At 42.0% G+C, this 72089-nt stretch overlaps 2 protein-coding genes and 1 non-coding gene across 3 annotated transcripts; all 3 read right to left on the reverse strand.

Moving 5' to 3' along the window:
* Positions 1 to 9904: 9904 nt before the first annotated feature.
* On the reverse strand, positions 9905 to 12791 carry Lrrn1 (leucine rich repeat neuronal 1). Its single transcript, XM_076841135.1, has one exon. The coding sequence runs from the start codon at positions 12789 to 12791 to the stop codon at positions 10641 to 10643; it is 2151 nt and encodes a 716-aa protein (XP_076697250.1). The 3' UTR covers positions 9905 to 10640.
* Positions 12792 to 12854: 63 nt separating this feature from the next.
* Positions 12855 to 53007, reverse strand: LOC143385717 (uncharacterized). The gene is made up of 4 exons (XM_076841278.1): positions 52914 to 53007; positions 47580 to 47736; positions 46949 to 47435; positions 12855 to 13057 (listed from the first exon to the last, which is right to left on the reverse strand). The coding sequence occupies exons 1-4, from the start codon at positions 53005 to 53007 to the stop codon at positions 13034 to 13036; spliced, it is 762 nt and encodes a 253-aa protein (XP_076697393.1). The 3' UTR covers positions 12855 to 13033.
* Positions 53008 to 70738: 17731 nt separating this feature from the next.
* Trnaa-ggc (transfer RNA alanine (anticodon GGC)) lies at positions 70739 to 70811 on the reverse strand. The gene has a single exon. It is a non-coding gene; the product is annotated as a tRNA-Ala (tRNA).
* Between the last annotated feature and the right edge of the window lie 1278 nt (positions 70812 to 72089).

The raw sequence follows: 72089 nt of genomic DNA on the forward strand, positions 1-72089 counted from the left end.
AACTAGCCAGGTCCACTTAAAAGAAAACTGCAGGACTGGGGCTCTCAGAGTCCGAGCCTCTTCCTCGACCCTTCCCAGGCCGACTTTAAGTTCTCTTCATTCCCCAGTATGGACGTGGCCTAGAGATGAGAACCTACGTGAAGTTAGGAACAACTGTCGGAATTCCAGCTTTGCTCACAGAAAACGGGAAAAGGGAAACTGAGACACAAAAGACCCCTTTAAAAGGCTCTTCTTTCAGCAAACTTGCAAGAAGTTGTCATTTCTCAACTCCTACCAGCATCTGGGGCTTTTAGGGAAGAGAGAGAGAGAGAGAGAGAGAGAGAGAGAGAGAGAGAGAGAGATGTCTGCCACTCTATCCTAAGCAATAGTTTCTGCAGCAGTTGCAGTTTTCTTTTCATTTCTCTCTTAATGTCATTATTTTTCCAAACCACCTCCCTTCACCTGGCCATTGGTGGTTGTAAGACATCAGAGAGACTGTGTGTTAATTCCTGCTAGTCAGCTGCAAACTGCAAGTTTTGTTGGAGTCAAAAAAGGCAGCTCAAGTATTTTGAATAAGGCTTCTAGAGTTTGGGGAATGGTGAGTGTACCCCACAGAACCATAAAGAATACATACTTATCTGCATGGGGACGATGTGTGGTGGCCAAATCTATCGGGAGTTGCAATATGCTCAGAAAATGTAAGCCGTTTTGTCATGTGTTCAGAATAGCACCTTGGGGGACGGAACAGAAATCCAAGCAATCCCAGATCATCACAAGTGGTTCAGCCCAAGCAGATGTCCTGGGTTGAATGATTCCCACAAACTTGGAATGAAGGCAAAAATTTCCCAAGCCTCAAAAATGGAAGCAAAAAGAAGAAAACTCAAGAAATGCAATCTGTTCCCCAAATCAACCAAATGCCAACTTGCTCTCTGCAACAGTCCAAAAATCTATTACCAGACACAACAACATCCAACCAGAAGATACATTTGCTTCTGGCAACAGTTTGTGGTTCACTCTGAAGTCCAAGTTGTGAATAACTTCATTCATTCGACAAACCTCTCTTAACTTTTGGATGGTCTAGTATTTTTCATTGTCTGCAAAGTGCCTGATTCAATTTAGGTAGCTAATGGGAAGCTAACTATAATTTATGTTGTCTGTCTGGTGACGTGGACTGTAATTAAGATATCTGTAGGATGGTCATTTGGATCTTTCACCAGACAGAAGTAATAATTCAGAGCATGGGTAGGTGGAATCTGAAAACAGGTTTGGACAAATCTCCCAGAGATAAAAATACCATGGAGTGTTAGGTCCACAATGCAAACTGGTTAAGAGCTGAACTAGGGAAGAGAGAGAGAGAGAGAGATTTCTGTCAATCTCTGCTTGCTGTCATAAATTTGTTATCAGGAATTAATCTAATATAAAAATCCAAAGAAAATCCCTGCAGAGACACCAAGACAATCAAGTTTGTATGCAGAACTATTTTAGTTTGTGCTACAAGGCCTTCGATTTGTTCTTTTGGAAAAGGGAGTGCAAAATATAAGTTTGGGGGTAGCTATACCCCCAGTATGGCTTTCCCAGTTAAAGGCCTTGTTTATTACAATGCTTTTGTTTTTTTTTTTTTTTTAGTTTTGTCTAAGCAAGTGAACTGGAACTTATATTTAGTAGTCATAGGAGTCAAATAGTTAATTTGGGTTTAAAACTCCACATTATCAATTTCGATTTTCCAAAGATGCACTTCCTAATTTCTCGACACCAGACACCAGAGGAAACCTAGACTAACTTCAGGCCCCTGACTGGGATAGACTGAGGCAATTAGGGGCATCTCACATCTGTTTATTGCTTGTGTCTTACATATAACCACAGCTGAGATTCCATATTGAGTCCCCCCAGGCTCAGAAAGGTTTATCAAGCGGCTCATGCAAGCTTCTCTTATCTCGCCAGGAAAGCACTCCACCAGTGATTATGTTGAATAGCTTTAAAAAAAAATTAAATTGGAAGGAAAACTTCATCTGGGACCATGGGTGCCTCATTTGACCCGGCTCTCTTGCTCATCTTTACACAAGAACTTGCTAAAACTTCTATCTCAGCTTCCTCTTCCGTGACTCTGTTTTTAATAGCCCCTTCCCCTTCTGCAAAATGCTTTCAGAATCCCCAGGTTTTCTTGGAGGCCAGCTTTCGTGCCCTTGGAAACCCTATGATCAGTGTAGACATGGATCCTAAATGTTCCACACAGGTCCATAAGGTAAAGGCTTGGTCACCACCCATGGTGCCATAGGGAGGTAAAGGAACCTCTGAGAGGTGGGACCTAGTGGAAGAAAGCTACGTAACTGGAGGCATGCCCTTGAAGGGGAACTCCGGACCCTGGCCAGGTCCTCTTTCCCTTAATTCCTGGCTGCCACAAGGTGAGCAGTTTTGCTTCTTCACTTGCTCCCTGCCTTGATGTTCTTCTGTCTCATCACAGGCCCCAAACAACAGAGCCAAGTGACTGTGGACTCAACAAAATCTTTGCAACTATGAACCTCTCCTCCTCATAAGTAACCCATCTCTCAGGTATTTTGTCACAGTCATGGAAAGTTGACACATAGGGCAATTTGTTCCCTCTGCCTAGATACCCTCCCTCTGTGCATTTCCTTGTGGAACTTTTACCTTATCTTTTAATTCTGAGCTCAAGTAATAAAATTTGATCTCTGACCACCCCCAAACCAACCAGGGCTCTTCTTCCTGTTGTCTTCATGTCATTTTGTCCTCTTGGTGGACGTCCATCTTCCTCCATGACTGCACCGTTGATAATGGAAGCAGCGTAGGCTTTTATTTATGGCTCCCAGTCTTGACATGGAAGACATATCTCCAAAAGAAGGAGTTGTTTAATGACTACATATCCATATGATAGATGACTATATACAGCCTTTAATATCATGCTTTCCAAGAGAATTTAGTGATATAAAAAAATGCTGGCTTCTTGCATGATAGAAAAATGTATACAAAACCATATATTCCAGGATTTTAATTCTATATTCATACAGGTGAAGTTTTACAAATATATGTATATACAAATATAAATATGCAGAGGGAGAAAAGACTACACGCAAATCATTTATTTATTTCTTCTTGTCTTCCTGCCCTAGAATGAGATGCTATTTTTGTTAATATATACCTTTCTCTGTGCTTTATATATTACTGTTAAAAGAAAGCATGTTTAAATGAATAGCTGATAGGAACCACCTGATGATACGGGAACACACTGAAGGCAGTCAGAATAAGATTGGGTGAAACCAAGTATTGTTCAGGAGGATGTGGAGCTCTAACAAGAGAAGCTAACAGTAGCCTTCTTTTAATAGTTTCATCAGCACACGAGACATTTAAACTAATTTGTCTCCCAGAAGATAGAACGGCGTATATTTTACAAGGAAGGGCTACTGAGATCACAAAGATGTGGGAGTTAGCCATAAAAGTCTTCACTAACAGTTCCCTAGTGAGTTGATGAACCCGGCACCCCTAACCCTGGAATGTTGCACAGTAGGGCCTCAGAACAAGTCTTTGCACCCAATGATGTGGCATAACTTCAAAAAGCAGATCAGAGAAATGATTAAAAATGAGACTAATCTTAATGGTTTAAGCAGAAAAAAAAAAAAAAAACATAGCATTTTCCCCCCTCTTCACTTACCAATGACATTAAATACCACGTTAACAAAACTTCTTGTGAGAAGGCCCCTGAGATCATGGAAACTGCTCTTCCCCCGGCTGCCCACTGAAGAAGTAAATCAATCGCGTAAAGGAGATGGCCCGGTTAGCACTCCAGGTGCATCTTTCCAGAGGATTCCACAGGACTATTATCAAGCGCTCCGTACAGCTCTGGTGAATGCCTACTCTCAATTTATGGAGCCTACTTCTACTCCCACCTACCCATTTTATTTTTATTAATTTCAATCTGATTACTATTTTTTTCTTCTGCAGCTTCGGTTTCTTCCAATCATTTGTATGAAGTTGGCATCTCAAACTTTTTAGAGTTGTCCTTGCTGTGACTTCTATATGCTTGTCACTTGGCCTTCACTGGGAATTGGTTCCAGGACCTCTAGGGGATACCAGAGTCTGAAGATACTCAGTTCCCTCACATAAAATGGCCCGGTGTTTGCCTAGAACCTGGGACATCCTCCTCCACATTGAATCACCCCTATGTGACTTATAATACCTAAAGCAATGCATATGCTATTAAAGAAATATTTGTTATATTATGTTTAGGGAACAATGACAGGAAAAGCCGGTATATGTCCTACACTTGTTTTGGTCAGGTTTTTAGCTGCTGTGACCAAAAGACCTGATGAGAACACTTTTAGAGGAGGAAAAGCTTATGTGGTGCTCACGGTTTTAGAGGTCTCAGTCCACAGACACCCGGCTCCATGGCTCTGGGCTCTGAGTGAGGCAGAACATCATGGTGGAAGATGGTGATGGAGGAAAATGGCTTTAATATGGCAAGCAGAAAGCAGAGAGACACTGAAGACCAGGGACAATATATATATATATATACACTCCAAAGGCACACCCCCAGTGATCTCCCTTCTCCAGCCATACACTACCTGCCTACAGTTACCCCCCCACACACACACACAGTTAATCCCTAATAGGGGATTAATGTACTGATTAGGTTAAGGCTCTCAAAACCCAATCATTTCCTCTAAACTTTTCTTTTTTTTTTTTTTTTTTTGCATTGACTCAAACATGAGCTTTTGGGGTGGGGGGACACCTAATATCTAAGCCATAACAGTACAGAAACATTAAAAAAATACAGGTTAATCTTCTCTAATCTAAAAATCTGACCAAAACGGTTTGAGCACTGTCTCAGTGCTGAAAAGTGCCATGAGCACTGACATAATGCTCAACAATTTTTGGATTTGGGTACATTTTGGATTCCAGATCAGGGATGTTTAACCAGTAAGAATTGTCCAAAAATCTAAAAAACAAACAAACAAACAAACAAAAACCCAAACTTTGCAACCTGCAACTTTTCTATGTATTTCCCATGAGCGAGACTGAACCTGTATTTTCAATCCACGGATGGTTCAATCCACAAATACAGAAGAATGAGTGGATGCAGAGGCCTCACTGTATTGACCTCAGCTCTGAGTCTTAAATGAGACCCTGGGCTCAGTGCTGGGAAGTGCCCTTCCCCCACTCTCCCTGTCTCAGTGCTAAATGTGCTTCGGAGATATGCGCGTCCACACTCCTGATCTAGCTGCAGCTCGTGGATCATTCTGTGGTTAAAAATCTGCAAGTCGCAGTCACATGGTCTGAGTGTCTGTCCCAGTTCTGTTTCTCACCAGCTGTATGACTCCAGGCATATCACTCTGCCCTGGGAGGCAGATCACCCACTATTCACTGATGTCGGGACAATACAGGTACCGTCTCCTGGAGGAAGTGATGGATCTCCTGGAGGAGTCGGTGTCCCTGACCCAGGAGAAGCTCCTGGCACAGGACTAAATACACAGTACATGCTTCTCGTTTTCTCTCATAAGTCCTTGCTTAAAAACAACAACAAAAACCCCCAAACCACACAGTCCTGGCAGCAGTGACATGGCTGTCCTTTTCCTCATGCCACAAGGTCTTCTGTGGACATTGGAGAGACATGCTAATACGCAGGCGGATACATTGAAATGCCGCCTTATTAATTCAGGACACCCCCCTTATTAGGGATTCTTGATCACTCTGTCAGTGTCCGGGCTGAAATTCATTTTGTCAGTCTAACCTTATGAGGGAAAGTGAAAGGCCAAGGTGGATGGGGCATAGCTTCAAAAAGCAGATCCGAGAAATGATTAAAATGAGACCAACCTTAATGGTTTAAGAAGGAAAAAACCCAATTTATGTCCAGAGATACTTTCATGAGGTACACAACACGGGCTTTGCTTCCTATATAACTGACAAGGTGGGGTACATTGCAAGGGCAATTACATTTCCCTTTTAAAATAATCTCCATCATTCTGATGTCTTTTGACAGCTCCGAGACTCCTTTTTGGTGTGTGTTGGGGGGGCATAGGATTGGCTAAACAGAAATCTACCCGCAAACTCCACCAATCCGTTTGGTTGATCTGGGTGTTTCCAGGATGTCAGATACCACCCTTGCAACTGCTCAGTTACGTGGGTTTCATATTCTTCTGTTTAGGTTTTGGAGTTTGTCATTAGTTTTATGTAAGTTGTCCCTTTCTCCTAAGGGACAAATGAGTTTTGAATTTCCTCCAATTAAAAAAAAAAAACTTTAAACATTTTAATTTTACAAGTGTGTAACAGGGATGGGCATGGGGCAGTTGAAGAGCAGAATCAAAATTTAGCCTGGTGGAAACACAGTTTTGAAGCCCAAAACTATTACAGATCCCAGCATGGAGTGTTTCCTAAAGGAGAGAAAAAATTCAAGACAAGAAGGAAGCCTTCAGTGTCCCTCCCTGCAACTGTGCGTTTGCTCTTTCCCAAGGTGCCTAGTGACCTTCAGCATTTGCCCTTCAATAGAAGCTCCTCCTTCCTCCTGGGTGGAGGGAGAGAAAACTGAGAGCTTGGGGATCCCACGATGGACCCCTTCTTACAGAGCTGCCTGGTGTCAGCAAATACTTCTATGGGTCTTAGTTTTCCTGTCTGTAAGTTGGAAAGGAATAATCCACAACTTACCAAACTTTTTCAGGATTAAATCAAACCCCCATTTTCCTCTGAGATATCAGCGGCTCAATGCTATGCACTTTCTATTAGCACCATCAAGTCTCCGAGGTGTTCTACAATGTAAGAAACCCTTTAGTTCCGCTAACCAGCAAGGATAAAAATCATTAGTTCCCTCACCAGCTCCTTATTTTCACCATGTACCTTAAATTCCCAGTTTAACAGATTGAGAGGAGCTGATTATTGGTGGGGGAGAGGCAACGGAGAAATCATTTCTACCCCAGATTAGATCAAGGCCTGCAGAGGTTCATTTGAGAGTAACAAATCAAATGGTGATTCTAAATCTGAGCTTTAAAGAAACATTTTCTCCCAGATGATTCCTTTTGAATTAAAAGAAGAATTTTTTTTTTTTTTTTAAAAGGAAAGAATAAAGTCTATTTGCAAGCAGGGTAACAGTGAAAGAAGTAAGGTGAAGAAAGTAAGGTGAATTTTCAATTGTACTTAGAATTCATCAGAAGGGGTTAAATTCTCCTTTTCAGTGAACAGAAAGGCAGAAAGTGGTTTTGCCCAGAAAAGTGTGAGAAGTACAAAATGCTTCCCCCCCACCCCATGATGAAAACAGGAATGAAGAAAAGAAAATGCTTTGAAAAATGAAAAGAGATAGAGAGCAAACATCAAGCAAAGGGGGTAACCGTGGTGTTGTTAGCAAATGAATGAATGAATGAATACATATGCAAAATGACAGAAAATATGATTTTGGTATTGTTTGCAAAAGAATTAAAGACAATTCTTTTTTGCCAGTCACAGAGCTCTAAGTAGAAACACTGATGATCATGCATTTTTTAAAATTCATGGCATTAATTTGATTTGTCATTAATTAGATGAGCAAATTAGGGAATGCCTGTTTTAGGGAAATGTTCCGAAAATAACCTTGTAAAATCAGGTTAGAGACACACTGTATGCCCTCAGAGCAACGGGGAGTAAGAGGGAAAATGTGAAATTAGAATGTGATCTGTAATAGCCACTTCACTGGTAAAGGTGATGGCACCTCCATTATCAATCAGGACCTAGTCTGATGTCTAATTTCACTGCCTGTCTAACTGATCAAATTAAATTAAATACAAATGAGGAAATACTCGGCTAGGGGGAAAAAGAGATATGCCATCTTGCTTTCTATTGAGTGAAATCTGAGCCATTATCAAGGGCAGGGGGCAAAAAAAAATTCAATACTTTTTCAAAGTAAAAAAATAAAAATAAAATAAACAACAAGAACAAAAATTTTCCCAACTGACCTGGCAAAGAATATCGTTGGCAAAAACATTTGGAATTCCTTGAGCTTGCTATGTACTCAGAATGGAGCATGGCTGAACTGTTTTACTTCAGTTATTTCGCCAAAGTTTCCATGCCCATTCTGTGCCAGGTTCCAATCCTTGCTTTGTGGGTAAATGGTGCCTCCTCCCGACAGCTGCAAGCTGCTGTGGGTCTCATTTTCAGTGCTGCTTGCTTTCACCGCTTTCGGATGTAGCAGAGATGTTGATAGATGGTTTACTACTCTGCAGATGTTTGAAAACAAGACTCACCCAACAGGAAATGCTTCCTGGTTGCATCTAAAGCATCTCCACTTCTGTTTCCCACATGTACTTGGCAGTACCAGCAAGGCAGACAGTTCCCTGGTCCTCTGCACTAGCCTTTGTGCTGAAAGTCATCCTGAGTCAACAGGAATTGAAGGTGTGCTGCATTTTTAAAGCAGGGGCAGCACAGGTTGTTCAGAACTGAGGAGCCCTGCACGGGAGTCTACCAGGCTGCTGGGCCTGAAGCAATCAGTGGGGTACAGAGTTCTCAAAGGGCAGGAGGACCTGACCTGGATCAGTGGCAAACCCTCCTTGGGCCTCAGTTTTTCTTATCAACAGACGAAGACTGTGGGAAAGGATGCTTCTAGCTCAGGTACTCACTGTTTTCCTGTTGCAGCTTGCTTGTTTCAGCATCTGAAGTTCCCTCCCTCTTTTAGAAATGTAAAGAAATGACTCCCTCTTACCCCCAACCCCAGTGCTAGGATTGAACCCATGGCCTGGTGCATGCTAGGCAAATGCATGACCACTGAGCTACACCCCCAGCTTCCTAATATTTATATGTATTTTTTAAATAATTCACAAAACAGAGAACTTGACGAAGACCCAAGGCTCTCAGCCCGCCTCATCTGGACTTTCTTTCTGCCCCCTTGTCCTTTCTCTGGCCCCTCTGGCACCTGCTTCATCTTGGTCCCTTTTGACAGTCTCATCACTCCTGATGTGACAGTGTGTCCGTGTCAGAGCTGCCATCTGGGATAGCCTTTCTTTATGTCTGTGCCTCGTCCATTTCAATTTTCAAATGGCTCTTTTGTCCTCTACCTATACTTTCACATTCCCTCCCCGTCTCCTCCCTTCCTGGCCTTCCTCCTAAACCTAGCTCCTGTTCTCAGCTTCACACTGGCGTTTCCCGGGTGATCTTGACACACTCAACTCTGCCCAACTATATATTGTGTATTATGATTCGGATGAAAAATGTCCACCGTACAGAAGTTGCTCTGTTTTCTCTCCATCATTTACTTGTCTCAGCAGATATTGCCACACTGATTCACAGATTCATGTGAGTCTAAGCATATAGATGGCTGTTAAGAGGGATACAGAAATACACTAGAAAGAGTCCGTGGCTCCATGCTTCACACATGGATGGACAATGTGGATACTGTAAAAAATAAATCAGGTCTTAACCCTTACAGAAAAGGAATGACAAATCCAAAGTATCCGTGTGTGTGTGCGTGTGTGTGTGTGTGTGTGTGTGTGTGTGTGTGTGTGTGAGAGAGAGAGAGAGAGAGAGAGAGAGAGAGAGAGAGAGAGACATTGTTTAGGTATGCATGGGATATAGTAATACAGCTTCTTTCTTTAATATGAACACCCTCCCATTTGATTCTGGTCAGTAATATTTAAAATATAGAAACACTTCTCCTTAGAATATCTGAATTAAAATAGTTATTTCTTCCTGTACAAAAAGAATTCAAAACATTTTAGGGCCTAGCTTTTTAAGAGACATCGTGTGACAGCTGATTTATTTCATTCGTTGTTTCAGGGATGTGAAAAATATATCATTACCACTGTGGCTGGTAAGAACTATAAACGATACGTTATTGCAAGTGTTCTAAAAAAATCAGAACAAAACTAATTTATTATAGTTCTGTCTTCATTTGTACACCACAGGTTGGTGAGTTCAACACAACAAAATTATCTCTTCTTTTAAAAGTGTCTACTAAAGATAAAAAGAATAAGGTAACAATTAACATGTAGTTTGTTACATTAAAAAATCTGATATACATATTTCTATTGCCTGTTAGCTTTTTCTAAGCCTCTTTAACTATTACAAAAAAAAAAAAAGAGGAAAAATGAAAGAGAAGTGGTCGTTGAAAGGCAAACATTCAATTCAGTTGATACAACATTACAGTACAGTCAACTAAAGTCATTCAAGGAAGGTAGCCAGTCTAGTCAGCTTCTTGGGTTAAAGTCTGTAAACCAGATTGCTACAAAAGGTTCGATGCTGCTTCAAAACTGTATATTAATTACCTTTTTTTTGGAGGATGCGGAACTTCCTACTGATGGCTTCAGAAGAAGGGGTCATGCTATTGGTCAAAGCACAGGGGAACCCCGACCTGTCATTAATCATTTTATTGAGCACTATAGTTAGGATAGCATTATTGAGTTTAGCACAACAACTAAAATAAAATAATAATAATAATAATAATAATATAATAATAATAATCATAATAATGATAAGAATAAAAACCAAACACAAACTGGAAGCCTAGAGTTGCTGCCAGCCGTGTGGAACCCTTGCGATACGCTATACTAAAAAAATTTGAAATATCCACCTGTCCTCTCCACTCTGCCACAAACTAGCAAAGTCAAAAATACAAAAGTCTTCAACTGGTTACTTTTGCAGAATAAAGCAAAAACGTCTTTGTGCTCCTTACTACCAGAAGCAAAATATCCACTGAGTTACCACATGTAGTAGCTTCTGGATGTGTCGACCTGGGTTGGCTTGGCCTCTGCCGAACCATCCTTGTCTTTCTCGCTGTCACCTTCCCAGAGGTTAATGAGTGGTGGGTACAGCTCGTTCAGGGGGATGGAAGAGGTTTTTTGCATATACTTTTTTAGGGAATGGTGGTAGTTTTTCCTCTTAAATCTCTTGGCAATGTACACAGCCATGGATGCGAGGCTAATGACGGCGAACATGGACCCCATGACCGCGGCGAGGGCTGTGCTGGTTTCTTGGTCAGAGATGTCCAGGGCAAAGGCAGCAGTTTTGGTTGTGACGTTGACGCATGACTTTTGAGTCTGCTGGTGAATGTTGGACACGGTGAGGCATACTTCGTAATCGGTGGAAGGCTGCAGATGGGTCAGGTTGTATTCATGAACGTCTACTGGGACCCTGGCCGTGTATGTGATGTGGGGGTTGTCGATCTTCATGGTGGCCGATGACCATTTTAAATTTGATGTCATGACATTGGAGTTGACCTTCCAAGACACTAAGATGGAATGAGATTCCGTCTGCTTGACATAGATTTTCAGCACCTGGGTACCATCCAGAAGGGTTCCGTTGACCTTGATGGTGGCCACCCGAGTGTCTGCCCCTTGGACATTCTGGGCAACACACGTGTATCTTCCTGAGTCTTCGATCTGTATATTAGCTATTTCCAAGGTACCTTCACTGCTTAGCTTGTATTTTTCCGAAAGGGTATCCACCGTTATTTTATTTCCAATGGGAGTGACCCAGTAAATTTCAGGTTCTGGCTCAGCCATGGCCCGGCAGTCTAGAAAAACTGTAGTGCCAATCTCCATGTTTAAATGATTTGGGAATGTGTCGTGAGAGATCATTGGCAGGCACTGTTCACTTGAATCCTGGATTAAAACTTCCTTCACCTGCTGCCCTCTGTATTCGGGGGGCATGGCACAGAACATGGATAAAGGCTCCATGAAGCGGATGTTGGTTTTGTTGGAGTTAATCCAGTGGATGACACAGTCACACCTCAAGGGATTGCTGTGGATACTGATCTCCCGCAGATTGGGAAGGGACTCTACCGTCTTTTGGTAAACGGCATTCAAAGCATTGTTGTTCAGCATCAAGCTTTCCAGGGCGGGAACGCTCCGGAAAGCCAAGCGGTGGATGTAAGACAATTTGGGGTTATTGGTGGCTTCTAGCTTTGTGAGTTCTGGTAGGTTATCCAGGGCATAGCGGTCCACGGAAACAAGTTCCCCCATATTGTTTATCCCTAGTTCTTTTAACCGGAGCATGTTTTTGAAGTCCCCTTCTTGGATTTTGTGGATGGGATTTTTGTTGAGGTCTAAGAATTTCAAATTGGGGACTTTTTGCAGGGCGAGTTGAGGGACTTTGACCAGTTTGTTATCATAAAAAGACAGGCTCTCAAGGCTATCCAGGCCCACCAAGGCATTTCCAGGGATATCCGTGAGATACATGCCTGCCAAAACTAAGCTTCTCAAGTTTGAGAGGGGTTTAAAGTTCATATCCAAAATTCCAATCACAGGGTTCTCCCCAATCATCAGAATTTCCAGGTTAGGTGTCGAATCAAACCAGCGACTATCAATGACCTTCAACTTGTTGGAATTCAGGTGGAGCCTTAGAAGATTTTTTAAGCCTGCAAAGGCGTTAGCAGAGATAGTGCTGATCTGGTTGTGGTTGATGTAGAGTTCCTGGAGGTTGCTGAGGTCTTGCAGACAGTAATCAGTCATCTCTGTGATCTGATTTTCCTCCAAATGCAGAGTAGTGAGCTGAGTCAAGTTCGCCAGCCCTACCTCCTTAATATTGGTAAAGTTATTTTGGGAGAAATCTAGCTCAGTCAAGTTGAACAGCTGTTGAAGCTCATCTACCGTCTTCGCGATGTTATTGCTCTGTAAGAGAAGCACTTGCGTGTCACTAGAAAGGTTGCTAGGAATCCTCGTGAGGCGGAGATCATTACAGTCGACGGTGGTGGCTTCTCTGTAGGTGGACTGCGGGGTAAACCAGGGACGAATTTCACAGACGCAGAGTTGTGGACACTCACTATTCTGTATGGAAGACTCCGTGAAGGAGGTCACTAGCAAGCCCAGCACCAGTTGGCAAGCGGCTGCTACCAGGCTCACCCCAGCCATGCTGGCTTGCAGAACAAGCTCAAGTCTCAGCCCTGGGGAGTGAGTTTTAACAAAATGGGAACTCTATCTGTCAACACGGAGCAGAAAATGTAAACATTCGAGCAGTCTCGGTTGAGATGTACAGAATGCCAGAGTCCAAAGGGATGATGTTCTGGACTTTTCAAAAGGCAGAAAGCAACTTGGAGTCTTTCAGCTGTGTCTCTCGATTCCAGGCATGCGCACAGCTTCTCATCCGAGTGACCTCAGCCAAGAGTCTGGAACTGTGTCTGAAAAGTAGATTAGGAAAGGTGTTATGCTTGTTCCACTACTTTCTGCATTAGAGCCTTCCTTTTATTTACTAAAAAGGCATAGTCACTTACAATTATAATAAGAAGAAATGTTTAAATGCATTCAAATAGGCAAATAAGCTTTAAAACATCAGGATACTCACTATATCCCTCTTACTATACTAAAAGCAGTTAATGTTCCTTCACTTTTACAATCGGGAGTGCATGCACTACTGGACCAAATTGTTAAACACACACACACACACACACACACACACACTGATTCAGAATACCTAGAAAAGCTTGTAGATGTCATTTCTTTTAAAATAAAAGATGACTTTAGAAATTGTATATATTTAGGGCTCTAAAAAGCAAAAAAGGTCATCCCTACTAAAAGCAAAATACAAATGGCAGTTTATTAGAGACTCGGTGCATTAATAATTTTTAATTATTTACAGCTTACTTAATACCTCATTTGTTTCCAGAAATTTTCGTTTTTAAGTGGTACATTCTGTGGAAAGGCACCAGCCAAAGCTTTTCTAGATCAATTTATTTATTTATTTATTTTTAAAGAGAGAGAGAGAGAATTTTTTAATATTTATTTTTTAGCTTTTGGCAGACACAACATCTTTGTTTATATGTGGTGCTGAGGATCGAACCCGGGCCACACGCATGCCAGGCGAGCGCGCTACCGCTTGAGCCACATCCCCAGCCCAGAGATCAATTTATTTTTATGCAAAAAGTTAACTTAACACAACTATGAAAGGAAGATACTAGGTTTTTTTTTTTTTTTAACATTCTAATAGTCACATCTGATAGTGACTGAGTAAATAAAAAGAACTCTATGATCCCATACCACTAGTCTTCATTAAAAACACAAATATTGAGCCAAGGGTGGTGGTGCATGCTTGAAATCCCAGTGGCTCAGAAAGCTTGAGGCCAGCTTCTGCAATTTATCAAGATACTATCTGAAAATCAGAACATAATAAAAAAGGGGGGGCTGGAGATGTAGTTCAGTGGTAGAGCAGACGTGGGTTCAATCCCCAGACCACCCTATGCAAAAACAAACAAAAAACAAAAAATCTTCCACAAATATTCCATTTATACATAAAAATACTATCTCAGATGCACAGTTTCATTAATCTCATGAAAATGTCACTGGCCATATGATATCTGTGGACCATGAATACATTCCTCAATCTCTTGAAGTCTCAGTTTCTTCAATTTATACAATAGGGTTGATCATAAAAGTACCTCTCTCATAGGATCACTGAGAGAATTAAAGAATCTATGTCAAGCTTTTAGCACAGTGACTGGCACATAGTAACTGCTCATTGAAGTTAACTACATTCATTATTTATTACCATATTATTGTATCTTATCCATTTTGGTTTTAGGTAAGTAGCAATTGTTAGAGGAGAAGTAACAGAAGAAAAGCCAAGGACACATGATCTATTGACCATCATCTATAGGTTTTAATAAGATCTTCTGAGATCAGATATATATGCTAACTGGCTTATAAAGATATCATTACTGGTTGATGGTTCCAGTTTTCTGGATTCCTTTCAGGTATAAAAGGCTATTATGGATTTCGTGTTAGTCTTGCTTTCCTAAGATTTGGCCCATTACTTGCTAATTATTAAAAGAGGGTTATATATGTTTCCTTATACTTCTCTTCTCATAATCAACCTCAGCTTTGAGTACTGAGGGAATTTCAGTGACTAGTGGTTTTTAGAAATTCAATAAGACAGTGCATATAAGGTGCTTCAAGCCTGGTGTTCAACACATAGTGGACTCTCACTTCACGTTAGCACTTCATGTTATATTGGTTTACTTTTAAAATCATAGTTATTCTTGTGATTGTCCAAAAAGTGTAATGATACAAAGAGTTAGTACTGAAAGATATATCCTACAAACTTTTTGTTGCTTTATGGAATATAGAAACCATGTTCCTGGTCTCACAAGATAAAATCACTCAATCCGGGTTCTGGCAAGTGTGAGGAAAGATGAACGTTTAGCAGGATGCTGGAAGCCTGCTGATCTCTGGGAAAGAAATGCATTTGGCATCCCTGTCCCCCCCACCATCTCACCCCAAATACTTTGCCATTTATTGTGCATTTGCAAAACTTCTCAATATACAACTACCCAATTCTGACTTGTATGGGAAAATGCTACAAAATGAAAATATACCTCAGAGAATAACATTTTCCAAATATCATTAACTCCAAAAATTTATTCCACTCTTGTTTCCATAATACAAAAGAAGGTGCTTAAGACACATAGACCAGTGGAACAGAAAACCTAGAAATAAACCCTTCCGTATATTGATCGTTGTTAAGATTATGTTTGACAAGGCTGCCAAGACGACAGAATGGGGAAAGGACAGTCTTTTCAATCAACTCTGTTGGGAAAACTGTACATTCACATGCAGAAGGATGAAAGGGACCTGTAACTTACATATAAAAACTAACTCAAGATGCATTAAAGACCTAAAAATCCTGAAAGAAAACATAAGAGAAGAACACCACGACATTGGATTTGGCAAAGATATTTTGGACATGAGATCAAAAACAGGAACAACAAAAAAAGCCAACAAATGGGCTAATTTCAAACTTAGGACTATGTCTGCATAACAAAGTGAGACATAGTCCTAAGTGAAAGATGTTTTCAAATCATGTATCTGGCAAGGAGATGATAGTCAAGATATATTGGGATGTCTTATAATTCAATAGCAACAAAATAACGTAAATAAAAATGGGTGAAGGACTTTAAAATAATTCGCAAAGAAGATACACAAATGATCAATAAGCATATAAAAAATGTTCAACGTTGCCAGTTATAAGAGAAATGCATGGCCTAAGAATGGTAGCACATGCCTATAATCCCAGCAACTCACTGAGGCAGGAGGACTATAAATTGAAGGTCAGCCTGGGCAGCCTGTCTCAAAATTTATATTAAAAAAAAATTAAATGGTTGAGTTTATATCTCAGTGGTAAAGTGCCCCTGAGTTCAATCCCATATCAAAGGAGAGAGAGAAATGCACATTAAAAAAAAAAAAAAAAAACCTCAGTGAGTTATCATCTTATATCAGAATGGCCACCATCATAAGAATAAAAAATTTAATAAATGTTGGCAAGGATAGAGAAATTGGAACCCGTGTGCAGTGTTCTGCACGTGAAATGGTGAAACTATTCTGGTAAAAAATATGGAGGTTTCTCAAAAAAAATCACCATATGATCCAGCAATCCCACTTTTGGTTATATATCCAAAGTAATTCAAGGCAAGACTCCAAAGTGAGATTCACCACCCGCCATGTTCATTGCAATGTTATTCACAAGAACCATGAGGGGGAAAGCCACCCAGACTTCCATCCCTAGATGAATGGATAAAGAAAATGTGGTATATAGAGTTGGCCCTCAGTATCCATGGGGATACCCAAATCTGCAGATCCCACTAACTGTGGGTGAAGACACTCAGGCAAAAAAAAAAAAAAAAATCATGTCTATAGGACACATGTATAGATGTTGTTTTCTTGTAATTAACATTACAGTATAACAACTATTTACAGAAATTTTATATTGCATTAGGAAGTACGAGTAATCTAAAGATGACTTACAAGTATACAGGAAGATGTGCATAGATTATATGCAAACATTGCGCCATTTTATATTTGTGGATTTTAGTATCTGAGAGGGTGTCTGTAAGAAACAATTTCATCAAGATACTGACGGACAAATACATATATTAAGTATACATAGTATATATTATATTTATTATATTATGCACACACACATTTTTAAGAAAGAAGGAAATCTTGTTGTGTGCTAGCTATGATATGGATGAATCTTGAGGACATTATGAAATAAGCTGGTCACAGCAGGACATATACTGTACAATTCCATTCTCACAAAGGATCTAAAGTTGTCAAAATCATACAAAGTAAATAAGAATTGAGGTTGCCAAGAGTTGAGGGGAGAGGGAATTACTGTCTAATGGGTATAGAGTTTTCAGTTTTGAAAGGTGAAAAAGTTCTAGACATCTGCTGCACAGAATACACTTAACATAATTGAATTACAAACTTAAAAATCAGAGATGGTGAAATTAATATCATGCATTTTTTTTAACTGCAGTAAAAAGGTAAATCCATTATGATTCAGGCCAACGTTTATCACCCATACAAATTAACTATACTAAATACTGCAACAAATAAAAAATGGCTGGCATTGATTTTTTTTTAAAAAAGTAAAATGGCTTTTTTCGAGGGCTGACTGGCTAAATCTGTCCAAAGTGAAAATAAAATGTCCTGCTAATTAGCAGAATGATGTTCCACAAACAAGTCTGGCAGTTTAAAGAAACAATCCCTTCAATAACAAACCATGGTTTTAAAGGCCCAGAATTGGCAAGGGACACATTTCAAAAGAGGCCCACAATTATACAATTACATTAGATGCTTCTCTTTTTTCCCAGCCAGATATGTTTGGGACACTCGGCTCTGAATATAAAATTTCCAAAGGAGAGGGAATGCGTGCTCACCACCATTAATGAACTTGGCTCTCACTCTGGCTTTCCCCACAGACTCCTTTCAGATGGGGTGTTAGTTTAACAAAATGACGACACTTGATAGGACTTCAGGCTGGGGTCTGTGTGCATGAAGTTCTTATGGAGTTGGGCAAAAAGAAATATGCACTTATAATGACATGATGATTTTGTGGATTCTTGTTACCATTAAAAAAAAAAAAATCAGGCAGCTCTGGGATTGCAGAATAAACTCTCCCAGAGGAAACAGTTTGGTGATCTGAATCCAAACTCTGATTTATTGGATGGGTTATCTTGTGCAAACTACTTAAATTCTTTGCATCTCATTTTCCATAGCTAAAAATAAGGCCAATTATACCTTCTTAATCCATGAAAATTATGATAATAAAAGCAACCTATGTGAAAGTAATCAGCCTAGGGCCTGGGAAAGAGACCGGCCCATAGTGGACCCTCAATTGTTTTTTAAAATCTCTGGAAGTTCATCAGGGTGGTGGTTACATGGCATTCTCATCCTGCTGCTGGAAGGTAATGAATGAGCAAATTTCCTTAAGGCTCCTGGGCACAGCAGGTGTTTGGGAGAGTCATTATTATTACTTATCTTTTCCATTATATTTTCAACTAGTATTATTAGGATTAATAGGGTTAGAAATCCAGAGACGAAATACTGCATCAGAGTCCAACTAAGAACCTAAGTGAGCAGGCAAGTTATATGGGCACAGATCTTGGGCTGAGGGTGTAGCTCATTGCCTGCCTTGTATGTGTGAGGCCCTGGGTTCAATCCCCAATACTGGGGAGGGAAAATAAAACAGAACAGTAAAACAGAACAAAACCCCACAAAACTCCAACCTCAAAGACAGTGTCGTCACAACCATGAAGAACCTAATTTTTTATCTAATGAAGAAAAATGCCATCTTAAGTCATTTACTTTCATACACATGCACAAATGTATTGCAGATAGAAAATGTTCTGAAAAATCATTCTTTGAGCTCTCTCAGTCTCCAAATAGACCTAGGACTAATGCAGCATTCAAATTGGGTTGTTTTCTTTTTTTTTTGGGGGGGGGGATGATTTCAATGATGGAGAAGTGGGATTTTGTTCAACCCAGTTTTACTCCTGGCCTTATAAGGATTTAAAAAAAAAAATGCACAACCTCAGCCCACATCTCCCTGTAGCCAATCCCCTCAAGGGCGACACAGAACCGGACAGGACTCTGTGGACTGACCTTGTGCTTCAGGGCCACCCTGACTTCTGCAGATACAAGTGCTGATTGTTAGTGCTTGCAGGGACCTTAAGCCTTTTGAAGCAGGAGGACAGCTTAGAGTTAAGAGTAGCTTCTGGAGAGATAGAACTAGTTTCAAATTCTGCTCTGTGACCTTGGACAAGTAATTGAAACTTTCTGAGTCTCAATTTCCTTTTTTTTTTTTTTTTTTTTTTGATAATGGAGATCATAAAACCTACTTTGCAAGAGTGGTGAGAGAATTAGAATGAGATATTAAATGTGAAGCTTTTGGCAGAGGGCCTGGCACACAGCAAGTGCCCAAAAGATGTTAGCTGTTATTATTTACAGGTTTGATGTCTCATATTGAATCTGGGTCTCTTTTATGGGTATTGAGAATAAAAGGAAGTACTGGGTAGTTGAAATCAGTGGAGATTGCCTTTCGTGGCATAATCGGCTACAAGCTCTGAACCTAAATGTTGTCGATGGCTGTTGCAGGTGGAGCCAGAGATTCTTTAGGAAGGGCAGGTTTTATTTCCTGTGGGAGGTCAAGAAGGCCTTGCAAATGCATCCCAAGCACTGAATCTGCATACGCTATTCTTAAAGGCATTAGTTTCTCTGACTTTCATCCGGCCTTTGACCCTGACTCTTGATTTCTTTGTCTAACCATTTTCCAAAATTATATTCCTGGCTCACAAATCATCCAAAGCAAACACCCTGTTGGGTGTGTTCATGAGGGCAGATGGAAGTTTGTATGGGAAAGCAGTCTCCATAATGCATTAAGGAAACAATCAAGTGCATCCCTTTGCAAGGGCACACCGGGAGCTGTTCCTGACAGCCCACCCAGTTCATCAGTAAGCTTCAGACCCGTGCACCCGAGGCCAAGCAGCAGCAGGATGTCCACCAGAGAAGGGAGTCTTAATTTTGGCTTCACCACAAACCTTCTGGGTGACCTTGGACAAGTCCTGCAACTTGATGTCCTCTTTTACTTATTTCAAAGTAAGTGGGTTGAGAGGGAAAGGAGTCCTGGCTTCTCAGGCCAAAAGGAAGCTCAAGAGTCATCTTCTCTACACATTGCCCAGGTGTCATGGCAAACGACACTTTCAGCCATTTTCAGAGAAGGAGTTCTTCCTTCCTACCCCCTCCGGCTCCCCTTCTTCCATCTTTGTGATTAGGATATCATGGAGGGATGGAAGGATCTCAAACTCAGTGCCTTCAAGCCAGGTAAGTCAAGGCAGTTGAGGCTAATACAGCAGGAGGCAGAGGTCACTGTAAAAGCTGGAGACCGCATGTGCTCCAGAAGGCAGCCAGGAATGTTGAGCTGTGCAGGGCAAATAAAACCCCGACTGCCTTCTGAAGTCTTGAGAGCCCGTGGCCACAGTTTGCAGCCTCTGAGTTATATAATTATACCTCTGGATTATATAATACGATCGCCTGTAATGCTGAGCTAAAGGGAAAATTTGATAACTAGGTGCTTAGATGTGAATTTTAAATGTTATTGGCAAATACTCCATAGGTGTAAACCTATAATTACGAACTCAGTTCATTAAGGTGTGGATCTTTGCTCTGAAGAAAAGTTCATTAGTGCTTTTCTTGAAAAAAAAAAAAAAGCATCACATTTACAAAATTCATTTTACTCTCCTTGCTTTTGGAAGACCTATTTTTAAAAGCAGACAGAACCTTAGAGGATCCCTAGGTGATCCAAACTGACCCAGTTAACTGGCAGAGAAACAAAATAAATCCCAAGTGCTTTCGTCCCCAGTTCATCTTTTCCTAATCCCACTTTAAATTTTTGTAGTGGCTTTTTTTCTTTTTTCTGGGTCCCAAAGAAAAATTGGATTGTCTTTTCCCTTGTTTCACTATCTTCAAGCTGTATTGATTATTATCATTATTATTTAATAGAGACTCCCCAATTCTCTGGTGTGCTGGGGTAGGATAAAAGTCCCAGTGTGCGAAGAGGATGGACAACAAGTGATCTTTTGATTCCTGCTCGCTTGCTTTCCTTCCTCTTTCAGGCCAGGGCAAATCCATCACGCCGCAGGTGCAGTCTCGGCCAACATCTCCGGGAAAAGCCCAAAGGCGCAGCTGGTCTCCAAGCTGAGCATAAAAAACGGGGGTCACCATTCATTTAGCTCCCAAGAGGAACTGGGCATGGCCAGCACATTAGCCCTTTCAGAGGGGTTTGGCCAGGCATGGTAAACAGGGCAGGGCTGCACTGGGTAGACTGAGGAATTACCAAAGAAAATTAAAGCTGGCATGAATCCAAATCCAAGTAGTTGGCTTGGTGTGGTTGGGGAGAGTGCCTTTTGGAAGAACCCCCCACTCCCGGGGAATAGGGCCAACCTCCGACTCTGATGCGGCTTCTACTGATCCCAGGCAAGCAGGCTTGCCTTCCTGTGAAATGTGCTAAAGCCCACAGGTGGAGAAGGTGGAGAGACGACCGGACACATGGAAAACAACCTCTCATTTAACAGAGGACACCTCGGAGAGCTGAGGTCAGACATTTGGAGGCCCACCTGGACTCCATTCCCAGCCTCAACCACGTTTTATCCCTTACAGAACCCCATGCTGCTTCACTTACCCCAGGGTCACCTTAAATCTGTATTCTTTATCATTTAGGCAGCGTTGAAAGCTCTGAAGGACATTGGATTCCCTTAATCAACCATTTATTATGGCCTAGGGAAACATTCAGGATAGGGATAGGACAGGAGCTTGCTTTCTGTAATAACCTCCATCCTGACCTTTGTTTTGACAAATCAGGGGTAGGGTAGGGAGCTCAATCAATCCTGCTAGTGGCCAAATTATTCCAAAAAATTAGTCAACTCAGCTAAATGATGTTCATCGATTCTTTTTTTTTTAACATGGCAGTGAATTGATCATAAGGGTTGATCTGTTCTACAGAAGCCCGGCCAAACTGCAAGTTTAATTTGCAAAATGCATAAATTAACATTTTTTTTTTAAATTCGGTGATAGATCATGTGTTGCAAACTGTATAAGGATATAGAAACTCAAGTGAAAGAAGTGTAAGGAGGATTTGAAAAACGAGTAGGCGTTGGAAGCTGGCACTCAAGATAGGAGAGGCCTCGTGAATCATCATAATAACAATAACAACACGAAGGGAGCACACTTCAATAGCTGACTTAAATAGAAGACTTTCCACGCATTAATCACGAGACGGCGGGCTTTACATGCAAAGAGTTTCAAGTATTTGCTACGGTTTGGATGAGGTTTGTCCCACCAAAGGGTTGTGTGTTAGTAGCTTAACCCAGGGGTGCTGACGTTGGAAGGTGATGTAGAACATTTAGGAGATAAGGCCAAGTGAGAGGTTCTTAGGTCCCTGGGGACACTGACCTCAGACGGGAGCACTGGCCTCCTGGACTTGTCATGAAAGCCGGAGTTTGACCCCTCGCCCTGCTTCCCACCTTGCTGTGTGGTCTCTTACTCCTGCACGCTCTGCCACCATTGTGATCCACCATGTAGAGGCTGAACCAAGGAAGCCACCTAATGTTGGACTCTCCAGCCTCCAAAATTGGGAACTAAATCAATCTCTTTTTATAAAGAAGTTTCTGTGAGAGCAACAACAACAACAACAACAACAACAACAACAAAATGGATTGTCCTAGCACGATCGTCCCTATTTTCCAGAGTGGTCAAGTCACGAAGTGAACTAGTAAATCCTAGAATATAGGACCCATGCCCTACCTCTGAATCCTGTTTGGTTCTCAGGTCGTTTGAGAAACATTGTGTGGCAGAGACTGGAATACTGGACCAAGAGTTAGGGGACCCAAATCTTTACCTCTAGTGATGCCTCTATCTCAGGGCACACAGCCTAAGATGATGATGTGGAAGAGTCTAGAAACTGAATGCTTCATTCTCAGGTTTCTATTCTTAAAGACACCCATGTACGCAGGACTCCTTGTGACTGGGAGCAAAACTCCCGCTCCTGGCTTCTTAAGAGGAATCATGATTGTGTTTGTGTGTGTTTTTTAAGGCACAAGTCTCAAGAAGCAGGCAGAGCAGGGTCCATATCCCGGAATTACCAATGGCACCTGAGAGAAACCACTCCACTTCTCTGGACCGTGGCTTCCTCCTCTGTTAGAAGGACAATGTTACACCTACCTCAGATGCATGTTGGAGAGTTAAAGGAAAGGACGGGTCCTGAGCAGCACCTGGTACCTAGGATCCCAACACACATGTATGTCCTTTGGAATCTCCTACTTAGGAAATGAGAGCCAGGTGCTGACACCCCAAGTTAAATTGTAACTCTTCTGACAAGGATATTAATGTGTTGCCTGAAAATTATCTGCAAGAGTTTTCTTCTTCCTCTTTTGTCAGTCTAACACTTCTTGGTGTTTACTTTGTTCCTCACAATATCCCCAGGAGCTAGGCACTGTGATTGTCTCCTTTAACATGAAAAAAATGGATGCATGGAGATGTTAAGGAATCTGCTCAAGAGGCATTGCGAGAAAATCACGGAAGCAGGATTCAAACTGAGTAATCCTAACCCTGAGACCCAATATCTAAACTTCACCTCCTACAGGTCACACGATTCTCCAAAGAACCCCTGGGTTTGAGTCAGGTGAATGGAACTATCATCTTAAAGCATCAGAAATGGGGACAGGCTGCCTAGGATCATCTGTAGCTCCTGAAGGCAATACATATTCTTAACAAATCACAGTCAAGGCCTATGGATGATTCATCTGTTTACAAAATAGTTTGGTTACCTCAGAGACACCCTCTATCCCTAGAGTAGATTTCTAGAGTACTAGAAAGATTTTTTTTTTTTTTAAAGCAAAGGCAGTTTAGTTGTCTTGGAACCTTATAGGAAGGTATGGCACCAAGACAGACTGATGCACAAAGCACTTCCCCATGCATGATTTTCTTGCAAGAAGTAGTGTTCCAAGTTAAATCCTTCACCAAACCAAACCAAACAAAGAGGAATGGAAAAGGAAAAAACAAATAAAAAAAGAAGAAGAAATTTAAAAAACTACCCAAATATTTATTTATATATCCATCTCGGCTATTCTGGATGCCAAGATATAAACAGTATACTAAGGGAATTATGCAGGTAGCCCAAGAAAAGCAGGAAGGAATTGTTTTGAAACAATGGAGAATTTTTTTCAATTTTTTATTGGTGCATGATAATTATACCTAATGGTGGGATTCATCGTTATACATTCATATGTGCACATGGTATAACAATATAATTTTGTCCAATATCATTCCCCAGTATTTCCCTCCCCTCCTGTTTCCTGTACTCTACTGATCTCCCTTCAGTTTTCATGAGATCCGCCCCCACCACCTTTCTTTCCTTTCTCCTCTCTAGCTTACCCATATGAGAGAAAACATATGGCCTTTGACTTTCTGAGTTTGGTTGATTTTGCCGAACATAATGCTCTCAAGTAATAAGAGAGTATTTTCTAACCTTGTAGACACCTCCCATTTTCTACATCATAACATTCACTGCAGAGTAGTTCTGGCTGAGCAGTAGTTGCAAAAATAATAGGAATTAATACTCATTAAGCTCTTATTATGCAGCATGCACTACACTGAGCTTTACATAATTTTTTTTTCCTTAATGGTACCAGTATGTTTCTTATCTTTATGGAGATTTAGAAAATTGAAATAATGGCTGAGGTCTAGAACCAGTACAGGCGGAAGTTCTATGTGAATTCAGACATTGGAGGCCAGAGCCCAAATTGTACCCCTGTTCTTTCCCAACTCGCCCATGCAGGTAAGAGTCCTTGCCAACATTTCAAGCTGTCCTCATAAAGCTTGAGTCTCATGAAATAAGCACTGTGCTTCTGTCTTGTTCACAATGAGTCACCCCAGGGCCGGTGCCGGGCCTGACATCGACTAGTGGGCACTCAAAAAGTAAGCAAATAATGGAACCATTAAAATGTGCTTTCCAGGTCTCCAAAATAAACAAATGTTTAAGCCTGCAAATATTCACAGTCTTGCCGTGTCTCTTCTGCATTTGCAGTGATATAAACCCTGAGCTCTTAAAAGCCTTACTCTTAAAAAAAAAAAAAAAAAAAAATCCTTGCAATTTAGCATTAATCTGCTCCGCATCCACACTAATATCTGATATTGAGTCAAACCTACTCTCGGATCCATCCTTTTCTCTAGACTCTGCTGAAATCTGGAGTTAGTCTACATTGCAAGAGATCCAATAAGATGGCGCTGAATGAATCAGATGAGTTTAAAAGATCCCCATTAACTGTTCCCTGTCACGGGGCCAGGAGGACCAGACCCTGACCTTAAAGAGGTTATCTCCTTATGGGGTGACAATGAGACAAGCACCCAAGTGACTGTAAAATACGACACATGACAGAGGTGGGAGGAAAGGAAGGAGACATGAGAGCTGCCCACCTGTGCTGCTCTCCAGGACGACAGGAAGGTTCTGTCCCCACGCTCTCCGTGCATTAGATCTTCCGTGGCCCCTTCATACTTGAAATGTGACCAGGAGCTACTGTGTCAGGCCCCTCAGCCAGAGATCTCCACACACCGTTCTTCATTAACACAGGGATCTTTTGAGGAATGCAGATTCTTGTGCCTCGTGGTAGAGATTTTGATGAATTAGGTCTGGGATGGGGTCTGGGAGTATATGTATATTTTTAGAAGTTCCACAGAGGGCTGCAATGCAGACCAAACTCCAGACTTCATCCATCCTGGTGGGGCCATACCTGCCACCACTCACAAGCTCAGAGGGCCTTAGCAGGCAGGTCGGCTGGGGCCTGGTAACTGCAAAGACATAGCTGCACTTGGCTTTGTCCTAAGCCACTCAGAGGTGCCCTAACCTCTGTGCTCATATACGATAACTGAGGCCTATGGTTCAGCTTTATTTATCTTAGTAGGCACTGCAGTGAGCACAGTGACTACTCTGCAAGGGCTCAGGGAACATTCGCTGAAACAAACAAAGCATAAGATAACAGAGACTCAGTCTCATTTACTGGGCTTACTCTGCTACCCCAGAGAGGACAAAGACTGCTGGAAACTGGTGTGTGGACGTTGGGAGCACAAAACAGCAGATCAGGAAAACCAATGTACTCTTGGAAATGAACCAACTGAATTAGAAGAAAATCCATGAAGAATTCTTTTGCCCAGATTCTCAGGATGAGGCCAACAAAAAATTTTCATCAGACTAGAGCTCTTATGTTCAAGTCAAGGATCACAGCATTCCTTGCTATGGTATTTCAAAGTAATAATTGGCCAAGAGCACTCAGCATAGAAAATAACCTAAACAAACAAACAAACAAAAAATGTGTAACCCTCTGCCAGATGCCATGGTTTCTGTTTCCTAAAGGAAAGGCTGATGTTCAGAAATTAAGAGTTTTGGAGGCTGGGTGCTGTAGTGTATGCCTGTAATCCCAGGGGCTTGGAAGGCTGGGACAAGAGGATCCCGAGTTCAAAGCCAGCCTCAGCAAAAGTGAGGCGCTAAGCAACTCAGTGAGACCCTGTCTCTAAATAAAATACAAAATAGGGCTGGGGATGGGGCTCAGTGGTTGAGTGAGTGCCCCTGAGTTTAATCCCTGGTTCTCCGCCTCCCCTCCCACCAAAAAAGAGTTTTGGATGGAGAGTTTAGTGAGGGGGCCTAGCAAAATGCTGTGCACAGATTAGGCACCCAAAAATGGCAGCTTAGCCTTCTTAGGTGATGGTGCACCTATTTGTTTTTTGTGTTAGGCATTTTAGTCACCTCCCATTAAAAACATTTATCATTTCTGTATAATATCCTTGCACGGGATAATTGTAGAAGACACGAGATAAAAGTAATTCTAAAAACTAGCAAGGCACAGTATGTGTAAAATGCCTAGAGTCCCATCATCTAGAACAAAGGGCTTATTTTCAATTGGATTGTGTCTTCCCCAAACTAGATATGTTCAAGTCCCAATCTCAAGTTCCTCAGACGGTGACCTTTGTTGGAAATTGGGATGTTGCAAATGTAATGAGTTAAGAGGAAGTCAGACTGGAGGACACTGGGCCCCTACTCAGTTAGGACTGGTGCTCTTAAAAGAATGGGGAAGAGGATTTGAAGACAGGTACACACACTAGGAGGCGGCCGTGTGACAATGTAGGCAGAGACTGGAGTCAGGTGGCTGTAAGCCAGACCACACCTGAGTTTGCCAGGAAATCCCCAGAAGTTAGGAAGAGGCAAAGGATACCATCATCTAGAACTTTAAACCTCCACAACTGTCTGTGGCTTTAAGCCACCCAGTTTGTGATACTTTGTTACAGTAGCTCTCGAAGACCAAAGTAGTATATGGTTTTAATATACATATTACCTACTTTAAAAATCATGTGAATGATTTTCATGTGCATGCTTACTTTATTAAATACTTACAGCACTGACTATCCTTACCCTTCTCCACACTGCACCCCTAACACTCCTAAGTGATTATGAAAGCAAGTTTTCTGCTCCCACTACCTGCAAATCTTACGTGTAGAGATAGAGCTGTTTCTTAATTTCAAAAGCTGTGATAAATTCAATGATCTTTGCAGCTTCTTCTTTGAGGACCTAGCAAGCCAGACTAATAATTATTCATGAACTATCTCAGCTCTATGCCAAAATCATTTTTCCTCCAATGTTTTGAAACTCACACACCAGATACAGTTTGAAAAATTCTTGAACCTTTGGTTTTTTTCAAATCCCTTTTAAACTTGAGATTCTATGATAGGCAAAGGAAGGAGGACAAGGGAAAAAAAAAAAAAGATTTTTTTCTCTTGTTTAATTCACTGGTAAGATCAAGAAAGATTTTTTTTTCTTTAAAAGAAATGGGCTTTTTGCATAGCTGGAATCATAAAGTAGCAATTTAACATTATTGAATTGAGAAACTGACGGGAAGCTAAACAGAATAAAATATCAACCAACAACTAGGCTATTTTTTTATTGCCTCTTTTTAACACCAACAAGTGCAATGCTATAAAAACTACCATGAAATCAATTAATTTTAGTCTTTTACAGATCATTTTAATTCTCTTCTTGTAATATGTCTATATGAAATAATTGCTTTGTAATTAGCAGCATGATTAAATGTTAAATAAATGCAAAGTCTTTAGTTTGGCAGCCTTACTATGCCTAGAAGGCCCAGTTTCATGACTTATTTTTAAGTACTTCACAGCAATTTGCTTAGTGTCCTCACTTTGGACATGGATTTCACTGTTCTATGTTAATAAATTGCAGAGGAGCTGCTAGGTGCAATGGTTCTGGATTGTACACCCCACACTACAGATGTACCAATGAAAAAACACATTTGTCATGGCTGGTACCGAAAATGCCAGTGTGTAGGCTGCTAATACCAAGCCATAGATTTTTGGATGCTAACCAAGCTAAGCAATTCCATTAGACTCTATCAGATTTGATTTTGCTCCCAGACTCTTTTAAAGTTTAGTTTGTAATAGTGAAAATAACTCTCCTTATCAACATATGCCAAACATTTTCACATCTATTTCAGAACACTCACTGAATTTTTCTTTGTTTGACTAGGGCCCCATGCTATTTTTTGTTATACTTTTAATCCAATAATAAAATTTATTAACTATCTGACATTTTTACAACATTTTGTTTTATTTAAAAAAAAAATCCATGTCCTTAACATGGAAGCCTATCTCTCTGATCTAGTGATATTTCTCTAAAGAATCTGACTGCTTGGAATTGGTCAATTAAAAGACTAAGTGCTGTTTAAACTTTAAACAAAGAAAATGCCAAAAACATATCCCTTCCACATTAAAATGTTCCTTTAAAATTTGAAGACAGAGAGGTAAAGTGAACATCTCTTTACCATAAAATTTCCTGCTAGTCAAGGTTAAACACAGCAGTATTCAGGTGAATGACAGAATGTGTCCTTTGACTTGCCAGAACTCAAGCACATTGAATGTTATATGTTTTAAAAAGCAAAATAAAGCCATCTGTCCCTGAACTCTTCAAATAAACTTGGTTTTAAATCCTGTTCCTAAACTATCTTTATAACTACTCATTCTAATAAGAACCTGAAGAACTCAATATTCTTAATCATTCATTGCAAGAGAATAAAGTAAAAGGTATACCTGCCTGTAAGACTTGGACCCCCAGGGGCTCTACAGGGAAGGGCCACTCTAACCAAAGACCAAGATGGAGAGCAGGTTATAGCACAAAAACTGTGGAAGGTGCTTTACTCATATTCTTGTAACACTAGGACTGAACACTGGCTGTCCAGGTTTTCCAGCTCACATATGGTGGAAAGACTTCTCATCCTTCATAATCACATGAGGCAATTCCCATAATAAACATGTTCTTCTATATCCATCCATCCATCCATCCATCCATCCTACCTTCCTGCCCACCTTCCTACCTACATACCTGCATATCTATCTGTCTACTCTGTTGGTTGTGTTTCTTTGAAGAACCATGACTAATATACGTGACTTGCCAGAATCCCCATAGCTATTAGGTGAAAGAGCTGAGGCTAAATCCAAGTTCACTGGACTCTGGTTGGGACCTTTTCTGTGATGCCACCTGCCTCAGTGGTCTAATTGGATCTCCGTATTCCTGTGTGCCTTGCCACATGCCTGAGCCTGTTCTTATGGTTAACCAAGGTTTGAGCCTATAGATTAGTTTTCTTTTATGTATCTAAGAGAATGCTAACTTTAATACCTACTTTCTTGCCTTTGATAAGGGTGTTATTTTTTAGGCATACTTTTCTTCAAGTCATTGATAATGAGCTCATATTGGAATTGTTTTTTAATCTAAAGCCTTGGTTATTAACTTATTTTCTTCCAATTTTCTCTTTTCTCCTAAAAGTAGACTCAAGGGTGGGGGGTGAAATCTAGTTAATTAGGATTTCTGTTAATCAGGTTTTTAAATTGTTTGGGTAAATGACAATCCGGTGAACACTACCTCCCTGAATTTGAAATAGTTTCTTATTATAGAGCCTCCTTGATGCTGGGGGGGGGGGTCTCCTATCTTAGTATGCATTTGAAACTAATGGTCCAATACTCCAAAGTGCTCAGAGCGCTGATGACCCGAGCACCATAAATCCACTGGTGCCCATTAGTAGGATGGTCCTTAATTACACAGTTTAGGCCTTGTGTAATCAAATGGTGCCAGAGAACAGCTGATAACATTAAAATGCCAGCAGCCATTATAAATCATAGTGCCTTGTATAGTTTCTCTTCAATTCATGTGTTTTATTAAGTTAAAAGCAAAAATAATTTTAGTGGAATAGCCATATTGTCATTCGCAACCCTTAAAATATAAACTAATCCAATGCTATTATGAGATCGTCTTTATTCATACTTACCTTTTGGTTTTCAAATTGAAATAGTTCCATTTTGCACATTTAGTAAAGGAGTTATTTTTTTAATAAAACAATATAAAAGTAATCTCTTAGAAAGACTGACTCAATAAAAGGGTTCCTTCTTATCAGAACACAATTTGGAATAAATTGCAGATCTCTCTGTCCCTTTCTCTGCCATCATGGTGTGTGCAGTCGGCTCCATTCCTTCCATGTTTTCTCATGAAACTTGGGATCAAGCTATTCCTGGGTAAAAAAACGAAAACTAAATGTCCCATCCCCCAGCAGATCTGCAGGAGGCTGGTAATAAAATCAGGTTCAATTCTAAGAGGAGACATTGGGGAACCACCCAGTAGGGTCTCTAAGGAATTGTGCATGAGATGGCACACAGATTTATGCTGCATCAAGGTCACCGTCATCTTACCATAGCAAGCTGAAAACATCGTCACTATTTAAACAGTTGGACATGTTTTACCAGGAAAGTGATTTTTCTCTTTGTTTTTATCCTCTGCGTTAGTAGGTTGATTCAGTAGTAAATATGTGAGATATTTTGTTTGGAAAGAAAGAGAATAAATCGCAGTATAATTTCTCTATTTAGGACTAGCATGCACCTTACAAGTTTTCTAAAGAATTTTAGGTTCAAGGGGACATAGATAAAAATATATTGTAATGATGGCTTATTATTATTTAACGTTATATTTAAATGAGGACAACGACAACATAATTTGTAAACAAGACCAGAAAATAGGTTATCATCTTGGAGAATTATGCAACTTTCGTAACTAAGCTTCAGTATCTTGGCATAAAACGTGAGCAAGTAGCTTATTTTCACTTCAGGGATTCTAAGTCTCAAAAACCTAACTGGCACCTACGTTAGCACAATATTTCTGGACTGATAAAGCCATCAACATGTGGCTGGTAATTAGGGTCTGAACTATTCCAAATGCCCCCAGGAGTGATAGAAACGAAGGACAATAGTTTATGAGCAACTGTTCTGTGTGCTGCACAAAAGGGGTGGGGGGGTGGTGGTGGAGGTGGAGGAGCTGCTGTTACCCAGGTGGAGGGGAAGCCACAGGCAAAGCAGCGACATCCAGAGCTAATTGTGAGCGTGAGCGTTGCTTTCCAAATGCAAGTTCAGAGACATGTCATGTTGGTAGTTTAAAACTGGTCCTGTCCTACAAACCAGGACTTGTTTTTGCAGAGCCAGATGTTAACCCCTTACCAGCAGCAGACCTGGAAGAGCTACATGGTAGGTAGGGAACTACGTCACTTCCATGGGGTTCAATTCTATGCCAACCATAGAAATCAAGAGAGAAAGGTAGGACTGTGTTCAACACCCAGGGACTTTCATGTTTCCCTAAGGAGGTTTCTCTCACTTCTTAATCTTGTCAAAGACCTGGAAGAAAACAGCTGGTATATTCAAAAGGGAGCGAATAAAGAAAGGTTTTTTAAAAGGGACCATTTACAAAGTGTATTGGTCCATTCCTGTGGCCATTAACAAAAAACACTCAAGACTGGGTGATTTGTAGAATTCTGTTTTGAGAAAACAGAATTTCCTGAACGTGCTGGTGGTAGGAAATCCAAAAATCAAGGCATCAGAAGGTAGTGTCTGGCGAGGGCTTCTCTTTATTTCCAGGGAGTGTTGCCCGGCTGTGTCCTCACGTGGTGGGAGAGATGAAAGGGCATCAGGGAGAAGAGTACCTCCTTTAACCTCCTTTTTGAGAGCACTCATCCATCCTGAGGGCAGAGTCTCCCGACTTATCACATCCCCAGGGGCCTCACCTCTTCATACCATCCGGGGGGTGTAAGTGCCAGCGCATGAGTTTTGGAGGGACAAATAACTTTCAAACCACAGAACAAGGGATGAGCATGGTTCAGGTGAACTCCCAAAGGAGAGTGGACACCTGTGAGCTAGCTACACCACAGCACAGAAGGCTGGAAGAAACCACAGGGCAAGGGCCTCAGCTATGAATCCAGTCCACAGGTGCCTGATCCCCAGGGCAGAGGGAGGAGAGGGCACTGAGTGGCTGTGGAGGGGCGCTGACACCCTCCAGCACAACCCACAGTCGGCGGAGACCCCCACATGCCTTTTACAGGGGAACCACAGGACAGTTTCTATAATAGATAAAGCTTAATCCACTAGCGGTGTGGAGGGCAGGGAAACCAGCTCCGAAGCGCTTCAATAATTGCTGAATAAAGGGCGATCAGAGCCGGAATCCGGGTGGTTGTTATAGGAACAATAAAACGGCCCCGTTAGGGAACATGCAACTATTAGATACTCCAGTGAACCAGACACGGAGAAGGAAAGGAAGCCGAGGTTGGCATCGAGCGACTGTGACGACAGCAGACCCCAAAGTAAGAGGGCCAGGCAGAGCAAGAGTTCACTTTGGAAGGGGATGTGTTTCCATCCAGGTGTAGAGCATCGGGGGAGAGGGGCGGGAGTCCTTCTCTCCTGGCTCCCTCCCTGCTGGGCCACCTGGCGGTGGCTTCTTTCCCCTGTAGAAGACAGCGGTTTCCTCTGACACAGGCACTGTCCATTCTGCATCTACTACTTCCCCTTGCCCCCTCAGTGATGTTGTTATTCTCAGGGTGAAAATATCCACGAAGAATTTGGAAACATAGGACTGGCCTGAGGGAGCGAAAAGATGGCTGGAGAGAAATGTGGGAGTTTTCCTCAAAGGGCATAGACGGAAAAGAAGGTTATTGACAAAAAGAGGCAGAGGAACCAGAGATTTACTGCCTTTACTAAAACATGGTGAGAGGCAGGAGGATCCCAAGTTCAAGGGCAGCCTGGGCAACTTAGCGAGACCCTGTCAAAAAAAAAAAAAAAAAAAAAAAAAAAGATGGGGATGTAGCTTAGTGATAGCTTAGTGTAGCTTAGCATCTGTGAGACCTTGGGTTCAGTCTCCAGTACTGCAACAATAAAAATAAATAACAAAAGGAGTTGGGTGAGACTAGTAAAAGTATGCTTAAATCTTGCTTAAAAATAACTAACTCCATCAGCTCCTTTGGTCACTATTTGGTGATAGAGTCTGAATTTAGTTATATGTCAATACAAAGGTATAAAAACAATCATTACAGGAGCAAAATGCTACAAACTCAGTGTTGAAATGAGCTCTATGTTACTAGCCACAATAATTGAGATCAGGCAGAAAAGAACATCTATCCACTGAGGACACATCACTTAGGACTAAGGGACCGATCCAACATGTAAGATCTTACACACTCAGCAATGATCTCTTCTTCCACGTTCGCACCAGCCAGATGTAGTCAAATACCTTTGACATAACCGAGATCATGAGCAAGAATGACATCTTACACAGGAGCCATGTGCTGGTCAGCCAAGAGAAACTTTTCAGGTATCCCCTGAATTAATTTAAACAAAGGTTCATTTATGGGCAACCCAGGTGATGGGGTGTCAGTTAACTAGTGTCTTAATCAGAAGTTCATCTACAATAAAAGGAAATTGTATTACAAGGGGGGAGAAGGCAATGGAATACAAACATTACAAGATGAGCTAACTTACTTACAAGATGAGCTTACAGAACTTACTAGATACTGTGTGCCATTTTTACATACACTGTATCTTTCCATTCTCACAATCCTCTGATGTTATTTAATTTTTTTTAAACAATCAAGACTCAGATCTAAGTTAGTTCACATGCACAAGGTCACACAGAGATGAGGGAAAGAATTTCTTCCAGGAATGTCCTTTTGTCCTTGAAGCCTGGCGTATGCCAGATCAAACATGTCACTCAAAGAACTGCTCGCCTGACTTGCCTCTCCAGGAATTCAGAATTTCTTCTGTCTTTCCCGCAGAACGGCAACCAGCACATTTCTTCTGTACATAACCAAAACTCTCCTTTTGCTGAACTTCCTCCAAGTTCGGACTTTTCTAACTCCAAGTGTGTTTTGGAAGCAGAAGGAGAGAGTCCCCCCGTTTTTCTATCCTGCGCCACCCCTGTCTTCTCGGTTCTCAAACCCACCAGGCACCTTCTGACCACATCCTTCCCCTGGTTAACTCTTGCTTGCTCTTGAGATTTGGGTTTAAAGGTGGCTTCTTTAGGAGGTCTTCTCATGGAAGCCTCTGTGGTATATTCTCCTGGTCTCAACGGCTTCTCTTCCACTGGGCTCACTTGACACAGCCGTTGTTTCCCATTCACGCGTTTGTGTGATACGTGGAGTCATCACACATAGATGGCAAGTTCCAAGTGGGGAGGACCCACCAAGTGCTTTGCTCACCACCATATCCCCAGCCCATAGAAAATGATCTGCACACAAGTGGAAATATTTGCCAAATGACTGAACCAAATGACCGTCGTATTCTCAGAACTGGACCCAATGCCTTCCATATGTCGTCATGACAACCCTGTGAGTAGACATCATTCTTTGCAATGTCTAAAGGAGAGAGTTTAGATCAACACATCAAATCTCTTAACCAAGAGTGCATAGCTAGCATGTGATGTGGTATAGAGCTGCAAAGCAGGAATTGTCCAGGCGGAACCCCTGTTGTTTTCCTGCTTTGTCGTGGAATTTCTATAGATGATCACGGGCCTATTTTGTCTTGTCTCTATTCACTTTCTCTCTGCACTGAGTTTGGAAGCTCATCTGGGACAGAAATAATACCATGTACATTGCTGTCACCTCTCACATCACCCTTCTAAGATATTCTACATGCATATAGTCAATATCTTTTGATGAATAACACTTGCTTGGCAATAATATCATTAAAAACTTCCCCAAAGGAGTTCAAATTTCTATAATAAACTTTCTAAAATAATAAACACCAACATGAGTATAATACATCTTTATGAACTACTCATTTTCTACTTAACGGCAGAGAAAATAACTTTGTAAAAATTGTTTAAAAGACGCAGCGTTGGCAAAATGAAAACAGACATATGATATGGAAATTCTGTCACTCACTGAATATTTGCTAAGTGCATTTTCATGTGCCAAGTGCTAAGACAGGTGCCAGGGACCTAAGACTAAGTCATAGTTTTTTTTTTTTTTTTTTTTTGTTTTTTTTTTTTTGCCTTAAGGAGCTGTTTGGTGGTGATGGCGTTACAGTGACTTGAATAAATAATCCTATATTAACATGGCTTATTCCTATACTTGAAGCAAGGGCGAGGAGATACAGGGAACTCAGGGATAGTGTTCCCAATGCACCCTGAAGGAAAACCAGGAGCCAGAGTGCCTGCTCCTACATATGTACTACTACCTGAAAGGTACTGGGCATGTTCCTTGCCTCAGGTTTTTCCACATCTTTAAAATGGGGAAAAGACCTCTCGGGGTTTCTATGTGCTGCTCTCAGAAGATTCCATTCACTGGCCTGCAAGGGTAGCCAGGTGGCCAAAAGACTTCAGAGCTGAGAGTATGGAAATCTCCAATGGCCAACCAATGCAACCACCTATCCAATGGGAAGCACTGGTTATGAAGATTAAACAAGACCATGAAGCTCTCCGTCAAAATAATTATTACTTCTACATCATGAAGAATTCAAAGAGGATGTTCTTGATTCCCCCTTCCATATGCAAATGAAAATCTATGAGCTGAAATGGGACAGGGGGCTGTAGAGGTTAAGCCACAGCAATCTGCCCTTGTCAGTCCACCTGGGATCCCTCTAAGAGGTCACATCTGATCTGGCCCCCCTGGTAACCTCCTCTTGCTTCTTGACTGACTCTGCCCTGGAGCATTCTAATCCAACCAGGAGCTTCGGAGTTGGGTCAATAAGATGATGACGTGTGGAGCTGATGATACCAAGAACTTCCGATAACAAGGAGTGCAGCATTGCTTACTGAGCACTCCCAAGATGCTTTGCAATGTTTGAGTTTCACACGTCCCAATGATTTTATGATCACAGTGGATACAGAGAAGTGAAGCTCTTGTGTCTATGAGTTATACCAACTTCAATTCTAGATGTTTGTCTGCCAAAGGTTACTGTGTTGGAAGCTTAGCCCCAGTGTGGTGGTGTGAGGTAGTGGACCCTTTAAGAGGTGGTGTCTAGTGGGAAGCGGTCAGGTTATGGGGGCACCACAACTGGAAGAGGCTAATCTACTTGTAGCAGAAATTGAGTAGTTTCTGGGAGAATGGGTTGTTACAAAGTAAGCTCAGCTTTTCTTGGCTGATGTTTTTCCTCCTTCACACAGTCCCTTCTACATGTAGCCAGTTCCCTGTCACCTTTTGTAACATATCATAACACAGCTAAGAGGCCCTCACCAGACTCTGGGCTCATGTTTATGATTTTGTAGCCATGAGAATTATAAGCTAAGTATGCATCTTTTCTTTATAAAGTAAACAGCCTTGGGTATTTCGTTATAGCAACAGAGAGAAAACAGACTAAGAAGGGGCATTGTAATATTTTCTGAAAGAGAACAGAGAAAGTAGAAACAGAACAGAATCTAGAAACAAAGAAAAGTGTTCTAATGTATTCATCTGTGTGCCATTTCATTAAAAATACATTAGCTGACAGGATTTCTTGCATGTCTGGACAAATATAAAGCTCTCTTACCCACAAAAGGGGACAATCGTGTGAACTTCTGACTGCATGAAACCTCTAGTCTGAACCTTCTTGTCCCTGAACACTACCCCACTTGCCTCAGAATTAGCATCCTCAGAATGCAGACACAGGAGCAGGAAGAAGTGTCAGAAAATATAATAATACAATTTCTCCTAGTTGTACTATTTACTTTCTAAGTACTTACTTTGGTTTAAGAACTCTGCTAGGAGACTTAGATGATTGAACAAGTGATTCTGGAATTGCAGGTTCTGTTAATATCCTCACTTTACAGATGAGGACATCGAGGCTTACAGCACAGAGCTGAGATGCACTCTTTAAAAAATTTTTTTTTCTTTTTTTTAGCTGTAGATAGACACAGTACTTTTATTTTATTTATGTACTTTTATGTGGTGCTGAGGATTGAACCAGTACCTCACATAGTAGGTAAGTGCTCTACCACTGAGCCACGACTCCAGCCCTGAGATGTGCTTTTGAAACTAAGTCTTCCGGACTCTAAGACCTGCCTTGTTACCCACTCTTTTCCCCCTGCTTAGGGCTATACATCCTGTAACACCACCGCAGTGAGTGACACATTGTTCTGACACGTCACTTGCATGTCAGAAGGACACCTTAAAGCAAAGCAAGCTTTAGAAACAGATTTCAGATGGTAGATTTTAACAATCCTGGGAGCTTGAAGCTCTTAATAAAAATTATTGGATACTTTTCTTAAGATTCAACAATTTACCTATCTCTGATAATATTAATAGGAATTTTTCTAAAAAATATTCTGTGTAACAGGAAGATGCTTTTCAATTTTTGGAAACTTCTAAATTTAGAAAGCAATGATACAACTTAATATGCAGCGTGATGGTAATGGTTAGAAGGATGTAATTTTTAAATATGCATTTTCCTCCATGTAAAAATTATTTATCCTAAATAGGGTTGAAAAACATGTTCTGTTAATAACTCCAATATAATTTTAAAGGATAATTCAGTGATGATGAGTTAAATAGATTTCAAAATTAAAAGCAGTAAAGAATGGTTTTATTTTACATAAACATTACTTTTATATGGAATTATATAACTTTGTGGAATATGGATGGGCTAGAAGAGCTAATCTAATCGAGCCTTTTTGTTTTATAGCTGCAATTAAAGAGGAAGAAACATAGCCAAGTGCTTTAACAGGGCAGGTTTAGAGTCACACAGACCCAAGTTCATGTCCCTGCTCTGCCTCTTAGCAGGTCTTCAGGTGCCATTCATGGGTCATAGAGGCAATTCTTTCTTTTTCTTTTCTTAAGAATATTTTTTAATTGTAGATGGACACAACACCTTTATTTATTTAACTTTATGTGGTGCTGAGGATCGAACCCAGGGCCTCACACGTGCTAGGCGAGCACTCTACCACTGAGCCAATGCCAGCCTATAGAGGCAATTCTTAAAAGTGCCCTGCTTACAAAGCAGGAATGCTATAAATTGAGACTATAAATAAAGGACTCTACAACCTGGGAGCCCTGTGTAATATTTTCCTCCCAGTTACTGAAGCATCTCATTTGCACGGAGCTCACCTTTCATCCCACTTGCTCAATCCTCCTTGTGAAACCGTTGGGAACTTCTGCACTGCAGTTCCATTTTGATGGTGCTACCCTTTACACATGCAGAGAAAGGTATCCCCAGGACATCTGCCCACATACTACGTGTTTTCCCTTCAGATGTCTTTAAAATGACCCAAGTTTTTCACCTGACCTCCCAGTTGGGAAATGACGAGAGTTTCTGCTTACAGGGCTGTGCGTGTCCCCATAGAACACAGCAAAGCTAACTGGTCCTTTGGGGGTGCTAAACCTTACATGTCATCCTCACTGCTCAGAACCCTACTCGGCTGCAATAACAAGCCCAAGAAATCCAGTAATTGCTACTCTGCTGTTCTCCGTGTTTCTGTTATGGGCCGACGACTTAATGGGTAGGTAGATTCCATAACTCACGTTCGAGGAGTGAATGTAGATTCCATGAGTGTCCTAAGACTCTCAGGATGTGGCTGAAGCCCCCAGCAACTCTCGCTCATGATCCCGGAAATCACTGAGGATGAAAAAATTCTTGAGCAGAGCCAGGCACTGTGGTGCATGCCTGTCATCCCACAAGGCAGGAGGGTCGCAAGTTCAAGGTCAGCCAGGAACTTAGTGGCTATCTCAAAATAAAATTAAAAAGGGCTGGGCATGTGGCTCAGGGGTAGAAGAAACTTAGTCCAATTCCCAGTGTTGCAAAAACAAATAAAAAACCTTGAGTGGTGCTGCAGCTTCTCAGTTTTCCTTCCCCTAAGAAAACACTCCACTAGGCAGGAGAAACGAGAGGTCATACACCCTTAAGGCCTTGAGAGAAGGCTCTCTCCAAAACTCACCTTGTTGTGCAAGTTTCATTACAGAAACAAACAAGTACACACTCGACAGTATGGAATCTCTCTGTTTTATGTTTGTACACAGGCGTGTGCATGCGTCTATACCCTGGTTGTCCTTCTCTGGTAGGAACATTAAATACCTCTGCCAAAGCAAAATCGAGAACAGAGAACGGTGACACTGTTGCATCTTTTCCGAATTCATTCTTTCCGCATGTTCTGGGTCTTCTCGTTTTCTAACCCTAGCATCATATGAAACTTTCTTCCAGATTGAGCATTTATTTTTAATGCTGCTCAGGTCAGCTTAACACCCAAGACGGAGGACCTGATCTGTCGGGAAACCCTGCTTAAATTTCCCTGCTTGCTACTTTTTAATCGCTGCCTCCCAGGTCCTTTGTGTCTCTGGTAACCCAGAAGCTACAAGGTTGAATCACTGTCATCTTCTGTCCTGCTCGGACTCCACAGTCCAGGAAGCAGCCCCAGTCCCAGTGGAGAAGGAACTGGGTCTGAGAACCAGAGAGCCTGGCCTCTTAGGCCAGCTTCAGTCTTTTACTTAGATGTGTGAACTAGACAGGTTCAACTTAAGCTAGGAAGAGGTGTGCCATCCCTCATTTTTTTTTTTTTTGGTACTAGGGATTGAACTCAGGGTCACTAGACCACTGAGCCATATCCCTAGCCCTTTTTTGTATTTTATTTAGAGACAGGGTTTCACTGAGTTGCTTAGCACCTCACCATGGCTGAGGCTGGCGTTGAACTTTTGATCCTCCTTTCTCAGTCTCCCAAGTCACTAGGATGACAGACATGTGCCACCGTACCTGGTACCATCCTTCATCCTTAATCAATAAAGTGTGACTTGTTCATGGTCAGTTTGACCTTCTTCATGACCCTGGGCCCTTATTAGAAGAAACAGTGATAATCCCTGGTATCTCAGAATATTGCAGATCAAATGAGATATTTAAGACTTTTACAAAGCTTAAAGTTCTGAGACCTGAGATATCTGTAGCTAAGTCAACTTGGCCTCATTTTCCCATTATGGGGCTTGTGCTGTCCTCTCCTCTTCACTCAAGGACCACTGAATTCAGACGGAGTCCTATGAGCAATGAACAACTCTGTCCCAGGTTTATAGTTGTGTGTGGTGGTGGTGGTGGGTGGGGGCTGGTACTGGGCATTTAACTCAAGGGCACTCTACCACTAAGCCACACCCCAAAGCCTTTTTATTTATTTAGATATAGGTTCTCCCTAAGTGGCCAAAGTGTAGCCTCAAACTTGCAATCCTCCTGCCTCAGCCTCCAGAGTGGCTGAGATTATAGATGTGAACTCTCATGCCCAACTCCCAGGTTCTATAGTTCTTGACAAACGGAAGGAATCTATTATTTTCAAGCAATCGTCTAACCACTTATGTTCAATAAGTCTAGATCTACAGTTGTCTCCTGACCACTTGTGTTCCTGGTGATAGTCGGCTCCATGGATTAACCAATATATTTTGGAAAGCCTTTGCTGACAGCCACTATTTGAATTCAGTTTCCTTCTATCCTTCCACAGCTCCTACTTTTCCCATCACAATGCACTCAATATCACCTGTCAGTCTCCTTTCTGAACCCTGCTAGATTTCAGTTCATTGAGGGCAGAGGCAATATTTGCGAGATAAAGTTTCTCATCCTAGGCACTACTGATATGTGCACCAGATAATTCTTTGATTTGGAGACCACTCTATGCATTGTAGGATGCTTAGCCTCATCCCCTACCTACTAGATCCCAGTAGTACCCTGCCTGCTCTCAGTTGCGATAACAACTGACAAAAAAAAAAGTCTCCAGAATTTGCCAATTGTTCTGGGGTGGAAGTGGGGGGTCACCCCCTGGTTCAAATCCTCTGTTCACATCAGCTTGGGAGGCTGAGACAGGAGGATTGCAGAGTTCAAAGCCAGCCTCAGGAAAAGCAAGGTGCTAAGCAACTCTGTGAGACAAAATAGGGCTGGGGAGGTGGCTCAGTGGTTGAGTGCCCCTGAGTTCAATCCCTGGTACCCCCAACCCCTCCACCCAAATATCTTCTGTTCAGAGTACCTTTTTTAATTCTGCACACTCAATAAATATTTGTAAAAGAACACACGGATTGAGGAAACAAATGCTTATGGTGGATTTAATTACAAGCTTGCAGAAAAATCAAGCCAACTTTAGTTTTAGTGCCTTCTCCAATGCCTAACACATAGCAGGTGGCGTTCAATATATATTTATTGGGTGAACAAATGTTTAGTGAGCATAAATAGCTTCCTGTATCCCCAGAAAAGTTCTTTCCCCCGGGAGGGCCCAGATGAGGTGGTAGGGAACTGTCAATATTAGGGAGAGAACATTTTTAAAAGAGCAACAACAAAATCTCTTAGCTGCGGAACTAGAAAGGAGAAAAATCACCTTGCAGAAAAGGTAGGGGTTGTCCCCTGGACCTTTAAGCTCTCTATGCAATCATGACATTAGGACAAAAATCAAATTCTTTGCAACGGTAATGCTAGTAACATCTACCAACTTTCCTGGATCCTTCATGACTCAACTCTGATAGGAACAGGAAGCCTCGGGAGGGTTGCAGGACATCTGGAAGGTCACACAGTCAGTCATCAGTGTCAGAGCTGGGAACTGAGCCTGAACATCCCTGACTCTCTGTACAGGGCTTGATTACAATGAGTATTAGGGATGAAAATTAAGACTTATTACTATTGTGAAATAACAATGCAGGTTAATGATATTCTTTATTACCACACTAACATATTTTTTTTTCCTAGAGGAGAAAATTATAGGCATGAAACCAATTAAGCCACCTTTCTTTCTTTGTAAAGCTTTTTCAATATTCCTAAATGAAGATTCTCTCGTTGTGCTTACTGCTTAATAGGACAAACGGGGATTTTTTTTTTTTTTTTTCGGGGGATGGGGAGGTCTCCTAGGTCTCACAGGTCTCCCTGTCTGAATTGAAAATGACTCTGCTAATCCATTATCCCACAAAGGACAGTCATAAATAGTAAGAGCAAATATTTTGAAATGAATATTTAATGGACATTCTCCTGCAGAGGTTGGGCATCGTTGGAAATACCTCCCTTGGAAATCTCTGTTAGGCAAAGGCTGGTGATTGCCCTTTCCTGGATGCTCCTGGAGGATGATTCTCCTCCCATAATTGAGAAGGTAGCTCCAGAACAATGGCACATTCACCGCTGTGTTCTTCCAACTTTCCGTAGTTGTACTTTTCACTCCCAGGTCGACTAAATTTCTGCCACATAAAAACCTTTCACACAGGAAGATGTCACGTCACATGTACATTGTAGATGTAGCTATGGTAACCGAAAAATGCCACCAGTGTGTCTGCTTCATATACAAATGAGGGGACAGCTGTGGAGACCACATGTCTGCCAGTGGTATAATAGATGTGAGCTAGGACAGCCCGGGTCACCAAATTACAACTCATTTATATTAATCAGAGCTTTCAAATAACATTCCAACCTCTGAGCTATAAAGAGTGCAAATGGAAGGCAATAAGCCACTATAAAAGCAGTTTTCACCGCACAGCTTTCTAAACCAAGTGTCTTACGCTAATATAGTGGCATCTTTAGAGGGGGCTCTGAAGTCGAGGTGGACAGGGCCTTTGGTGTGTATCACTGTCAACCTCGCTCCTTTACATCTCAGGGATGATTGTCAGTATATCTGATGTGATGTTCATGTCAGTTGTAGTACTGGAGGTAGTGCTTCTGTAAACCTTCTAGCAATCTGATTATGGTAGTCAGTTAGTCCTTCCAACCTTATTAGCCCATACCTACCGGGTTATAATTAGAAATCTGAAGGCTGGCAATTCAGCAAATGATCCAAGTTCTATGACTAGGTAATACTGCTTGCTTACCAACCAAATAAAATTGCAAATAACATCCTTATTTTGCTAGAGCTTTTGAAAACATATAAAAAGTTAAAAATAGAGGAGTATGCAATCCTGCATAGTATTTCCTTTAAAAAAACACTGAAACATATTATTATGCATATTATACACACGTGTACACACACACACACACACACACACATATATATACACACACACACACACACACACATATATATATATATATATATATATATATATATATATATATATATATATATCCCCATGGATTATAATGCAATGTCAATAACCACCTATGACCTTATCTGTTTTTAGAAATGTGATGGCTATAGTCTAACATATCCATCAAGTAGATAAATGGTTATATTCTGAAACAAGAAAAGTTTAAAAGCAAACTTCACTTTAGAATACCTTTTAGAAGAAATGATTCCTTTGGTCACTAAAATATTGAGTTTTACAGCTAGAGTTTAAGTTTAGTCTCTCTTCTGTACTTTGGCCAAAACAAGAGAGAATACATGTTTTCTGACTTTGTCTATATAATTATAATTTCATCCTGAATAAAATATTAATCAAAGCTCTATTCATGAGTTAAAGATACTTCCATTGTTCCCAGAAACCAAAATATGCTTCTAAAATGGAATTTGCTTTATCTTCGGATTGGCTTAACCCAAAATAGAAGATCTGCATAATAACTCTAAAAAAATTAAATACAATATTTGAGCAACCTTACATTAATGCTCAAATGAATCACCCAGATAACTATTATTTTGTAGCTTAAAAATTGAATTTAGAGAAAGTATTGTGGAAATCTTGTAAAAAATGACATTCAAATCCTATAATTTACCATATTTTATTTGTAGCTCATGGCTTATTTAAGGTGGCATTAAAAGCCTACAGTTCTGATTATTTATAATTTCTTATAGTCAGTTGGCTTGGAGAAAGTAGCAATATAACTCTGTAGAGGCATATTTTTTAAAAAAATATTTGATGTACTCCCTTGAGTATCTCTGCTAAAGAATCTATGGTGATTCTCTGGCCACTCAAGTCAAGAATTCAGGGTTAGCAGCGTCTGACCAGAGACAGATGAATGGTGGCGTTTTCCCTTGCTTTATTTTAGAATTTCAAACACTAACCAGAGCCACCTGTATTATGCTTCAGAGGCACAGACTGCAGTTGGATCTGGCCTGAGATTCCTTTATGTAGCAGAGTGATTCTTTCTAATAATTAACTACTTTTATTTACCAAGGAATGAACTCCCTAATCTTTCCTTTCATTTGACTTCCACAATAAAGATCTCACAAAGACAGGATAATAGCCAAAGACAAAGATTCACAAATATGAAGCATTGGTATTTTGTTTCAAAAAAAATCCCTAGATGATAACTTTACAACAAAAAAGTATGCAGTCTTAGTTTAGAAATGCCATTTTTATTTTATAGTTATCCTTCAACTCCATCAGGAAGACAGAATCCCAGGTTTAAGACTCACATAAGAGTTTATTACAATGATTTGTTACTTTCTGACTTCTATATAGCTCTAAGACAGAAAATGCAAACTTGGCTATAACATTTTCTTACTGAAATGAGACTCAATTCATTTTCTTTTTCCCTCATGGAACATCCTGCATTATGTGTTAAAGGCACTGAACCAGCAAAAATAACTTCAGGAAACACAAAATAGAAGACCAACATCTGTTGTCCACCCCTCCTCCCAATCACTAAGCCCTCCAAAACAATGTTATCTTTTTTTTTTTTTTTTTTTGGTGGTATTTTAATGTCCTTTTCAGTGAATATACAGAAAACAGGGGCAAATGCTGTTCAGTGAATAGGGTCTTTTTCCCTTCAGCAGTGTTTGAGACTGACAAAAGAAGAGGCCACTGGTGCTGGTGTGTCAGGAGGTAGAATTGCTGGCCTCACGTGTGGCCCACAGGGCCTTTTGTTCCCGGGTCACACAATGCCAGGAGGTGAACTTGCAGTGTGGTTGGTTGATCAGCTAAGGTTAGATCAGGCAGGAAGGCCCTTGCTTTGGGGGTCCATTGCATGACTGCCTCCCTATTTGTTGTTCTCTGCTGTGACCCCAAATCCACTCCCTGTTACTAGGAACCGCACTCGTACAAGTTTAGTGCCTTAAGGACCCAAATTGTGACAGAATAGCAGACACTCTAGTGAGACCTTCCTGTTGGTTGGTCTGGGACAACTATCTTCTCTTCAACTACTTATCTCTGAGGATGGGGAACAAGTGGGAGCACAAAGTTCTATTTTCAAAGAAAAAGAAAAGAAACTCCAAAAGTTGAGAAGTCAATTCAAGAATCACTTCAAAGCCACCGAAAGTGGATTCAAGTTACTCTCTGCTTCATGGAAACACTTTCCTTAACTAGCTCAGAATATCCAGCTCCAATGTTGGACAAATACATACAGCCAGGTAAAGAGCAAACAGACTTTGAGCTTTCCAAAATAATACCACTCAAAGAATTTGGCTCTAACATAAAGGTGTCAACAAGCCATGGAATTCCCAAACAGAAAAATTCACACTGCCCCTTTATTCCATTTTCTTAAGGTCTATTGTTAACTGAAGGCTCCTTGTCTGTTCAAATTCCTTCATGTGAATGGATGAGGCCAGACATCTGCCAGGATCTGCTCACATTTGCATGCAAATCAGAGACTTGGGGACACACATGGCCCTGGAGCCAGTAACACCACTTTTCCTCTAGATTTATACGGATCAAAGTATGAATCTTCCTGAACTTTCCACTCCTCTGCTCCTAGCTTTGACAATGATTAATGATCATATCTGAGTAATAATCATCATGCAGACTCTGGTGGCAAAGCAAATTAACAAAACAAAACAACACATTGTCCTGCAGGAAAACCTACATGCAAAAACTCAAGTCCTCAGTACCTGCTCACTTGCCTAATTTGAATTCCAGTTTTATTATTCGGGTCAAGGAATGAAAATACGAATGATGGGATAGGACATAGAGTCCATAGTCAGGATTTTTGCCCTTTGCCTGTGTGGTTCCAGGGTCTCAAAGCCATTTCTCTTCCTCCACTCACTCACCGTTCTTGGCGCTGGGGCTACCGAGGGAATATGGCAAACAAGCATCACCCCAAGCCTGTGGGTCCTGGTATCCACGCCTGCTCTCTCGCAGCCGTCCCAGGACAGACTTTCCCACCTGTCCTGGGTGCCGGGCGCCCTTTAAGCTGCTGGACTTTTCCACCCAACCTCAGCTTGCTAGGCAGGAACTCCCTCCCTCCGCAGGAGGCGGTCACCGCGGGATCCTAGGAAGCACGGCGTGAGTCCAGCGGCTGCCCACACCCCTCTGCACGCAGCACAAAGGACACTCGCTGGCAAACTTTCCCCGCTTCTGACCCCGACCGAGCCGGGAACCCCGCGCCGGTTCCGATCCTGGAGGGGACCAGGACTTCCCTGACATTTCAGCATCCCCGGCGAGTTTCCTGAGGCTGCCACCCCTTCTGGACTCAGAATGTCTAGGGGGTGGGTTTTTCCCCCGTTAGACTGCAGGGTAGTTGAGCACCTTCTTCCTAACGCTGACTTCTACTCACCAACTGCTTTGTGAATGACGCCCCTTGCCCCTTTCTCACAGCGACAAGGACATCGCAAGACCTCTTTCCTCTTGTCTTTACCCATGATCGGCCACCTTCCTTTCCCTTCTCTCGGCCCCCTTTCCGCGCGCTCCGCTCGGGTCCCAGCAGCCTTCCCCAATTCACACCCCAATTCCATTCCTCCTCCTTCCCATTCCCGGGCACCACCCTCCCCCCGGCGGGTCCCCGAAATCCACCGGTTGGGCTCCCGGCACCGCCTTTTGCCCATTTCAATCTGGCCTCCCTTCCCAACTACGGTTCTCTGCTACCCCGGGTTTCGCTGTTGGTGATGTTCGGTTTTGTTTTAGGAGGGGAAAATAACTAGAATCTCCTTTCCCGACTTCGTCATTTTCCATAGCTCCGCGAGCCGCGCCCCCTCATCCCCCTTAGGCCCGCGATCTTATCCCAGGGTCCCCCAGACCTTCTGGGGTCCGCCACGCTGACAAGTTTGCCCCGACTTCCCCCTGGCTGCCTCCCACACCTCCCGCTGGGGCCCGGTGGGGTAGTGCACTTACCCCAAGGCCCGGCCGGCGGGGGTGTTGGGGTGCGCACGGGCCGGGCACCCGCGGCGACAGCAGCAGCGGCAGGAGGAGAAAGAGGAGGCGGATCGGCTGAGCGGCGCCTCCCTCCCAGCCCGCAGCGCGCACCGGCTCCTCGGGGGACCCCGGGCAGAGCCCCGAGACTGGAGGCGAGGCAGCTACGGGAGCAACAGCTGCTGCGCGGGGCTGGGCTAAATCCGGCTCTTGGGGGCCGGGGTAGGAACGGGCAGGGTTGGGAAGGAACGCGAGAGAACTGGGTGCAGAGGGCGGGGTGGCGAGCGGGCTGGTCCGAGGAAGGCGCCCCAGGCGCCTAGGGATGCCGCCGCCCGGGCTGACGCCGCCGGCCTCTCTCCCCGCCCGGCAGGCGCTGCAGCCGCGGGCGCACGGGCCTCGCCTCGCTCCCCGGCTCGCTGCCGGCGCCCTCGGTGCGCCGCGCTTTGTGCTCCCCGCAGCCGGCGTGCACCTGGTGTAAGCAAAGGCGGTCAGCTGATGGGCTGTGCGCCGATTGGCTGCTCCGCCGAGTCCTCCCCTCCTTCCCGACCCCCTTCCCGGCCTCCCACACCCGCCCTCGGCTCAGCCCCGTGCTGGGGCACCATCTGTAGCCGGCCCAACAAAGGCGCAGCGCCACCGGCCTCGGGTGGCCGGGCTGCGCGCTGTGCCGCCGCCGCCACCGCGGCTGCAGGGAGCCGCGGGCCGCCGCGTTTGGTCTAGGGGACGACAGGCTGCGACCGGGTTAGGGAAGCGAACGAAGCACACTGCCGTTTCTTAGCAGAAAGGGGGAAAAAAAATGTAGAGAAAATGAGCGTGTAAAAAGGCCAGCCGGGCACCATGGGGCTACTACCTCTCGGCACAACGTCGAACTCGCGCTCAGGGGCTGAGAGGCAGACCAAATTTCATCCCGAGATAGTCAAGTTTCAATATGAAATCAGACCCTTCGTTTTAAAATGTGGGGTGATTCCCTGGACAGGCTGTTCAAGCCCCTGGGGGGGGGGGCGTGTGTACGTGCGGTGGTGGACCTGGTCCTCGCCCTCGTCGCGGAAAGTAGTATTTGGACCCTTCATGTGAAGGGTGAACCCACTTCCCATTTAAGGAGGCTCTCAGCAAACGTATATATGAAACTTCGAAATTGTAGCTTTCTGATTTGTTATGGATGAAAGTTGTGTTCAAATACCCCGGGGAAATAAAAATGCAGCGAAAGGTGTCTGAGATCAAAGGTGGGAGGAAAGGATGCAAATGGGTCTGTGGAGACAGAGCTATGGACCGTGAGTCTCAACTTCAAAGTGGCAGCGCAGAGCCGAGCTGAAGAGAAGCCCCTGATACACGGTATTGGGGGAATCAACTTTAAGCTGGAGCATCATTAGCCCTTCAGTACTGAATAACTTTGGACAAGAGAATGGGATTCCATTTCCTCAGGATATCTGAGCAGAGAACTTCTGGGGAATTTGGAAGAATAGGTTATTACAGAATCAACTTTTGAATTCTTTGAAGCCGCAGGATAAATTCAATAACAATAATCTTAGGTTCTTGATCCCTGTAGCATTTCTTGGTGTCTTGCCTAGAAGTCTAATACATATTTGATTCCCTTCTGTGTTCATCTGCTCCATGATATCCTGCAAATGTCACGTAGATAACAACAGGCCACATGGTGCCCCTTAGGAAGCTCTGTGGAAAGATAATGATAGATTCAGGTTAGAAGGTAGGTGAAGAAGAGAGAGAAAGACAAAAAGAACCATTGCTGCCTACAAATAAAGAAGATGTAAGAACTTTCAAAGTCAGTTGAGTCTAGAACTTTACCCAAGTGTCACTACATGCCTTTTATTTCTTGCCATTTTGGGTGCAGATATAGTTTGGAATTTGCCTGAAAGAAAGTGGACCAATTGTGGAAATACTGAATTGAATCTGATCATTCAAAAAGACCTAGGGAGCCTCCTTCATGTTTTCCAGTTTGTCTACCTGGAACTGGAAGAGAGAAGAGATGATGTTTCTGTATGTGGAATGTTATACAGTAGGTCTTGCGATAGAAGGCGGCCAAAGCTAAGAAACGATGGTGAGGAGTTAGTCCTAGGAGGCTAGATTGGTAATCGCCTCTGGGTTTTGGAAGAGATTTCTTGAGAATGGCAGGAGGCAGACACCAATGTGTGAGCCTTGAAATCAGGCCAGCATTTCTTCAAATCCCAGCACTGCAATTTATGAGCTGGGTCCCTGTGGGCAAGTCACTTTACCTCTTTAAGCCTTAGTTTCCTTGGCTCTAGAGTGGGATTAATAACAGGACCTATCCCAGAGGATTGGGCTAGTTAAGTGAGGGTAGGAAAAATGCTTAGGGCAGAGCTTGGTATACAGTAAACACTTGACAAATGTAAACACTAGACATTATCAGGCAGGTTTGAAGATTAAAACCAGACATCGGGTCAGGAAGGTGGCATGGGGATTCTAACAACTGACTCATGTGACTGAGTATCTTACAGGCACTCGCAGCAGCTCCCATGACAGAAATGGCCTCGGTCTCCCTGCTGTTCAATTTATTTCTTTTAAAATCAGCGTATCATTTATTTAAGCTAATTCCCCTCTTCCCCCAAGCAAAAGTGTGAAAGGAAGCGCTGCTTATTTCTACTTGATCCTGCATTTATTTGGCTCCTGGTAGAAGGAGCATTAGGAAGATGTGTATGTGTGTGTGTGTGTGTGTGTGTGTGTGTGTGTGTGTGTGTTTGGTGGGATGTCTCCATACTGGAAAAGATAGCTGTAAGAGAAGAGGACAGATTCTCAAGGGGACTGTGCGGGAATGCACAGGGGTTTGGAGCATCCCAACACAGAGGGATGAGGCCTAGCAAGGTAAAAGTCTGAAATTTGATCTAGTTATTGGAGATTTGATGAGCTGTCTTCATAGTTAACTGGTTTGAATTTTAGAAACTGCCATTTTTAACTTTGGGAAGGGATTTGGGGAATGTTTTATGAACTGCTACTTTATAGCCCTTTATCACCGGGGTGAATAAAGAGGAGACACCCCATGAACCAATGTAACAACCACATTTGCTTGTTTCTTGCTTGGAGTTCTCAAATCTGAATTATTCCTAGTGAGCTCACTCAGTCCTGGGTCCTGAATTTATTAATGAGTAAAAAAAAAAAAAAAAAAAAAGGTTGTTGTTTTATGATTTATTTTTTTAGGGCATGGTAGAAGACCTTAGGGTCTTTGAAGGAGAATGGAATTGGAGGGAAGAGTCCAGGAGTTCCCAGGAGAGCGAGGTCTTCTAGAAGAGTTGAAGAGTTGGCTGTGTTGGGATGCTCCGAACCCCCGTGCATTCCCCTACAATCCCCCTTGAGAATCTGAAGCATTGACTTGAAGGAACGTTATAATGGGTACTGATCTCTGTAGTAAATGAGGGAAAAAGAGAAAGATGAAACTTTAGAGGGTGATCATATTTGAATAATCTTTAAAAGAACACTGTATTTTGAGAACCAAATTATAATATGCCATTTAAAACCACAATTTTCAGAAGTTAAAAATATGTCTCTCTCTCTCACTGAAATATTAAGAGTGCTGGTAGTCGGTGTTCCTTCCAGTCTCTGAACTAATATTCTAGTTTTAAAACAACCACCTCCAAGCTCTTAAGAAGTTGATAAGTGTGCAACTTGTAATTATGTAAGTGTTGTGTTGTGAATTATTAACCTTCATGCCAAATGTGTTGTCTCTCTAAACATTTTTGACAATTGAGTGGGTTTACTACTTACACAGTCCCTGTTCTTCTAGCTTTATACTGCATATGAGATCCTTCCAACCCAAAAAAGGCATTAATTAAGGTTTCTATAATTAGAAATAATATTAATCTTAAGCCTAATAACTTGACATGGAACTGAGGTGACCAACCATCTGAATTTTCCTAGGTCCCTGGGTTTTAATCCAAAGTGTCCCCACATCTCAGGAAATAACTCAGTCTCAGGAATGTAGAGATGGTTGGTTACTTTATTTCTGGTACCAGGGATTGAACTCAGGGCACTCGACTACTGAGCCACCTCCCCACCCCTATTTTGTATTTTATTTAGAGACAGGGTCTCACTGAGTTGCTTAGCGCCTCGCTTTTTGCTGAGGCTGGCTTTGAACTCACGATCCTCCTGTCTTGGCCTCCCAAGCCGCTGGGATTACAAGTGTGTGCCACTGCGCCTGGCTGATTAGCTACTGTACATGAAATTAAGTTAATAGGTTTATGGTACTATGATAATACGCCAAATAAAGTCTTATGCCTTTTTCCTCTTGTAGAACTTAATTGCTACAAGACCTTAACAATACTCTACTCCAACCCCTTGTTGTATAGATAAGGAAACTAAGCCCTAGGAAAGGAATTCTCTCCCTGTCTGTTGAGAATGCCTGCCCTGAAGAGCTAGACCATCAACTCTTTGGTGGCAAGGACTATATGGCCAGCTCCTAGCCCAGTCAGTACCCAACATGGAATCAGTAGTCAGTAGACATTTTCTGAATTAGTGAATTCACCCAATTAATAAATAAATGACATGTAATTGGATCACATTGCATCATGAACATTTTCTTCATATCACTAGAAAGTCTTTGGAGCTATCATGCTTAATGGCCATATAATTCCACTCATCTTTTGTTGGTGAGAAATAAGGAGTTTGGCAGTTATTTGCTATTACATATAATAAACATACTCATTAGAAATGCCATTTTGGTTATTAAACTATAGATATTAACTATAGTTTGGATCATCGAATTAATGTATTTAGCTTTCCTGATATTCATTATTTTTTGCTTCGGCCCACAGACTTAAAAATACAAGGTTGTTTTAATATTCTAAAGATTTTAGTTGATAAGAGGATTTTAGAATCAAATTTGCTTTCAACTATTTACATTCTTGTGATTTTTCTTTGTCTGTAAAATAGTAGCTAACATAAATCAAGGACTAACTCTGTGCCAAGCACTACACCTAAAAACTGTTTCGCGTATTGAGAGAGGCCAATGGGTAAGTGCCAGGACTCTTGATTTGGGCTGCCTGGATTTGCAATCCCACCCAACACAACTGTGTGGTTTTGAGGAAGATACTTAAGTTCTCTATATATGTAATAGGACTTATATAATGGGGTTTTGTTAGGATTAAAGAGACGTACCTGCCTTGCAGAGAGAGGGAATACAGGATCACAAGGCAAAACTCTATGGGTCAGGCTAAGAAATGCCTTGCATCATTTCTGTTCTACCCTCAAGAACTGTTACACAGCTACACTAAATTGCAGAAGAAGCTGGAGAATGTGTACTAGAGAAAGAAATTTTGTAACATATAATAATCTGTATTAGAAATACCACCATCTCTCCTACCATTGGTCATTATATTCCTAAGTCCCCATAACAAAGGTAGGAGAAAGGAAATGACCAGGTTAGGTTCACACGGGAAGTGACAGCATATAATTACAGTAAACAAAATGTGTATGAACAACCACCTAAACAGGACTTCCCAGTTCTCTGCTCCTCTTTAAACTGATCTTGGTTGATTGCTAGTCTAATTACCATCAGCTCATTACCTACAAGAAGTTCACAGAGACTCCTAGCAGGTAGAGGAGGACTGTCAACTATCTTTGTCTCCATTTATATTCTTTTTTCTTTCAGTAACCATAAAGCTTTAAGGAAGTTCAGAATTGTTCCTCCTAAGAAAATGCTTAGAGACTATGGCACTGGAATTCAGTTCCCCTATTATAATAAATTTAATATCAACACTTACCTTTAGTCCTAGGGGCCTACGAGGCTATAAAAGAAAGATTGGCAGATAGAGTAGATAATCTGGTTTATATACATTTTACAGAAACACGGAAGCTCCCAGAGTCTCCTCTACATTTCATCTGGTACCTTAGTCTGTCAAGTTGGTCTCCGTTTTGTGCACTTTGTTCTATTTTTGTAACAGAGGACTTTCATACTTTTTGAACAGTCTCTTCTGAGTCCAACCTTGTCCATATCCCATTGTCATGGATAACAGGTACTCATCCACCAGACTAGTCATCTGTTGAAATCCCAATTCTCTTGCAATCGGTTCACCCATTGCACCTGGAGTCTGTATCCTTGCCCACACCCTGCCATTACTTACAAGCTCTCTTTTGGAAAACAGACTCAGCATTTGAGTTTCATCAGTTTGGAGAAAGAAAGCTGGAGATAGACATGTGATCTTCTAGCTTTTAGAAGCAAGGTCATTGCAATTCAACTCAGCAAGTACCAGAGGATTTTAGAGCTGAAAAGAGCCTCGGAGATGATCTGCCTCAACCCTTTCATTTTACAGATGAGCAAACTGAAGTATCAAGAAGGCTAATGCTCCCATGAACTTCAGAGCATCTGAGAACCTTGACGGGATTTAACATGTATTCAAGGTGCCACTGCTGGTTAATAGCAGAACTAGACCTCAAACCTGGTTCTCTTAATTTTCAGAACCGAGGTCTTTGTCATATGTTGTAGTAACTTTAACTGGGATCCTCAGACCTTCCCAAAGTTTGTGCATACACTTTCCTAAGAGTCTTCTGGGTCACTCTCCATGAACTTAAAAGCACAGGCAACAAATGCAAAAAATAGACAAACAAGGCAGCATTTATAGCAGCACAATTCACAACAGCTAAACTGTGGAGCCAACGTAGATGCCCTTCAGTGGATGAATGGATTAAAAGAATGTGGTGTATATATATACACAGAATGGAATATTAATAAAAGCAATAAAAGAGAATGAAATCATGGCATTTGCAGGCAAATGGATAGAGTTGGAGAAGATAATGCTAAGTGAAGTTAGCCAATCCCCCAAAACAAATACCAAATGTTTTCTCTGATATAAGGAGGCTGATTCATAGTGGGGTAGGGAGGCGGGAGCATGGGAGGAATAGATGAGCTCTAGATAGGGCAGAGGGGTTGGAGGGAAAGGAGGGGGGCATGGGGTTATTAATGATGGTGGAATGTGATGAACATTATTATCCAAAGTACATGTATGAAGACACGAATGGTGTGAATATACTTTGAATACAAGTAGATATATGAAAAATTGTGCTCTATATGTGCAATTAGAATTGTAATGCATTCTGCTGTCATATATAGACTTAAAATTAATAAGAAATAAATTAATATAAATAAATAAATAAGCTTGTGCTCAGCTAAGGAAACCATCAATAGCATGAACAGAAAACCTACAGGAAGGGGGAAATATACACCTAATAGATACCATACACTGATAAAGGATTAATACCAAAATACAAAAAACTCAGATATCTCAGTAGTAAGGAAAAAAAACTTGATTAAAAAGGGAGCAAAGGGTCTAAATAGATGTTTTCCAAACGAAGACAATCAGTTGACCAACAGGTGTGTTTAAAAATGCTCTTAATCACAAATTATCAGAGAAAGGCAAGTTAAAACTAGGAGATATCACCTCACACCTGTTAGATCGGCCATCCTCAGGAAAGACAAAGAATGATGGCAAGAATGTGGTGGGAAGGGAACCCTTGCACATTGTTGGTGGGAATGTCACTTACGATAGCCATCATGGAATACAGTATGGAGGTCCCTCAAGAAATTAAAAAAATAGAACTGCCATGTGATAGAGCAGTGCTGCCCTGGGTATGTGTAGAGAACTTTTAATTGGTAATAATTCCATTAATAATATGAAGAATGCGTAGGAGCGTATTCTGGATTACCAGGGTGACCTTATCACTGAAGGCATATAAATGACCTATAGTGCCCGTGTCTTTGCTTGTGTTTGTGATGATGTCAAGCCACACAGTACCACAGACGGTGTTTGGAGCAAATGAGGGAAAAGACAGGGTGGTTTCGATGTATAAATGACATCTTCTCCCAGGAAAGCTGCATGAGGTGTCAAAGAATTTTAAGAAAGAAAATTCCACAGAAAAGTCACAAATGGAAAATGATGAGAGAAAAGAAGGTGTGGGGGCTGGGGGCTGGGAGAGCTGAGTACTTTAAGCATCAGAGAGAGGGAGAGAGAGAGAGAGAGAGAGAGAGAGAATTGGTATCAGTCCTATATGCACACCTCAAGAGGTCACTTTACTTCAAGGGGTCTTAATTTTAGAAAAAAAAAATGGGGGAAAAGTTCATCATTCAGTCCACACAGTAAGTGGTTGAATTGGAGTTTAGCTAATTTAGTAGTGTTGGGTCTTTGGGTCCTGAATAACTTTATTCAGTAATAATCACTGTTACGAATTTAATTATGTCCCTCACAAATTCGTGTGTTGCAGTCCTAACCTCCTGGACCTGAGAATGTAAACTAATTTGGAAACGGTGCCATTGCAGATGTGATTAGTTAAGATCGGGAATTCGTGGGAGTAGGGAAGGCCCCTGATCCAAGTCGACTGGTGTCCTTTATGAGAAAAGAGAGCTGGAGACAGGTACACACGCAGGGAGAACGTCATGTGAAGATGAGAACCGAGCTCACGGTGACGCTTGCTTCTGCAAACCAAGGCACAGCCAAGGTTGCCAGAAAACCAGTGGGAGCCGAGGGGGAGGCCCAGAACAGATTCTGTCTGAGCCTCAGAAAGAACTACCCTGCTGATACCTTGACCTTGGACTTCTAGGTTCCAGAGTAATGAGGAACTGAAATTCTGCTGGGTACACTACTCAGCTCGAGGTTGCTCTCTGGCAGCATCACCACACCATAAACTGCACATATTTAAAGTTACAGCGGGGACCCCCATGCACCCCGGTAGCCATCATCACTATCAAGGTAATGAACACATTCAACACCTCCAAAGTTTGTTTCTTTGTGCCTTTTTGGAATCTATTCTTCCTAGCCCCATGTTCTCCCACTTACTGCCCATCCTTAGGCTTAGTAAACCCCCTTCCTTTCTGTCACTATAGATAGATTCCTGTTTTCTAGAATATTTTCCACTGAATGAAATAATTGTTTCGAGATTCATCCATATTGTGTGTAATAACAGTTTATTGCGGAGTCTGACTTTATTATACGGAGATACCACCATACGTTTATGTATTTACCTGTGAAGGGACATCTGGATCATGTCCAGTTTTTGCCTAATATGTATAATGCCTCTTGGAAGGTTACGTTCAAGTCTTATGATTTCACTTCTCTTGGGTGAACACCCAAGCATGAAATGACTGGGTCGTATGGCAGGTGTTTCACAGTTTGCAAAAGTGCCGAACTTTGTAAAAGTGCCGTTTTTGATTCCCACCCTGACTGTGAGAGAGTGCCCACTGGCCTGCATGTTGAAACTCTTTGGATGTGAATGCCTTTAGGTAGGTGGGACTTCCCTGGTCTCAGTCACCATGGGATTTGTTGCCTTAAATCACACTTGTTACCCGCCCCCCACCCCCATTTAGCTTTGAGTTTGTAATCTCTGATTTACAAGTTGATTCACAAATGACTCTCCAGGATTGGGGTGTACTTAGTGGGCAGAGTGCTTCCCTAGCATACAAGCCCCTCAGTTTGAGCCCCAGAATGGCAAAAAAGAAAAGAGGGAAGAGGAGGAAGAGGAAGAGAAAGAAGAAAAGAAATGACTATCCACCTCTATCTACAGAGGCTTTGTCCCAGCTCGGTGCTATTGGGAGCTTTTAAAGGTGAGGCCGAGCAGGTGGTCTTAAGAGATTGTGGGCATGCCCTGTGCCCTTCTTCGTCTGCTCTTTCATATCCTAGATGTGAGGTGAATGGCTTTGCTTCACCACATACCTGCCATAACGTGGCACCACAATCCCAAAGCAATGGGGCTAATTGATCATGGACTGCAACCTCCGAAACTGTGAGCCAAAATAAACCTTTTCTCTTTATAAGTTAATTATCTCAGGTATTTGTTAACAGTAATGAGAAACTGACTGACACAGTCACACATTCTGCATACCCAAATCTCCAAAGTGTCTTTAGACCAAAGTCAGAAGATTGGACAGTACCATTGCCTACCCACGCCCCTCTCAGTGTGCTGTCAACTACCTCCCAGTTTTCATGTGCCCCCTGAAAAGTCTGATTAAAGATCTGCCCAGCCTGCTTCCATACAAATTTCACATGTCAAATCAAAATGTTCAAGGAAGCCCTTGGTAAATGGTGAATTTTCATGCCACTAGGATAGTGGGAAGTGGGCTTCCAGAATGAGTTTCCCAAAGATCATGGCAGCCTGAAGGATGTGAATGATGTCTAACAGAGAGGGTCCTGGTCAACTGCACCTGCTCCCTTTTTCCCAAGTTCCTGGGCAGAAGATAATCTACCAGTAGACCTTAGGACAAACAAATAAATGTTCCCTAGAACCGTCCCTCCAGAAGTTGGGAAGGAAGGCAGGAAGCACTTTCTGGTGGGATTTTACCCAACACAGGTAAGATTTCACTTTAATAACAACAGGAATAATAATAGTGGGTAGCACTTATCAACACTAGTACTGTGTGCTAGGATGGTCCAGTATTTGCATGAACCCGGTATAATCCTTACACCAATCTCATCAGATAGTTAGGTATTATTCTCACTCTCACTTTTCAGCCAAGGTAACTGAGACCTTAATGAGGTCAGATAACTTGCTCAAGATCCCAAGTCTGATATCAGAGCTCTGGCTTTTAACGATGATATGATCTGTAGTCTCTGATCCTATCTATGCTACAACACTGTCATCTAAAAGACCTGCTCCCTTTTGAGCATATTACAGATACTCCACCCATTAGGGAAAATATTTACCAATTCAAAAACCAAGCAGGTGGAAGTAATGTCTAAGGAGCTGTCCTCACCTGAATTCTTTCTGGAAGGAAGAACGTGAGGAATATTGCTTAGACTTTATTAGGATAAGATTTGAAAGTCTACATCGGGGGATTTGAGAATTTTTGAAAATGTGAAAGGCAATGAAATTTCCATTTGTAACACTGTAGCTTTGGGGCTGGTGTTCGTGACGGTCAGCCATGGGCCTCGCAGGTGGCTCTTGAGGGGCTGAGCAGTTATATGGGATATGCTTTGCCAAGGCCACTTCCTGGAATGTCACCTGTCAGCCTGAAGTGAGAACTGGATTCTAGACTCACCTTTACCACTAATGGCTTCACTTCTGTGACCCCCAAGTCTTTGTATCAAACGAGGCAGTTGATGGAATCAGTGGTATTTCCTACTTTCCTTCCCCCAGAACTCTGTGGTTAAATTATGTCATAAGGAAATGCCATATCAAGACACCCCAGAGCTCAGGATGCATGTTGGCCCACCACCCAAGCAGCTGGAGGAAACACCCACCCCACCATGTGCCTGCTGTGGTTGGGAACATTATCACCGTCATCCTATCACACTGGTCTGGTCCTCAGAAACTACACTCCTCTGCCAGAGGAGGCTGGCACTGTCCCTTTCAGAAGATATAAGCCCCCAGCTGGTGGCTGACCTGCCATGTAGCTCACTTATACCTCTGTGTTGCTTAACCAAACCTAGGTCCTGGCAGAACAGGAAACCAGCTAGAACGGAGTTGGACTGGGTACTGGGTACACCGACTCACAATACCCCCATCTGTGCTCCCGGAAACAGCAGAAGCAGGGGTCCCTACTCAGGTCTCCCCCGACACTGCTCAGCAGTGATGATGGGGTCTTCGTGTCTGGGCACGCAGCAAACAGTCCCCCAAACCCTGGCCTTTGGTCCCCTGGGGGCCCAGATGGTCTTGACAGCTGAACAGGTAAAGTTAGAAAAAACCACTAAACTGGATTATTTCTAAGATCCCCTCAGGTGCTCAGATTCCTTGATTCTATGTATTTTCAAGGTTAACTGAATACAGAGGTGTTTCAACAAGCATTCTCCTGTAGGTCCCGACTAATTCCCGTATATTCTCTCTAATTATCAGTCGCTAAGAATATTACATACAAGAAGTATGGCTTTACCTCCCCGTACATTTTGCTTGAATTCCTCATTTAGGCCTATCAGTGCAAGAACATCCAATTCACAGAGAAGGAGAGGAGAGGGAGGGTGTGGAGGAGAAGGAGGAACATTTGACAAAGATGTTCTACGGGATTTCTTTTCAGAGGGGGGTTATTTTGAGCCTTTCAGGGGAAGCATTTTTAAGTTGAGAGTACTTGCAGATGCAGTTATAGGAAAACTGCTTACAGTGTTGGCATGGGTTCAGATTTATAAGTCCCAAGCACAAAGCTCCAAAAAAATCAAAAGAAAGAGCAGACAAATTCCAGCTACCTTATGTTCTAGAGAGATCTGTTTGCTTAAATTTTTTTTTTCACTCTCTAATGTCTCTAAAGTATCAGAAATAACTCTTTAAGTTCTTCTCAAGGCACCAAAGAAGGACATGAGAGACCAGTGAGGGACCATCTTATTAGGCCTAGTGGGTCTGTCAGTTGTGTATGCAAACTTGGGATGCACTCTGTCACTGTGTCTGCAAGCTTGGGCTCCAGATTCAGTCCCCTGACCTCTTGAAGCATTAGTTAATTTACCCAGGAAGTGGAAATAATAACAGATACCTCATCACAATGTTGCAAGGATTAAATGAGATAACGTGTGAAATTAGTAACACATTGCTTGTGACATCCTGAGTGCTCACATACAATCATTGAAGCACTTTTGGTCAGCTTGGAGTTACTACAAAAAAAAAAATACTGAAGAAGAATCACCTTATGAAAGGAAGAGGTTATTTTGGCCCAGTTTTGGAGGTCCCAGCCCATAACTGGTGGGCCTTATTGCTTTTAAGGTCTGTGGCAAGGCAGCCCATCAGGTAGGAGCACACGTGTTAGGGTTTGGATGCGAGACAATGGGAGACAATGCAAGAAGGCTCGGAGGAGAAGTGGTTGGCTTATGAGAGCCTTAATCAGAGAATGCGTCCCTGATGGGATTAACTGAGTGGTGACTGGAGGCAGGTGGGGTGTGGCTGGAGGAGGCTGGCATTGGGGGTGTGGCTTTGGGGTCTATATTTTGTATCTGGTGAGTGGAGTATTTCTCTGCTTCCTGAACATCATGTGAGCTGCTTCCCTGTGCCACCCTCTTCCTCCATGATATTCAGCCTCACCGTGAGCCCTGAGGAATGGAGGAGGCTGTCTACGGACTGAGACCACTGAAACCTTAAGCTCCCTTATAAACTTTCCTCCTCTACAATGGTTCCTGTCGACCCACCTCCTGCAGGTTCCACGCCCTCCTCACGGCACTCTGCTGGGGACCAAGCCTTTATCACATGACATTTGAGGAACATTCTAGATTCAGACTATAGCAGGCCCTACCCTGGCCTTTGGTCCCCTGGGGGCCCAGATGTCTTGACAGCTGAGCAGGTAATGGGGGGAGGCTGCTGCTGAGAGAAGTGGCTCTGCTGTTGCCCTCTCAGAGGAGGCAAATGCCATATTCACAAATGTGCCACCAACCCACTGGTTCTCCATGCTGGGACGTGGAGAGAGGTGGACCTCTCTGTCTGAGTCTTCCTAACTCTGTAAGGTCACTCTCGCTCTTCAGTATGGGCTGATTTGGTCTGAGCTTGAGCTAGGCCCTAGAGGATCCTGTGTGGGTTGTGGTGGTGACATGGAGAGTCATGTTCAAGAAGCAGATATCAGGATCGGCTCTGCCCATGAACACGGATGAGGTCAGAATGATCAACCATGTGGGTTTGCTTGGGACGGAGAGGTTGTCTTGGACACAAACTTCTCTTTCAAGAAGACTGATTAAGTTCCCAGAATGTGGTATTCTGCTAACACCAGGAAGGTTCAGGTTTCACCAGTGTGGGTCGATCATGCCAACAGGTTCTATATCCCATACTGGGAAGCCCCTCTTTCTCTGCCTTTGAGGAATGTAACTCTCTGCAATTAAATGAATGAATGAATAAATAAATAAATAAATAAATTAAATACTACGAACTGGAATATAGTGGGGGGATGTTGTGCAAAGCAGTACAGAGAGGGATTAGACTAAAGACCCTAATCATCGTGATTACCCTTGACAAATTGATCACCTGGCTGAATCTCAGTTCTTTTCCTCTGCAGAAGCAGCAAGACCCAACCCCTGGAAATTAGGAGAGTTTAAATGAAATAATATGTGTACCAGTACCTGACTCAAAAGAATGCCAGTTTTTAATTTTCTATAGCTGAATAAAAAATATCATGCTGGATTTGAAATAAAAAAGTTTTACATCCAGCCAGGCACGGTGGCACACACCTGTAATCCCAGTGCTCAGGAGGCTGAGGCTGGAGAATGGAGAGTTCAAAGCCAACCTCAGCAACTTAGCAAGGCTCTCAGCAACTCAGCAAGATCCTCTCTCTAAATAAAATACAGAAAAGGGCTGGGGATGTGGCTCAGTGGTAAGTGCCCCTGGGTTCAATCTCCCCAGTACCCACCCCCCCCCAAAAAAAAAGTTTCTCATACATATGCTTCTCCACCTTAACTCTTCACCATTTGCGCTGTATTTGCCCTGAAGGTGCTATCTCTGTGTTTTATTTGGGGACAAGTTACTAGTAAAATTGTAGACTCCCCAGGTACAAGCATGATCTTTTTATTCTCGGTGTCTCCTAAAACCTTCTCCAACCTAACACCATCAAATTCTGGAAATACAAATTCCTGAGTTTGGTTTGTCGATATCCTGGGAATCCTGTATATTTTTAACCTACCCTTTAAACTTTAAGTCTTAAGTTCATGTAGCTAAAAGGAGTCAGGTCAGATGATCTCCTTTTGAAGCCCCTCCAATGCCCATGTTATTACATTGAAATCTCTTTGTGTGATTCAGTGACACGGGCAAATTGAATGGCAGGAGAAAAGTGGCAGAGACGGGACAGATGTATACCTGGCTATGCTAGGTAGATAGAAGCCCTTCCGTGTGCATGAGCCCAAGAAAGCACAACTGAAATGTCAAGGCTCACCGTTTGAGTCCTTCTAAACAGCAACAAGCCTGCCCTGCTTTAGCCAATTAGAGGTCAGCTTTGTAATTTCAAATTTTCTGTTAACATAATGAGAGTCAATCTGCTCGTTTTTTCAGACTCTAAAGAGCTTTCTTCAAAAGTACCCTTTAGGAAAAAAAAAAAAATCTCATCTATTACTGGCTCGCTGGACTCTGGGGTGTATTTCCCCCCACCTCTCCCTTCCTGTCTTCCTCCAGCTCGTCCACATTAGGCAGTTTTGACTTCCTGCCAGACGTTCACCTGACATCTTTGACATATGTTTTCGTGTGATGACTGCATTGCTCTTCACATTAGGTCTCTTCTCCTGATGATTGAAGCAGCCCAGCCAGATGCTCTTCCAGCTAAAGACGCTGGAGATTCCGAGAGCTGGCTCCTCACTGGGAAGCTGGGATCAGCCCCAACCCAGGCTGGAGAGATCTGCTAAAAATCCGCATAATTAGAGGCATCTCCTTCGGATGCTTGAAGACTGTGCCTGTGGATTATCAGAGGTGATAAGCCAGTGTTTTACTCTTAGGGTAGCAGATGGGAGCAACGACTGAATGTTTGTAACTGCCTGAAGAGCTAATGTGACCTCAGGTTTTATTAAAAGGAGTATTGTGCTTGAAAAAGGAGGGGGTGGAACTTTAGCTTTTTCAAACTAAATTGTTCATTTATTGAACCAAAATGTATGATGCCTACTCTTTGAAAGGTATGGTGCCCCAGGAGGTACAAAAATAACAAGTAGCACTCCCAGACACAGACCTAAATCGCATTAAATGAGAGCTCTGTGAGGGGACCACTGCTGCTCTGGTTTGCCTCATGGAACTGCCGTGATCTTTTGTAAGAGCAGTCACACACCCCGAAGTGTCTGCAGGGGGCTGGCCGATAAGCGAGGAAAGTGACCTGGCAGGGACACTGCCAAATTGGAAAGGATGAGCTTGCTCCGTGTACGGTGGGCAGCCGCTGTTCAGTTCTTTTGCCTTGGCCTCTTGTGAGCACGCAGGTCTGATTTTGCCCAAGGAAACTGGAAATCCAATCTGTGTGAAATATTTTATTGTTAAATGCAGATACTCTTGAACTTGTCATGGGGTCACTTCCTGATAAACCATCATGAATTTAAAATATCATGTCAAAAGTGCATCGGATGCACCCACCAACCCATCACCACAACAGCTCAGCAACACAGTACATTCGGTCACGTCGATTGTTCATCCTTGTGACTGATGGCTAACTGGGAGCTGTGGCTCACTGCTGCTGTGCAGCATCACCAGAGAGTATTGTACTGTGCATTGTCAAAATTCCAAATCTGCCATGTGGTTTCTACTGAATGTGTGTTGCTTTCTTCATTGAAAAATGAAGTCCAAGCATCAAAAATTGGGGGACCCTCTGGAGATTCCTCAGAAAACTTAGAATGAAACCACCATTTGACCCAGCTCTCCCACTCCTCGGTTCATACCCAAAGGACTTAAAATCAGCATACGATAGTGACACAGCCACATCCATGTTTATAGCAGCTCAATTCACAATAGCTAAGCCATGGAACCAACCTAGGTGCCCTTCAACAGATGAATGGATCAAGAAAATGTGATATATACACACATACACACACACACACACACACACACACACAATGGAATATTACTCAGCAACAAAGAAGAATGAAATTATGGCATTTGCTGGAAATTGGATGGAACTGGAGGCTATCATGCTAAGAGGAATAAGTCAATCCCCCAAATCTCTCTCTGATATGTAGATACTAACACACAACAAGTGGGGAGGGAGGAAAGAATAGAAGTTCATTGAATTATATGAAGGGGAATGAAAGGAAGGGAGGAGGGATGGGAGTAAAAAAGATGGTAGAGTTAATCAGACATCACTTTCCTGTGTTCATATATGAATACATGACCAGTGTAACAGCACATCATGCACAACCACAAGAATGGGATCCCAATTAGAATAAGTTATACTCCGCGTATGTATAATATGTCAAAATATACTCTACTGTCATGTATACCTAAAAAGAACAATTTTTTTAAAAAATGGCAGCTTGACAGCATATATTGTCAAGATAAGGGGAAGAAATAGGGAAATATAGGTTCAAGAATACAAAGTAGCAACCATGTAGGAAAAACAAGTACAAAGAGCTCATGTGTAACATGATCGTGTGACCTGGTCAGGATCTCTGCTAAATGAGTAGATAGATGATAGCTGACCTTGGCAAAGACGGTAAAATGTGTGACTATGTGGGATGATGGATGTGTGAGTTTGTTTCACTGTGATAACCATTTTACTACGTAGGTGTATCTTATGTTGTATGCCTTTAATATAAACAATTAAATATATTTCAAGAAAAGAAACAAATAGGGCTAGTGATGTAGCTCAGTGGTAGAGCACTTGCCTCGCGTATATGAGATGCTGGGTTGGATCTCCAGCACTGCAGGGGGAGAAAAGTTAACTAGTAAATAAGTCATCCCATTGGAAAGGAGAAAGAAGCAGCTAATTCAACTTTTTGGAAGCTCTGTGGAACCATTCTTGTGTCTCTGGGCTATATCCTCCTTGTGGGCTTCTCATTTGTAAATTTTGTCCTAATAAGTAATGTTTACCAAACAAAAGTTTGCCAATATTTAAGGGGATTCTTTGACTTGAGATTTCACGTTAAAACATTCATGTAGACTTCTTGGACTCCTTAATAAGAAAGCCACTGAGTCATATTGTGGCATGATTTGGGTGGGGGAGTTGTTCTTCATGCACCATGAGAAGTTTTAGCATATCTAACTGCATGTGACCTGCAAGTATCTCACACGTCCATTCACATAGATCTCCCCCCACCTGAACTCCACAAGGTAATTTTATTTACTTATATATTTAGTACAGGGGATTGAACTCAGGAGCACTCAACCACTGAGCCACATCCCCAGCTCTATTTGGTATAGAGAGAAAGGGTCTCACTGAGTTGCTTAGGGCCTCCCTATTACTGAGGCTGGCTTTGAACTTGTGATCCTCCTGCCTCAGCCTCCCCAGTCACTGGGACTACAGGCGTGTGCCACTGTGCCCAGCTGCACTTGGTACGGAGGGTCACCAAAATCATTTCTCTGGGATCTCCCTGGGATGGATTTATGGTGGGCTCAGGCTACTTTCTCTGTTGATCTTTGAGATCATGACCACAGCATCATGTCCAGTGCAAAGTAGCTTGATTTTTCTGTGTCCTGGCAAAGAAATGCACGTGGTCGATGATCAGAATTACCTACCTGTAAACTCTATTCCTTATAGGCTCTGATAAAATTCCAGCTCTTTACCTCCTGCCTGTATCAGGCCAAATAAAGAAATGCCTCATCATAGATAGGCAGCTCTCCCTTAGCTACAGTTGTGGTTACCCACTTTGTCTTTGAGCTTTTGCAACATCTATGCCTAGTCCTCTTCTTCCATATTCTATTGGGAGGACATTACAGTTTGACAGCTAAGGGTGTGGTTTTGGAGCCAGACTCCGTGGGTCTAAAATCCCAGCTCTGCCAATTTTTGCCAGTGCTTCTTTGTACCACGTTCTTCATTCATGGAGTTTTAAAATAAAATAACCTCTCCTCTCAGAGCTTGATATCAGGCTGGATGCAAGAATACACATTAAGTACTGAGCATAGACCCAGGAAGGGAATAAATGCCCCATCCACGTTACCCATTGTTATCTCATTACGCCAAATTTAAATTGTCCATTTCCTTGTCTTTCTCTTGTCCTAAGCCCTAAGCATCTTGAAGGCAGAGATTATATCTTGTTCAATCTTTTATCTCTAACATGTATGCAAGGACTAGCAAAAAGTTAGTGTTCAATAATTGACCATTTTTAGTATAGTTCAAGTCTCTAAGAGAGTTCAGAATAAAACTTCATTAAAGCCCCCAGCGCACACACTGATTTCTGCGAATATTTACCACACATCTGAAGGGTACCTCTCTAGTGTCAATTTATAATAATAGGATATTTTATTGTTATAAATATATATTTTATTTTTATTTAGCTGCCTGGTCCTGCGAGTTTACCCACACTGCTTTGCCCCGCAGACAGCCCTGCACCTGAATCCTGCTTGCTTCTCTTGTTCTTTCTGAATCATTGAGTACGTCATTGTGTGTCTTAGATCTTTGTTTTTCTCATCTGTAAAGTGGCTTGACCTTGCAGCAGGATCAGTAGTGTGGTATGAAGACGTGTTCTACAGTGCCTGAGATGGAAAACATCTGAAGTAAATTATACTTATTATTGCATGGAAGAATGTTCCCTATGAATATCTGTTGATTTACTTTTGGCCTCTGTTCTATATTCTTAATTCACATGGCCTGATCTTTTGAATCAGATTTCTTTTTTTGGCGGGGGGGAGGCAGGTGCCAGGGATTGAACTCAGGGGCACTCAACCACCGAGCCACCTCCCCAGCCCTATTTTGTATTTTATTTAGAGACAGGGTCTCACTGAGTTGCTTAGTGCCTTGCTTTTGCTGAGGCTGGCTTTGAACTCGAGATTCTCCTGCCTCAGCCTCCCCTAGCTTCTGGGATCACAGGTGGGTTAGAATTCTTTGTAAGCATTGTTATGGTTTCGGTCTGTGCCCCCAAAAGATGTGTTGAAATCCTAACACCCGAAAACCTCAGAATGTGAAACTTGATCTACCACAGAGAACCAAATTCTTGATCTACCACAGTTCCTAAGGCTTTTATTTTCCCCTTGAACTTCCAAACTTATTTAGTAAAGAAGTTTGGGTCCCAGGAGGACTAGAAAGCTTTCAGTTGTTCTTCTTCCTAAAGGTAAGAACATCCAATTTGCATTTACTATTTATGAGCTGTGTCTTCATATCGTCAGGTGATCAAGTGATGCTCTGCTTTTAAGAACCTGGGAATGAGATGAGATTCATTACTTTTTAATGTAAAAAGGATGATGGCAAACTCCGCAGTGTCATACACAACGGGGCTGTCACTCCTGCCCTGCACTTGTATGATGCTGACCATTGAGAAATTAATATGCTACATGCCATACTTACAAACCTAGGGTTTGACATAAACGCAGTATTTATTTTTTCCTTTGAAAGCAGCGTTTGAGTGTTTAATTGCAGTGGATGATTCACAGGGAGATATTCAACCCTGAGCAGTTCCCTGGTACTTCTTCAGGAGCGCATTTTTCCAAGTAAGACACACATCTACTGAGGAAGCCCTGTAGCTTTGCTCTCGTATTTCTCTTTCCACAAGGGGGCTGCTGCTAAGTTTTATTTGGTTTCTAAGAGCATGGTGAATGAAATTAAAATAGTCAAACGAGTTGGCGTTTGAACTAAAAATTAACCTTATGGTCACCCAAAGTGTTCTGGAAGAAAATTTAATCTGTATTTATTTATTTTATTATAATTATTATTTTTTTTTTTTGGAAAGTTCTTCTTCTGGAATGAGAAGAACTTTGGGGTTGCAGACTAAAATGGTGTGTCTGGAAATCGAATCCTTCCATGGAAAATCTGCAAGGCCTGCCCTGTGCACATGTTCAGTGTTCATGTTCCCTACTGACCTCAGCCTCAAGGAATGTCTTAAGTTATGCAATGACTTCTTCTCATTTTATGGAAGAAAATTGACCCTTATTTCTTTGGGTCAATTTTTTTTATTAGCTACACATGACATTACAATGATCTTTGGGTCAACTTTGGGTCAACTTTTGGCTTCTACTTTACCTTTGTAGTTTTTTTTTTTTCTTTAGTACTTTTTTTTTTTTTTTTTTTGGTATCAAGGATTGAACCGAGGGGTGCTTAACCACAGAGCCACATACCCAGCCCTTTTAATTTTTTTATTTTGAGAGAGAGTCTCATTAAGTTGCTTAGAGCCTCACTAAGTTGCTGAGGCTGGCTTTGAACTTGTGATCCTCCGGCCTCAGCCTCCCAGGCTGCTGGGATTACAGTTGTGTGCCACCCACCATGCCTGACTCTTTAGTAATTTTTATAGTTTGATTTTTTTCGTAGATTTATTCTAAAAACAGCTGGGTTATCATAGAATTATTTTCTCTTCTTCTCTTGAAGTCCATCTCCTATTGCTTCTGGTATTATCCATCCCTGCTCCCTAAAATACCGAATAAATCACTTTCTTTCATGTGTTCATTCATGCAACTATTTCCTGCCACTGGAATAGGTACCCTAGGGTCTGCTGCCTGTATTTGTACTAGCAGTGCTTTGTACATTTTAAAGATTTTTTAAAATGTCAAAAGAAGAATGCTGTTTTATGGTAGGTAATAAAAATTGTATGAAATTCAAATTTTAGTGTCCATAAGTAACCTTTCATTGGAAGGAGGCCACATTTATCTGCTTACCTATTATTGTCAATGGCTGCTCATGGCCCATAGAAGCCCAATGGCCAATCTAAATTCTCAAGAGTTCTGCGTTCTTCTCACGGCTCCAAATCCACCATCCTTGCCCAGAGGTCTCTTATTCCTGTCATGCACCATTCCTTTGTAGCTATTTTTCTTTGCTTGCTACCCAGCACATTTTGTGTGACTCTCTAATACAGGACTGGATGGCTTGATCCCAATCTGTCTGTTAGAGGCAGAGCTAAAGTCCACGATCTCCCTCCAGACATGCCCACTTCCAGTCTCATCTCCAGGTTGGCATCCCAAGTGCTTTGAAACTCAAAGGGAAGCTTGGATAGTATTGAGATAAGAGTCATTAATATTTGCCAAAAAAAAAAAAATGGGAATAGCTCTCAACCTGATCTTTTCCTCTTCTTGCCTTTGTTTAATTGAATTTTTAAAAGCTTAGACGTCAAGAATCTCCTTTCGTAGATGTTAAATGTTTCCATGTTGGTTTTAGCCCAGGGTTGGTGCCTGCAGAGCTGGTTCTGTAACTTCACCTTGTTGGCCATTGTTCTGCCTTCTTAGTTAGGTGTTCTAGAGATTTTTTTTTTTTTTTTGCAGAGGCATATTCTACATTTTAATCTGACATATTGATTAAAACATTCAAGAGCGTTCGATCCCAAATAGAGCTTTGTGGCACTGTCCTAAAGACTTCTCTCCAATTCAATATTGATCTATTATTTCACTGACTGTGGTTCATTCAAATAATTGCTGATCCCTTTAACAACACACAATTATAGAAGGCCATCAGGTGCTTTGCTAAAATCACAACAAACCACATCGAAGCCCTTCACCTCCCTGCTCTAGTAGCTTAGGGATTCCCATCAGGCTGAGGATGGCAAGAATAAAAGAGAGTTTCTGGAATCAGGCAGACCTAGGTTAAACTCTGTGTCTGCCAATTCACCCAAGAGAGTGCTTGTCCCCTCCTCCACGTGGGGGTGAGGATTCAATGCATGGTCTTCCATGTAGTCACTCCCCTCTAAATGGGAGCTTTATCACCAGTCATCATGATGATTTCTCGAAATCATCAAGAAAGAATAAGATCAGTTAAGAATGGCTTCATAATAAGTTCACATTGGCATCCAGTGGAGAAGAAACGGTTTCTAAATGCCCGTGTCTCTTTTTTTGACCTTGGGTTGCTATGGTTCATATGGGTTTGATGTTTGGTATACTTCTGTGATTCCTGTAGTCCACCACTGACTGAAATTTGTCATCCTACTTATCTGACTCCAATTCTTCCAATCTCCCATTTATTTAAATTCTTAAATAGCTCTGAAAAGTCTTTTTTATTTTCAACGCCCTAGCATATGATTGTCTTGAGCAAGTGGATGTCAATGTGTGGGATGAGCCAGGTGTTTCTGAACCTCTTTCTCCTGTAAGGTTTCTCTTCAGCTGAAAAAACTTGATTTGGGGCTAAGCGCTCAGGATCGTGAATGAAAATCTTGAGATTCTGGTGCTTAATCTGCTCTTCAACTGGCTATGCATTCTGAGATGTGCTGTCTGACCTCTCAGCACCAGTTTATTTCTCTGTAAAATTATTAGGTTCTACCAGAAGCTTTCCATGCATACCTGCTTATTCTAGAACCTTCTTGTTCATGACCAGAAGCAACCTATTGAGCATGTGCAGGACACCCTTAGGGAAGACTGGAGACTCCTCTGCTCCCTGGTTGCCCTGTCCTGAGCTGCTTACCTCTGCCATCCACTTCCACCATGGTGCTCTGCCCAAGGCCCAGAGCAACCCAGTTGGCTGACCATGGACGGAACCTTGGAAACCATAAGCCCAGATAAACTTTCCCTCTCCTACACTGTTCTTTTCAGGTCTTTTGCTCACAGCAATGAAAAAGTTGACTCAAACTCTCACCAGATGTTGGCAACTGTTCTTAGATTTCTCAGCCTCCAGAACCGTGAACCAGTAAATTTCTGTTCATTATAAATGATCTTCTCTGTGATATTCCGTTATTGTAGCATAAAATGGGCTAAGGTAAATTCTGCCAAGAGAAGAAGAAGAGGAGGAGGAGAAAGAGGAGGAGGAGGAGGAAGAGGAGGAGGAGGAGGAAGAAGGATAATAATAATAATAATAATAATAATGAGGGTAAAGGGTTGATGTTAGGTGTCAGAGTTTTGCTTTCTTTTCTTTTCTTTTCTTTCAATTCTTATTTTACTTTATCAATGCTTTAATCCTCCCCAAGGTAATGCCAATGTGACATATCGACCTGCCCACCACTCTCTGGAATACTGCCTTGACCTTCTTTAGAAGAACTAACCTCTGTTTCCATCTCAGAAAAATGACACCATTTTGAGGCAGTGTACAATTTTAGTGGGAAAGAAATGGCATTGAACATGTAAAGATGTGTGTGACACAAGGCAGGGTAATTCAACAATAGTGTTAGGGCCTCAAAAGCATTTGTTCTAAGTAACATTTGGAGGCATACAACTCAGATAATTGATACCAAGTGTTTGCTTCTTCTTGGTTAGTCCAGGCTGAGGGGAGAATCAATGGAGGGATGGATAGCATTGGGGTTTTGTGCTCTTTCAGGGCACACAGTGAAAAGTGCTGTTTGAAATCTAAGTTCTGGAGTCAGATAGTGGATCCACTCTTCTTTTTTAAAAAAATTATTACTATAATGTGTGGTGCTGGGGATCGAACCCAGGGCCTCATGCATGCCAGGCAGACACTCTACCTCTGAGCCACATCCCCAGTCCATAGAGCCACTCTTTTTGAATGGGTAAAGTTGGAGAAGTTACTTAATCTCTTTTACTTCATGTTCTTCTTTTTAAAATAGGCATAATAATAAAATTGCAGTCAGATTCCATTCAGGGTGGAACACATACTCACACAGAAGAGCTTAGACTGGTCGTTGGGTTGGAGCAAATACCCACTCAATGCCATTTCTTACAATTCTTAATGTTTTTTATTCTCCCACAGATGCATTCACATTTTATTAAAAGGAATAAGGTATGGAAACAAGACTTGATGAAATGCTTATGAAATAGTATGAAAGGAAAAGAGAAATGTGAAAAATGCTGACTATTTCTAAAAGTCCAACTGCTCATAGCCACTGTAAATTCTTCCTTCCTATCTTTTTTACTTTTGAATTTAAACGTGTTGCAGGAAATTTTTAAAGGATGTTAGGTTTTTGTTTTTGTTTTTTTGAGTGATCTTTCTGGAGCTTAGAAAAACCATCATGCCATTTGACTCTGGTGACTGTATCACTTAAGACCAATTAATATATTATTGAAACGTCATTAATGAAACATGGTGAGAACATAACGCATATCAGAAGGTAAGCATTGTTTTGCCGACACCGATCTCATTTTAATAGATGCACTGTGTAAAGGATTTAATTATGCAATAAAGCAAAATAATGGGGAATTCATTGAAAATCATTAAAATGAGTAACAGAATGAATAACTCCTTTAGGAGTTTTTTCGGCAGGAGGAAAAAAAAATGATTACTACCTGTCAAATCAGTGTAATAGATCGGATGCTCTCAGAATCCCCGTGACTCTTTTCTCAGGTGAAATCAGTGGTGGGAATCAACAACGGAAGGGTGTAGCAGGGCGAGATAGTGACAGGAGGGCGTGAAGAAAACATAAAAAGGCTTGACAGAATTAGGGGCACTGGGTGGGAAATATCTGCCGCTGTAGGGAATCAACTAGATGATGTTTTAAAGCACTTTGTGCATTCTGAATCCTGTAACAGAATTAGCAGCTATTTCTTCCACTCTGTATGTGTTTTCTTTGGGGAGCTTTCTGACAATGAATTCTCTCTCTGTTTTTTTTTTCTTTTCTCTCCATGCATACTGTTGTTGGGGACGAAATGGGAAGCTGGTGGGGAGCATCTCAAAGACATAATGAGATGAACTTGGTCCAAGGGACATTTAAAGTGTAAGAAAGGAAACCTCTGGAGCAGTAAGAGCTCTTAGGCACTGAAAGGCTTTTTGCTTGATATAGTTAAAAGAAGATTACTAAAAAGT

The sequence above is a fragment of the Callospermophilus lateralis genome, chromosome 20, assembly GCF_048772815.1.
Source record: "Callospermophilus lateralis isolate mCalLat2 chromosome 20, mCalLat2.hap1, whole genome shotgun sequence".
NCBI classification, from domain to species: Eukaryota; Metazoa; Chordata; class Mammalia; order Rodentia; family Sciuridae; genus Callospermophilus; species Callospermophilus lateralis.

What these genes read in the sequence shown, in the direction of transcription:
- Lrrn1 (XM_076841135.1), bottom strand. Translation starts at nt 12,791, where the DNA reads ATGGCTGGGGTGAGCCTGGTAGCAGCCGCTTGCCAACTGGTGCTGGGC.
- LOC143385717 (XM_076841278.1), bottom strand. Translation starts at nt 53,007, where the DNA reads ATGGGTGAACCGATTGCAAGAGAATTGGGATTTCAACAGATGACTAGT. An exon ending in GACAATGGGATATGGACAAG is followed by an intron (nt 47,737 to 52,913) that starts GTTGGACTCAGA and finishes CTTTCTGCTAAG; the next exon opens with AAACGGCAGTGTGCTTCGTT. An exon ending in CCCGCCGGCCGGGCCTTGGG is followed by an intron (nt 13,058 to 46,948) that starts GTAAGTGCACTA and finishes TCTACTTTTCAG; the next exon opens with ACACAGTTCCAGACTCTTGG.